This window comes from Nuphar pumila, chromosome 17 (assembly GCF_984573655.1).
Source record: "Nuphar pumila chromosome 17, dmNupPumi1.hap1.1, whole genome shotgun sequence".
Lineage (NCBI taxonomy): Eukaryota > Viridiplantae > Streptophyta > Magnoliopsida > Nymphaeales > Nymphaeaceae > Nuphar > Nuphar pumila.
In genome coordinates this window covers 35,404,296-35,476,384 of record NC_143265.1, presented here as the reverse complement: position 1 = coordinate 35,476,384, position 72,089 = coordinate 35,404,296, and the positions used below count along the sequence as shown (strand labels likewise).

Sequence of the window (72,089 nt, the reverse complement as noted above, 5' to 3'; positions counted from 1 at the left end):
ACATCTTCTCAGCAATTGTCGATGTCCAGAACACCCAGGATCTTCTTCTGAAGAGTCAAGCCTCTCTGCATCAAGCCTTTGAATCCTTGAAAATCGGCCAAGATGCTTTGCTTCGGAAGTTTCAACCATCTGACTCGGAATAAACTTTTTTATTCATTGGTCTATAATAACTTTTTATACTATGATCCCCTCCTTTTTGTCCATGACAAAGGGGGAGAAAAACCTGTCTCCAATATTAGAGAAAAATACTCTGACACTTTCTATATTTTTTATGCATTTTTATGATATTATTATTACTATGCATAATGGCTTTTTGATAGGGGGAGCATATTTTGTCATCATCAAAAAGGGGGAGAATGTTGAGAAACTATATTTTGATGACACACAATATGATACACTGTCATATATGATTTAATATGATATGATAATATGCCTTCATGAATAATGTTATATTATGACTGAATATGATTTATCATGTATTTATCGAGTATTTGATGCAAGGATATTTCACCCAAAAAGGATGGAGACCTCCTGATCAAGCACAACCTTTGGTGCAATCATTCTCTCTGAAGAAAAATCTTGATGGGCCATTCATTCTTAAAGATCATCTAAAAAGATCGGCTACTTCAAGATGAAGATTTTTTTCTTCTTTAGAGTCATATGTAACAGAACCTTCAAAAGCATGCATATTGCATATTACATGCTTTATCATACAAGCCACTCATTCACAAAAGCTATGTTTCATAAAAGCATACGATATTTCAAAAAGCACCTTTTTAAAAACTAATCATTGTACCTTCTTACAAACTTTTATGAAAAATGTATTTTGACAAGATATAATAGCTCATGATTTCAAAAGCATTGATTGTACCTTCTAACATGCATTTATGAATAAGACAACTTGAAAAGAAATAAAAAGTAATGATTTCAAGTATGTAAGGAAAAAACAAACATAAAAAAATCGTCTAGTTGAACTAACAAAGAAAACTAATATTACTATAATATGTTTAGAAAAGACTTTAGTTACTTTATACAACTCAAGAATGTCGACTTATTTAAAGTCATCATTCTTTATGTAAAACATTAAATACCACCTCAAAAGCATTTTAGAAATGACTATTTAAACCCCACTCAAGAATGTCGACTTGCTTAAAGTCTTCATTCTTTCTGTAGACATTAAATAATACATCATGAAATATTTTGAGATATGACCATTTACAAATTAAGAACTCAACAAAGCATTTATTGTACTTACATACATTTAAGTCAAGAAGTGACGATTTCTAATAAAAATACTAATGTACTATAAATCATTAAATTGAATAAAGACAAAATTGCATGATGATTTACAAACCAACGATCAATGTACTACAAATCATTTATTATAAGAATAGACTTTTTTACAAAATATATCACACCTAAAATACTACAACGAATAGTCTACTCCAAAGTATTACACTTATGGAAAGAAGACCTTTTCGAAAAAGCAATATAGTACACAAAGGTGTTTTTGAAATGACTTGACATCTCAAAAAAACAATCATTCCAGAAAGCAACGACTATTTTTCTAAAGATATATATACACTAACAAAATAATATTTCACAAGGACATGTGAGCATACAATGAGAAAAATTCCTATTCGATATTTTTGAAAGAGAGTCTAGAAAAAAAAAGAGAAAAAAAAGAGAAAAAAAAGAGAAAAAAAGAGAAAAAGTCAAGAATAGCTCTTTGACAAAGAGTATTATCTGAGTGAAAAGAACAGAACATTCTGAGAATCATTCATTCGTGCATTCATATCATTCTGAAGGTTCTATAGGAAGTATTGTAACTTTCTGTTATTCACTGTATCTCTTCTTTGTTGAAAGAAGAAGACCTCTATGAAAGATGGTGTTGTCCTTCTCTGTTGAGAGAAGAAGACCTCTGTGAAAGAGGGTGTTGTCCTTCTTTGTTGAAAGAAGAAGACCTCTGTGAAAGAGGGTGTGTTCCTTCTCTGTTGAGAGAAGAAGACCTCTGAGGAAGAGGGTGTTGTACTATTTATCCGGTAACTCGGATGTTATAGTGAAAGGCTCAAGTGTTTTACTTGGGGACTGGATGCAGGTCAGTAACTCGGCCGAACCAGTATAAATCCTGTGTTTATTGTGTTGTGCCTTATTGTCATATTTTTTATTTTATCGATCTGCAACAAATTTCACTATTCACCCCCCTCTAGTGGAATTTCAAGTGGTAAAATACACACACCAAATTTGGACTATAAAATGCCTCAGTTAAGAAAATCTAACTGGGTATGAAAGAATTAGCTCTGCTGATAATGGTAGATATGAGATGTAGGATAAAAAAGAAAATTCACCTCATCAAGATGATGTTCAGGCTTAGCCCTTAACCTGGATGGGATGCAAAATGTCTCGTGTAGAAACGAGGGGTTGCAAAGAAGGCAATGGAAATGGTTTTCCCTAAAAGCTTTGGAAAAAGGAGTGATTTGGGCGTCCTATGACTGAGACTGAATAGATTTTGAAAAATGACCTTTTATGAAGAATGATTCAGGTTTAGCCCTTATCCTAAAGAGGATATGAAATACCTCATCAGAATGAGGCTCAGGTTTAACTCTTAACCTGATTGGGAAACGAAATACCTCATTAAAATAAGGCTCATGTTTAACCCTTAACCTGATCAGGAAATGATGAAATCCTTGAAAGAAGAGACCATGATAGAGCCTTCAGACTTCCGCAAAATGAATCCGATAAGGGTTTTGCAAAAGGATGAAATTGGAGGTCCTTAAAGCTTGAAAAGGGGTTGATTTTGGGCACCTCATTGGTGAGGCTAAATAACTTTTGAAATTGATGGCCTTTTGCGAGAAAATGATTGGTGGCTTAACATCGAGACAAAATTAGACTGTCTATGGTGGGACAGTGGGGACACAGGAAAGTGTGTGAATCTGAGAGCCCAGACATTCGAATTATACTGAAGAAGGTAAGGAATCTTGAAAACTCCCGTTATCAAGTCCTAAAGAGGGGTGGCAAATGGCATCAGGATATATCAAAGAGGACATCAAGTTCTCACTTCATGTCAGGATAGCTAGAAAATATTGTCAAAATGTTGAAAATTATTGTTGATTCAAAGTAATTGAAAATGATGCACATTAGTGTGAAAATATTCTCTCTTTTCTACCTAAAGTATTACCTCCAATCGGGCTTAACTCCGTAAAATCAAGATTCGAATTCAAATTGCTTGCAATTGGCTTTCTTTCAAGGAAGTTATTAATTTCCCTCATATGAACAAAAAAGAAAAGATTGACATTGTGAAAGTAATTAGTGAAAGTATATTGATAAAAGAATTTTACAAAATTAAAGAAGATTCTTGGCAGATTTGGCAGTTTGATATCCTGGGATTCTTTTCTCATGATGATCTTTTTTTTGCACTTTTTTTGAGACAAAATTGGAGCTTTTTTGGGTTTTTAGGGAGAAGTTTATTACATCATCCTTCATTTTGAAGATGTTCTGACTTTTCTTCATTTTTGGAAGGGTATGTCACAAACTCTTTCAACTTGGAGATGTTTTGATTCTTCTTCTTATCTTAGGAATTATACTAATGACATTGTCTCTTTGGTTGAAAATCTCTTGATGATAGCATAAATCAAATATCTTTTAGGGTTTGTTGGGACGTTCATCGCATTTGCCTTCAACTTGGCGGTGATCTGAACTCTTCCTGAAAGGATCTGTCACAAACTTCTTCATCTCGGAGATTATCCAATTCTTCTTTGGCCCCGGGGGTCTAACTCATCCACCAATCTTCAACTTAACGATGATTGAGATATCCCTTTTGCAGATATTTGATTGCAGCTTAAATGATTAAGGAGATATGAAATTGAGTGAATTTTTCTTTCTCACCCAGGATATTTCGACTGCCTTGTCTTTACAAGAATGATCTTTAAACATGTGCCACAACTTTGATCAATATCAGTCACTTATGGCTTTGTGACAACATTGAATTTTCTTTGCTGGCCATATCGAGAATTTATTCTTTATCCTTTAGGTCGACCAAGAGAAAGATTTTTGAATTTTGAATCGTTCTTCGCAAAAGCTTTGCTTTTTCAGAAGTAATGCTGAAGGTATTCTGAGGTAAAGATTTTATGCAATAAAGATTTTGAAATCAACAAGTATTTGACGACAAATTGTCAAAATGTTCTTAAAACTCTGTGTGAAAGCGAGCATTTGGAGTTTGACTTAACGCATCCGTGACAAACTTCTCTCCTCCTTTCCTCAAAGGAGAAGATTCATAATGGAAAATAGAAAATACTCATCTCTTCCCTGAAGAGGAGGTGTTTGCAAAATGAACTTTCAAAGAGAAATTAAGCGTTCATCAAAACTTCCTAACATTTAGGGTTCTCTTATGAAAAGGGGGGTGGTAATGGTGAGGTTGACGAATTGGTCATGAAGGAACAAGTCCATCACACTCTCCCTGGAAAGAGGGTCCTCCATGATAAAATGACCTAGTATGAAAATTGGAGGGCCACAAGGAAAGCCAGTCTCCGTCAAAGCTCTCCTTGAAATATGAGTTTCTTGTGTGAAATTGGAAATTATTTTGCAAACAGTTCACAAAGACACGAGTCCCTTCAAACTCGCCCTGAAAAGGGTCTAAGTGAACAAAGGATAGCATGCGAAAAGAACGAGCTCCCTCGATCTCTCCCTGTAAAAAGGGTCTCTTGCAAGATAAATGATTGAGATTGATATTGGGTGACCAAAAGGTCGAAACTAATATAGAGGATCCGTGGTTAAAATCAATTTTACCTTTGAAAATATGGATTTAGCTCATTTAACGGGTAAATCTCATATTTCATTGGTTAAGAATGTAGAAAACGTACCTCTAAATGATTCTAACATATTAGAATCATGGAAATCCTCCTCAAACTGAGTTAGATAATCTTCTTGGTTTGATTTTAGGGTTCTTGCTGATGAACAATGCTCAAACTCATGAAATAAGAGGCGCCCATGGTAGAATCCATGGTAAAACATGAAAAAAATATAATAAAAGCATAAAAAATTTATAAAAACTATACCTTGGATAGATGCAGCTGCAAAAAGGAAGGAGAGGGTTGTAGAGAGAAGAGAGAAGCTCCAAGAATCTCAAGAGGGAAGAATAGGGGTCGATCCCCCCTATGGCTTTCTTAAATAATTTTTTTTAGGTTTAACTAAAGAGTCCTAAAAAAATGGATTTCTTAAAGGGGGGGGGGGGTGATTTTCATGGAAGACTTTCATCCTACCCCTAGCCATAACTAATCTAATTATCATCTAATTAAACTCCTAATTAGCTTAAAAGACCCCCAAATATGGCGCCACCCCTTGTGTGTTTCATTTGGGTTTTTTGAAAACCCTAATTTCTAAAGCTTTAAAATCAAAGTTAAAACCGAAAAGTAAAAATGGAAGTTTTAAAAGCAAACTTTGACTTACCTAGACATCTAACCTAAGTAGGACACTGACTAACCCTAGTCTAACCCTGACTTTTGCAAATGTGGCGCCACCTCGAGTGGGCCCCACTTGAATTTTCAAAAATAATTTTAAAACTTGAAAATGAGAGGTTTTTCAAAAGATATTCAAAGTAGACTTGAAATTGAAAGTTTTGAAATGACACAAAGTCCTAACTGGGTCAGAACTCCTCTATATATGGCATCAACTGAGTGGGCTCCACATCAAGGTTTTAAAAAATTTGAAATAAAGACTGAAAATGGCTTTGAAAAGGAGTTAAAATCAACAGATAGAATTCAAAGATTTTGAAAACAGAGTCCTAAGCGAACTTAAACTCTAGACCAGAGTCCTGAACCAATTAGGCTTCTGAGATTTTAGATTTTGAAAGCCAAATGAAGAAGTTTTTTAAGGTTTTTATCAAAATTGGTAAAATAAGTTAAAAAATACAGTCAAGGTTAGAGTCCTCACTCAACCGAAACTCTGAAATAGAGTCCGAAATTAATTGAGACTCTGTAAAATGGACTAATTTTCAAAAAACAAATAGAGAAAATGAAAATAGAAGTGAAAACAAGTTTCAGAATAGAGTCCTGACTGAATGAGGACTCTGGGACAGAGTCTTGATTGGACTGAAACTCTAGATTTTGGTATTTTCTGAAATACAGATGAAAGAACTTATGAAAATAGCAACAAGTATTGAAATCAAAACAGAGTTCTGATCCAACTGGGACTCTGGGGACAGAGTCCTAATTGAACTAGGACTCTAAGAATTTTGGATTTTTGAGAAAACAAATGAGAGGATTGTGAAAAACAGATGAAAATAAAGCAGAAATTGAAGTCCAGTTAAGAGTCCTGATCTGATTAGGACTCTGAGGAAGAGTCCTAATCCGACTAAAACTCTGAGAATTTTTTGGTTTTTGAGAAAGCAAATGATGAGATTTAAAAAAAAACTTTTGAAAACCAGTGAAAATAAAGTGAGAAAATGAACCCGGGATAGAGTCCCGATTTGATCAGGACTCTGGGATAGAGTCCTGATTCGATCAGGACTCTGGAATAGAATCCCAAAATTTTGGAACCTTGTGATAGAAGTGTAACAATTTTGAAATTTGGAAAGATAAATGAAGAGATTTTGGAAAGATTATCTCAAAATTGAAATCATGGTCAGAGTCCTGATCCAACTAGTACTCTTCGAACAGAGTCCTGGTTCAACTAAAACTCTGAGTTTTTGACTCCTTTTGAAAGATTTTTGAAAGATTTTTGAAAGATTTGGTTGAAAATAAGTAAAATAGTAACGAAAGATAGAGTCCTAATTAGATTAGGACTCCGAGAAAGAGTCCTAATTCGACTGGGACTCTAGAATTTTGGCCAAAATGAAAGATTTTGAAAGATTTTCTCAAAAATAGATAAAATGGTAGTAAAAGGTGGAGTTCTGATTCAACTAGGATTCCGGAAAAAGAGTCCTGATCCAACTAGGACTCTGAGATTTTGACAGAAATGTCAGAAACAAACAAGGGATGAGATCACCTCTGATTTAAAATCAAAATGGAGTTTTAAAAAGGTTCAAAAAGATGAAAAAATAGAGTCCTGATCCAACTAGGACTCTAAGATTTTTGAGAAATTTTGATAAATGAAGAAATCCAGAATTGACACCACCTAGATGGATCTCCTCTGAGAATTAAAATCAATTGAAATTAAGTTTAAAATGAATCCAGATCATTTTCTGAGAAAATAGTCTGAAATATAAGATATTGGGGGCTAACAAATGAAAAATGTCGACTCAAAACCTAGGTTTTGAAATTGATTTTGAAAGAAAAGTTTTAAAATCGAATCTGAATTGAAAGATTTTGCAAACAGGAGTGCTGAATCTCGATAATGAGATGCAATGCAATGCAATGAAGTCATATGCCAAAGGCATGCAGTGATATGCAATGGCACATGAGATGCAAACACTGAATGAGGGTAAAAAATTGGGGTGTTTATACTGACACACGCACTTGTACTTTAATTTAAATGTTTCTAACTATTCCATCATATTAGAGATAGTCTGTTATATATATATCATGCTTCATGTTGTATACTTTTCCTTTAAAATGATAATATATGGATGATTTATCTCACCAACTCGCAAGAGTACTGACTCCATTTTATGGGGAAACATATGATGAGTAGACGTAGTGGCGGTGCGACGGCGCACTGCAAGAGACTTGAGACCCACACTTAGTAGCAAATCTTGGCTCCTTCTAGTTTTGGGGTTTGAGGGGATTTTCCTCTCGTTTTGAGAGCCTGGTTGTATTGATGTATTAAGTCTCATTTTGTAATTTTGTAAACATTATGGTATTGTATACATTTAGATTTGACTTGTAGTTTGTATCACCTACTGTGGCCCGCCCAGACTTGCAGCCTTTGTTTTACCTCTTTTTCCCTTTTATACTTCCGCTGGTTGATTCAAACATGTATAAAAAAAAAATTTTTGCTCATAAACTAAAGGTTTTATAAGGTTGGGGTTTGGGGCGTCACACACCAAGTTTATTAACTCCTTAAAAGCTAGTGCACGTGCCATTCGTGTAGACCATGGTGGATTTGAATATGCATAATTGCATGACAAGCATAGCAGTTAATAGCTGAAAAGTAAACTATATGCAATGGAACCTAACTAAGCAGAAAAATAAACGCTTATTTCAATATTTATATTTTACAATTTGCATAATTGAATAAAATAAAATAAAGAGAAAATACAATCTTGGATATCTCTGCAAAATTAGCAAACTTGTTAGTGGAAAAATGTTGGCTTTTCTGGATTTATCCAACAATATCTGAAATTGAGGGATTTATCCGGATATAAGTGTTTTAGTTAAACCAAAACTCGCGGGCATCCTGTTTTTGTGATTTAAATAAACAACCCATCAAATTAATTCCAAAATTATCAAAAACCATCATTAACAATGTTGATAACCGTAAAATTAAATTGCAATTGACAAAATATCTTTTTTGGATTGTTTTTAGACATAAATATTAAATAAAAATAGAAAAATACTCAATTTTACCAGTGGTCACTTACCTGTCATAGTGTCCAACCCGAATCAGGTATCAAACAGTAACTAAAAAATGTAAAAATATATACAGAAAAACTAGATAGATTAATAAAGATAACCCTTTTTACAGATCTGGAATCCGATCTCCGGTTAGGGAGATATGATTCCAGCAATACGTACCTGATTCTGGTTTTTGACAAACGAAATGAAACAGACAAGTTTGCTTTTAAGCTCAGAGAAAAATAGTAAATTAGATCATAAAATCACAAACTTTTAGCAGTGAACATAGAAAATAATATAAAGACTCTCTATTTTACAGATCTGGAATCCGATCTCTGGTTAGGGAGATATGATTCCGGCAAGATGGCTTGATGTATAAACACCGACTTACAGTCTCAGAAATACAAGTCTGAGTTTTAAATAAAAAACAAATACTAAATAACCATAGAAATTCACAGTAAAATCATCTAAAAAATGAGAAACATGCATGATTATAAGCCTTTTTATGGATCAGAGAGATCTTCTTTGGTTAGGGAGATATCGCTCTAGCAATCTGGTTGAGGGTTTGATCAGGTCTGTCGGCTTGACACAAATCAAATCTGATGTTATATTTAAATGAAATAGAAAATAACTGCGGAAAGCTCTGAAGTTTTTATCAAAGACAAAGGATATGCAGAAGAGCCCGAGACTTTTTACAGATCAAGAATCTAATCTCTGGTAAGGGAGATATGACCTCAGAAAGTCATTGTCAGATTTCTCAGATGTTTTCCAGATTTCACAGATAGGTTTCAGTTTCTTATTTTTTTGTCAGCACTACAAAATCTAAAATAATCCAGTTTTTTTATTTGAAATAGATAGAACATACATGATTCATCCATTAAAATTTCGGACTATACTGATCTAGGAAAATAATAATAAAAAATACTCTATCAGACCACCAAAATCAAGCATGCGTAAATTAAAACCCAAGAAACCAAATATGGTTATTTTCAAGCATAAAATAATAAAAAAATACATAAATAATGTAAAACCCATGAAATTTAAGGAATTTTCAATGAATAAAAGTGAAGCATTTATGTGAAATAATAGGATTTGGTACTATGTAATACAATTTTGATGACTTGAGGGTTACTAGAATGAACCCAGTAACAAACGCTAGTAAGGGGTATTTGGATCTGGACCTTAGCAAGATCCGATGATACGACCCGATTCACGAGGCCAAATGGGAAAATCCAATAGTTTCAAGATGATAGTGTGAGATCTGAAGTACATTTAAGGTGAGAGAGTTCAAGGTTAGAACCAACAGGAGAAAATCCATGTGGAAACAGGCGAGATCCACCAACGGGGGAAAACATCTTAATAAGACATAAAGAGAATTTCTTTGCAAAGTAAACAACAACCAGTGGTATGGTGTAGTGGCAGGACACACGGTTGTGTGGAGCCACAACCCAAGTTCAAAACCCAAGCTCGCGTGGAAAGGTAAAATGTTGCCGTTTTGCATAAAACCCGAAACTAAACAAAAGGGGTTAAATATAATTTTATTCACATACTTTGCAATGAAATGAGTAATAGCACAAGTGGTGGGGTTTGTTGCCCCTTTGGTGGAAGACCCTGATTCGAAACCCCTTTTGTATGGATTTTTCCTTTTTGCACAAAAAGTGATAATTTTTACTCTAGTGGAAAAAGGGTAAAATCGTGGGCTAGTTAAACCCTCATCTCCTAAACCATCTCCCACAATAAACGTGTGGGAGTTGGCCTGTTAGTTTCTCCTTTTTCAAAGAACATGGGGGATCCCACCAAATGGATGAGGGGTACCCATAAAGCAACTTGTTGGAGGAGGTTTGAGAAATCCTAGACATGGGACAAGGAGGGCGATTTTGGAAAATCAATGCACCCACCAAAAACATGGGATGGGGGTGGAGATTTGAAGTTGTGAAATTTAATAACTCCCCTAATTAAGAGGAGTTAAATTAGGGGTAAGGAAAAGCTTGCAGCCACTCTATACGCCATATACTCTCTCTCTCTCTCTCTCTTGTGCACAACCACCATTGTTGGATGGTGAAGGTTTTCTTCTTCGTGACCAAGTGTGCTGCAAAGTGAGAAAAAGAAACACAAGAGACGCCATTAATGCCGGTAAAAGCTTCAAAAAAAAGGTAAGGAGCATTTTTATTTTTATGTACGTGTTAGATGCTCTGTGGTACCAATCTGATCTAGTGTCGTCGTTTGAATTTGGACGGCACCGTCGACATGGGGAGTGGTCGGCGTCATGTGGCATGATGGGTGTGGGTTGTCCGACTCCATTAGAGAGGGACACCATCCATCACCACGTCGGCGTGGTTCCAATATTTGTAACTTCACATACAATCTAGAAAGAAGATGAACTTTTTTTTTTATTGTTGTTCAATGCATAATGTAGGTGCATCCCGTACCTGTGTAGTTGCCTAGAGTCATGTGGTACACGTAGTCATGTATGGTTCGGATATGTATGACATTAGATATATATGCTAGACTAGAAACATGCCATACAAAAACACAAATTTTTATTTGTGACCTTTGGGTTGCCGTGTATTGTTTGGCTGATACACTAAAGAAATTAAATTTGTAGTATTACGTGAGAAGTGGTTGGCATGTCTGATTTTTTTCTGTAAAATCAGAACTAAGTTTAAATCTGCAGCAACACATCATAATCAGCTAGTATGTTTTGATTTTTAACTCATAAACTAGAACCAGATATAAGTCTGCAATAACAAGTAATATATATATATATATATATATATATATATATATATATATACATCAAATATTGGCATTTATTTTTTTTAAAATTCCAGACTGTCATAAATTTTATTTATGTATTATCCTTAGTCTGTTATTTTTCAAAAAAAAATAAATTGTTTGAATCCTTGGACTATAGAAAGTTTGAGTTTCAAATGGTTATCAAGGATCAAGTCCGTGTAGTATGGATAGTTTAGATTAAGTATTATTGCCAACTTTCGATTTTCCCAAACTATAAAAAAAAAATTAATTCGAGTATGGTGGATAGTATCCGATTTCCAAAATTTAATTAACTTATATCTTATCGTTTAGTCCTCGATTGTCATGGTGGTTTTAAAAAAAAAATACATACAATGATATCACACATTGTTCAACGTTGGTTAGATATTGTTATCATGGCACATTGCAAATTTTATCATCTATTTACATTTCAATGCAAATGGGTAAAGGGTATCAACTGTGTTTCCAACATGTGGTAATTTTTATCATTCACGTGTTGAGGTATGCCAAAATAAACAAGGAGAACTTGAATACGTGTGTTAGCGTGAGTTGGAATTGATAGACTGTTATAAAAAAGTTAGTCAATGCATTATTGGTAGTTTTAAATTTTTGGATTTGTTATAAAAAAAAGAGAGACCCTTAGTTATTTCATTCATGGTTTAATAATTGTCATTCGAGCTAATGGTGAAAAAAAACAACAACTACGGGCTAGGGTTAGCCGTCAACCTAGCTCGCCTTCTAGCGCCCGGGTGACCAGCTGGGTATGCCACCCTGTGAGTGCACTATGCCTGGCCAGCTGAAAGTGATCAGCAACATGGTATTGCTGTCTGGGTGTGATGGGCACTGGTAGTTGTGGCTTCACACAGTGGTGCATCCCACTGGGTATGCCAAACCGAATCGCCGCATTGATCTTGGGTGACTAGCAGGGTACACCACCTTGCTAATGTATCATAGAAATATATATATATATATATATATATATATATATATATATATATATATATATATATATATATATAATAATAGTGATAATGACAAAGTATGATAGTAATTTTTGGATTCATCGATTGAGTTGATACCCATTCAGGTTCGGTTCGGTGATGGATTGAAGTATGGCATGAAACCAGACTAGAAAAAAGAATTGATAAGCACATGGCATGTGCATACAAGTGCTAAGTGAGTTGAAAAAAAAAGGGAGTGTTAGGCAAATGTGAGCATGTGATTGGTGGATGGTTGTCTGAGTGCTTACTTGCACCGTCATAGACTTGCTTATAATTGTTACCACCCGAGTGTGAGATGAAAGTCTGGTGCCTCTATGAGGTACCGTAATGTCAAATAGAATAATATATCAATCTATGAAAGCAACACTCCAAATTCAGAAATTTTGGATATATTAAAATACAATATTCGAATTTCCTTGGATATGAGTACACCTGAAAGATGGTGTATGTTACTGGACCCCTAGTGGTTCGATAGTTCACACGTGATTATAAAGAAATGAATAATAAATCATAAATATAAAACCTTTGAGATTTCGGGTATACTTGAAAGATGATATATGTTACCAGATTCTTTGGGCTCTGGGTATACCTGAAAGACGGTATATGTTACTGGACCCACGATCTACCTTGCAGAGGGTAGGTGGTACAAGCTTCGTGGGCGTTCTGGTTTTCATGAGAGCTATGTGTCTCACCGGGTCCCTAGTCCACGAAGTTAGGGGGCCAGGACTACCAATGTATCCTAGGTGGTAGATCCAAGTCTTCTGCAGAATTGTCAAGGGGTGCATCCCAATTGTTGTTCTAGCCTCTAGAGAGTTCTCTCTCGATCATGGACCGTCCCCTTTGGATATCCGTACGGCTAGTCATACAGGTTATTAAATAATAGATCCCCGTATAGTTTCGATCCGCTACGAGGTCTATGCCTGTGCGTACCCACATGGTAAGAGTAAGATAAACGTCAAAATAATTAAATTGGTTGGAAACTTATTCCTGAGGTGTTGATAAATTACTGATATGAAATTTGAAATACTTGTAGAACTAAAATTCATACTAATATGAACAGATTCAGCTATAGTCCAGTTACCTCTGTACTGTGTCATGAAGTAGAAAACATGTTCACTTTTATTAGAATAGTGCAAATTACATGCTAGTTATAACATTAAAATGTTGCACATATTGGTACACACGACACTGAGCACAACATATGAATATAATGCTTCTTAAGCAGACCGGGGAGACTGACCCTTCTACTTTAAATATTTTACAGGTAACGAGTAAATTAGAGCATCGAGGCATCCTTCTGGAATGGGTCAAGAGATCTCCTTTATTTAGTGTTTTGGTTATGTTAGGCTCTGATTAGTGTAGTTACTGTTATTTTGATGTAATGGATATTTTAAATGGATGAATGGATTTAATTCTGCATTTCTCTATGTCTTATCTGTAATTCACCCAACTCTTTGTCTTTCTCATTTCTACTGTTTAAAAAAAATTCCAAAATTTTTACCATATAAAAGTTGGGGCGTTACAACTTTCGTATCAGAGCCATACTGAATGAATGGAGATCTTGGCTATTCCAGTGACCACGATGACTCTGTAAGTATGGTATAATGTAATTTTAGTCACTCCAAAGTAGATTAGTATCGTAATGTACTCTATTTCCATGGAAAACTGTATACAGGTTGATTACGATTTCGTTTTGATTCATTTGGTTATCCACATAGATGACATGGTCGAACCACTGTAACGATATCATGCAAACACTGCATGGTCTGGCCGAGGTGGTTGGCCAACAGGCCTCAACTATGAGTAGATGGGTGCCAATCTGCAGCGCGTATCCCAGGAGAAGAACACGAATGGCGGGGCTATGTCCTATAAGAAATTCATGGACATGGACCCTCCTGCTTTCTTCAGAAAGATGAATCCAGAAGCGGCCGAGAGTTGGATTCGGGAGATCGAGCACATTTTCTACGTATTGGAAGCAACTTGGCTGTGGACAATGTAGGACAAGTGTCAGTTTTGTACTAACATTTTACATAAGAATGTTTGCCTGATCCGCACTCTTAGCAGCATCAATTGGTACTCCTACTCCAGCATCTTCCACCCAGTTGAAAGCAATAGATATGCACAAAGAATGTGTGATCGAAACCAAGAGAAACGCAACAACCTTTTGGACCTCACAAAAAGTTTGCTTGGCTTGCAAAATCTTTTCTTATATAGTTTTACATCGGAAATGGGCATCCACTCACGTTCCAGAAATCCTTTTATTACAAGTGAAAAATGAAAGAAGAAATTGCTTTGAGGCCTATGAATAGCTGCAGTGACTAAATAGGGTGACATTAACCAATTGCATCTGTGACCTGCCCCAGTTCGCTGGAGAGCGCTCGGCACCTGCATGCCAGTTGCGCTGCTCCATCGGTTTTTACTTTTTCTTCCTTGGGAGGAGGGAGGGCTAGCCTTGTTTCACTGTTTTCATCTCAAGTGCATGCATAGCATCAATGCGCCTAGATTGGGATGTTACCAGAGGTGCTTCTTGCAGCTGAATTTCATCATCACTAGTAGGATCGGGATTCGTTGGCCGGGCGGCTTTCCTTCTCTTAGCCTTTTGGACCCAGCCAGCCAGACTCTCTTGTACGTGCTCATCAAAGATTGACTTCTTAAATGAGCTCCCCATCTACAAGTTGATGTGATAAATTAATTAGAAATAACCGTACAAAGATCGAAAAGAAGAGAGAAGAAAAATCTTCAATATCCAATTAGGAAGAAAAGAAGGTTCAGCTTAAAAGAGAGTCAAGGGATCAGCACCTGGGTGACGATAGCATAGAGTGGGAGGGTGCTAAAGCTGCAAAGTACTTGGATAAACACCCTGTCAATAATACAATGCAAACTTGTATGAGAGAGAGAGAGAGAGAGAGAGAGAGAGAGAGAGAGAGAGAGAGAGAGAGAGAGAGAGATTTACCCGAAAACTAATCTTGGAATAATATAGAGGGTGTTTCCCATGATACAAGAATGAAAGCCATAAGTGACCTGTCCATGCCAAAGACTATTAGAGGCTAAAATTGTGTGAACAAGCTAACTTAATTTAAAACAAGACTGACAATCGGAATCATGAGACAGTGTAGCTTCTAAAAGTTTTCAGATCCATTTACCCATAGCCAAAAGAAGAATGCAATCTCGAAGGAATTTTGGAAGAGGATGAAGTGAATCAAATGGAGGATAAGTCGGGGTTTGTGAAACCAAAAGTGATCATCTGATGGTTGAACAATCAAGTCACCTTCTATTGCAGTGTGTTTTTCAGCAACATCCGTCGCCAATTGAGTAATTACATGTTCAAGTTTTGCACCCACGGCAAGTAGAAGCTGTTGGACAAAATTCCCAAATGACCATGATGTTGATATGAGCAAATAAATATTCTGTAAATGTATTCCAAATATTCACCATACCAGTGATTGCCAGAATGTAAATGAAATATCATTCAAAACACACAACGTTATAAGCATGCACCAATAACGAAATGGATATGCTGAATGATCCACAAACCTCCAAAACTAGCCTGTCATATATATATATATAATATTTGGTGCTACTGAAGGTACAAAATTATTGAGTACAAATCACCTTTTCATAATTTTTTAACTTCTTTGGTAAATCAGACCTTATGGATGTAATCTACAAGGTCCTTTTAGTAGAAAACGAGTTATGCATTATATCAATGTGACAAGTAAGCAGGTTTTTTAAGGGCTTCAAAAATCAACGGCTCATGATGTATTAAAATTTTACGCCTTAAAAAATAAATTATTAGATCGAAATCACATGATCTATGGTTGATCCTTAGCAAATAAACAATGTCAAACTTATCTATGTGGTCAGATTGAGACTTGAGTCAATAAGGCTTGAACCTATGATTTTCAGCTCAATAGTTCCGTGTGTGTGAATATATATATATATATATATATATATATATATATATATATATATATATATATATATATAGAGAGAGAGAGAGAGAGAGAGAGAGAGAGAGAGGATAGTTCAAAGAGAAACACTCCCCCTAAAATCACTAACTGCATATTGACTGGCTTCCAGTTAGTAAAACCTTGAAGTCCCCCTGCCCGCCGAGGAGTACACTCAGCTTCGACCTTGTGACGAGGGGTGCCATCAGTGGGTTTCAAACTTGTGGCGTTAACAAGTCGGCCCTACCAGATAAGGGGAGCCCTTGTATACTATTTCGACCACCACCACAAAACTAGAAATTAGATGTGACCCTCCAGTAGTAGGCAGCCCAACAATCGATACTCAACGTAGCGATCACAAAAACCACCAAAAGCATATAATTTTCATGGATGCCTCCAATATAGACAGGTTAATTTTGGGCTCAAATCTTATGCTAAATGCCCCCTTGTTGACCAGTATCACTTTGATATTGTCGAAGGGTACTGCTGACAGCGGATGTTATGCAAACTAATGGAGGCTATCAGCAACCATGTATGGATGGTGAAATTCCCCATAAATTTCCAGCAAAGTCGAATATCAATTGGTTCCAGAGAATAGGTGTTGCGGAGGGGGTGTCTGCAAGCACGTGCATGCGCAAACACCACAAAGGTAAAGAGGGAGGGAGAAAATGAAATTGAGTGGCCATTGGTGTTAATTTGTGTTAGAATAGAAACTCTAGTTCCTTTAATAGCCTAACACGTTTATTTAAATTGACATTTATATGGTTACAAAATTGTTCTCATATTATACGATTGCATTAAAAAAATTACACCAAAGTTAAGGCTACACGGTTCCAACTTATAAAATGATAACGTACTTCAGTTTTTGGTTAGGAAAAAAAACTAGTTCCACATGACATGCTACCTTTATTTAGTCAAGAGGCCTTCACAGGCTTATGCACTACCATTACATTTCTATAAAGAATATAAGAGATAAAAACATAAAAGAAATTATTTACAAGTCCATATCATTATGCATCATATGAAAATTAACTAGCAAAATTCCACATGGTTAAAAAGATATATCATACTGGATTCCTACTCCTCAATGATCAACAGTTCGCTTGCTTAATTCTCCTCATATTCTTATACGACATTTTAACAACCCTATAAACTTGGAGTTAGAAAAATGATCCTTCTTTGAGTTTTAGGGCCCATTTGTTTCACTCTGAATGGAAGGATGAAAGGAACGAACACCTCAAGCGGAAAGTAGCATGGGGGCCACCCATTTAAATGGGCAGATGCACAAATGCCGTCAAAATCACCCCACCTGCCAATCCATCCCCTCCCACGGGGGAACCGACTTTGACAGCATTTCGCAATTCATATTCTATGAAAGGTGGATGTCAAGGATGAATGCAGAAGGATCACTGAATAGTATTGAAAATTTGGATGTTAACCTATGGAAAGTGCTCTTGCTAAATTGGCAAAAGTCAAGCATCACATTTATTTTTGAAACAGGGATTCTTTTGATAATGCCAAGATGAAGATGTGCTAATGGCAACCCAAAAGGTGGCAGGCCTTGGCAGATCTGGGGCAAGCACTTGTTCGATAATGAGAGCAGGCAAGTTCTTTTTGAAGCATTAAGAGAACTATTTTTAAAACAAAAAACAAGAGTTCAATGGCTCAAAAAATGGGGATAAGAACACCTTTTCTTTTCCATGGTTCAAGAAGAAAAGTTAATACCATTTGAGGGATTGAAACAGAGGAAGACTTTCAACAAGTTTTCAATCGAATCTAGGATAAGTGCCTAGAATTCTTTCAAAAGCTCTTAACCAATGACCCGCCCGGCATGTGGAGGAATGTTTAGCAACATGGTGATTGGGCCTAAAGTTAACATGTAAGTCTACGAAATTCTATCATCCCTAGCTATGGATGAAGAAGTTAAAGGGGTTGTCTTTCAAGCTAAAGGTCATTTTTCTCGTCTTTAAAGCACTAGGCCCATAAGGATTTTCAGCTTCCTTCTATTAGATGTACTGAAAGGTGGAACACCACCTAACAAAAGCTATGAAAGTGTTATGTATCAAGGGTGTTAAAAGATTATACTATAGCCATAATCATGATTGTTAGAGTGGTAGGAGTTGCATCTGTAACTGAGTTTCACCTTATATTTGCTTGCAATTTCTTGTACAAGATCATTTCCAAGATTTATGGTGAACATGATGAAATAGATTCTTATTTGAGTCATTGCTTCCAACTAAAGTGCATCTTTGAAAGGCAAGAACATCGAAGACAGCATATTATTGACCCATGAACATTTGACTCATTAATACACTATAAAATTTCCCTTGTATGTCACATGATGGATTTAGTGGAAGCGCAGCGTAAGATAGGATTTCTTAAACAATCTTATAGAATTGGTTTGATTCAATGAAGTATATAGTAAAAGAATATGGTATTTCTTTGGCATAATTTAAAGTGCCACCTTCTTTTGAAGTAGTTGCCTTCAACAGTCACATGACTTTTTACAGCGTTTTTAAGCAAGCTAGTCAACAGTCATATATATATATATATATATATATATATATATATATATATATATATATATATATATATGATGCCTTCTTCTCTTATGTGGCTGATAAGTTGTATATTTTAAAGCTCAGAAGATATCATCGTAAAATTTGAGCTATGTGCAAGTGCAGTGAACACTTCAAAAAACTTTACCTCATCATGAGGATTCTCAGCTATGCACTCCTATGAGATGGTTAGCTAGATCATTACCTTCAAATGCCTCCTTGTTCTGTGGTAGATGGAGGGTATCACATTGCCTAGAGATCTCAATTAAGATTAGTCACATATTAGGAGACTAATGAAAATTTCTTATCCTATATTGGTAGGTAGTGTTGTTCCTATGCACTGGATTCTCACCTTCAAGCTGACTAAATTGATCATGGTTTCCTCAGAGAATCGCATAGAATTTCTCTTTTTCTCTTTGTAATGGGGAGGAAAAGGTGAACCATATGATGCTGGTCAAATGGGATATTTTATAAAAACCTAAGCTTGAAAGAGGTGTAGGTATAAGGAGATGTGGACATTAAAAGTTTTTGCCTCACACACTGGCTTGGGATATACTCACTATAAAATTTTCATGGACTAGAATTATGGAATGCAAGTACTTATAAACTAAGAGTCTCAGGTTGCTTAGACTAACCTCAAAGGATTCAAGTGCATGAAAAGAAATAATTTGGGAATAGAAACAATCTTGGAGAGTTGGAGATGGTTGTACAACAAGGTTTTGGATAGACAAATGGCTTCCCTAACATAGTTAGTCACAGATAATGGCAATATTTTGAAAATATCGCAATAATATATTTACAAATTCATAAATGATATTAAAGGCATAATCTCATGATATTTTGAAAAGTTCAGAAATTTATATATACTGTGATATTATCATGATATTATTAGTTACTTTTACTTTTTTACTTCTTTTCTATATCTTAAATATGTTTTCTTCTTTTTTCTTTATAATTTTTACTTGTTTTCTTTTATTATATGTGTATTTTATTATCTAAGCATGTTACTTTCTTATGTATTTCTGTTCTTTTTATATTTTAAAAAATTTTAAGTGCCAAAATTTTCCTGAGATTTACCAACTAAACCTATATTATTGTAAGAAATTTCCTTGCTGGGATGGCAGTGGACCGCGGGAAAGCGGGGCCCCGCCCCGCCTCGCCCTGTTTGGACCGGGGATGAAGGGTATGAAACGGGGATGGAGGCGGGGACGAAGGTTAAAATCCATCCCCGTTCGGGGATGGAGGCGGGGATGGACGTACCCTTTTCCCCGTCCCGTCCCATCCCGTCCCGTCCCTGCCACTTTTCCCCGCCTCATCCCCGCCCCGCCCCGCCTCATCCCCGTTTGAATCGGGGATGGAGGACATGAAACGGGGATGAAGGCGGGGGTGGAGGTTAAAATCCATCCCCGCCGGGGATGGAGGTTCTAATCTTGAGGCGGGGTGGAGACCTTGTCTGGGCCCCGCCCCGCCCCACTGCCATACCTAGCTGAGATATAGCCAAGATCGATATATGTGACTATGTTCTGAAATCATTTCCAAGGAATTAGATGTATCAGAGGCTTTGCATCTGCAAAGTCATACAAGCATTACAGTTGAAAGTTTCAATCAATACCAGCATTAATGAGACTGACACTAGAAGCGGGAAGAAATAGACAGTTTGCACCTAAGCCCTCAAGATGAGGCAAAATGTGGAAGAGACGACAGTCCAACATATGGCTAGGAAAAGGTTAGGGAAAGAGATCACAAACAAAAGAATGATTGGAACATGGACATTCATCTGGTGCAGGAATCATTTTAATAGAGCTGCATGGCTCTCTATTTTGCATGTGACAAAAGCTGTTAATTCAAGACAACCTAGGAATGGTTGGTGTCTCTTATGCTGAAGGCCAAAAAAGAGTCGGGTCTACATAATGTATTTTCCTGCAACATAGCAGCTAATATTTGGGAAGACATTACAACAACTTTGACAAAAGAAGAATCAGCATGCTGATTATCAACCATAGGCGAGCTCAAATTGGTGGTTCAACACCATACATCTTCAGGAATGGCTCAAAAATGTTGGAATAATGTATTTTCCTGCAAGATAGCAGCTAATATTTGGGAAGACATTACAACAACTTTGACAAAAGAAGAATCAGCATGCTGGTCTTCAACCATAGACGAGCTCAAATTGGTGGTTCAACACCATACATCTCCGGGAATGGCTTAAAAATGTTGGAATAATTTGGAAATGAGCATATAAAACAAGGTATACCATGAGGGTCAGTCATACTCCATAGTCAAGTTAGAGCAAGAATTGGCTTTAAAATAGAACATGCCTGTTGAGTGGAGTCTCCAACACGGGCTCCATCTTTTAGATACTCATTTAGCTTCGAGTAAAAAGGATTCTACCAAAGTTATACCCTATGCAATTAGAGATGGAATAGAAGCCCATGATGATTTAGGCAAGCTGCATGTTGTGATGGAAGAACTCTTATTTGAGAAAAGATCATCAAGAGCCTATTCTCATCTGCTCCAATAATGGAAGTTGGTATTCATAGATTAGAGTTGTGTTTGAGAGTAGAACAAAAGCACACTAACACCTGCCACTGTCATCCATTTGATCAGTATTGAGGCTTTTTGATGTCCTAGTCTTTTCATTTGTTGTATGTTAGATCTTGTTAGCAATTGGGAAGAGCATCTTTGATGGAAAGACAACCTTCTAGATTGGATTGCTTTTATAGACATTGATGTTAATTGTAAAGTCAATATATCAGTAACTAAATGGGCCTTAAAAAAAAATCTCGCATAAATGTAAACTTCAACATTCAATAAAATAAATTTTAAGATGCTAGCTATCATAATAGTAGAAAATTGGAACATATCATGAAAAAACATAGAGTGAATATAGTTTAAATATCAAAGTATATATGCAAGCTCAAAAAAATTGATGATTCAGTAGCCAAACTAACTTGAGATGAAAATGTAGTCTTTCATAATCAACTACAAAGAGATAATGGGAAAAATATTGAATGAACATGTATAATTGGTCAGATTTTGTTGTATTCATGCATGTAGATGATTAGTTGTAATAGGGAGTATTGTGCTTACAAATAAAGGAATAAATGTTATCCAAAAAAATGTTTGCCATCCTGCAATACAAAGTAACAAAAAAATGTGAGAAGAAAATATGTATGTAGAAAATATACTAAAATTGGGTCACTAAAATAAAATTTTAAGATAATAAGCACAATATGTTGGTGACCATAACTGATTTTATCAACTATCAACTGATTTTACTTTACAAAACACATTGATACTTATGTCACGTGGATACAGATGCCAGAATGAGACACAATGTGAATATGCTCAGTATGATACGATAATTCTCAAATATTAGGACATGAAAACAAAGCTGTGCATACACATAGATGTATGTATGTTTATGTATAAAACAACAATTTTACATCACTATAATTAAGAACATAAAATATTGAACTAAGTTTAAATTGAAATGTAAATTTTAAAAGAAAAAGAACTCAAGTGAATACGAAATAAGTAAATAAGAACATAACAGGAAATAGATAAAGTTAATGCCACAATGTTGACTGTGTGAAAACTGGTTTGATTGTGTCCATGTTACAACCTCACCCCTTCGTCAAGAGTTCGGAAATTGTTACAACCTCACCCCTATGTTGAGGGTTTGGATATGTACATGGCTTGTAGTTTAGTAGGGTGATGGATCCAGACCTATAACTATCTGATCCATCACTCTACTAAAATATAAGCCATGCACATATCTGAACCCTCAACACAGGGGTGAGATTTTAACAGTCCATGGAGTGTCCTGAAGTTTCTAATGTTAAATTATGTATATATAAATATATATATACATATACTTATATATATATATACATACGTATATATATATATATATATATAAGTATATATATACATATATGTATACAACAACAACAACAACAACAACTACGCCTTCATCCCAAAACAATTGGGGTCGGCTTTATGAACCAAAAAAGAAAATCATTTTGGGTTTTCCACATGAATCCTTCTCCAATCATTTCTATCCAATGCCATGTCCTCGGTGAGGTTCAAAGCATTCATATCCTTTCCTATCACCTCCATCCATGTCTTCCTAGGCCTACCCCGACCTCTTTTAACTAATATATTTTCCCATTTCTCCATCCTTCTAACTGGAGCATCATTAGGCCTTCGCCGAATATGTCCAAACCACCATAAACGATTCTCTCTCATCTTATTTTCAATGGGTGCAACGCCAACCTTCTTACGTATCTCCTCGTTCTGAATCTTATCTTTTATTGTATTTCCACACATCCATCTCAGCATACGCATCTCAGCTACACTCATTTTTTGAATATGATGTCTCTTGGCAGCCCAACATTCCGTACCATATAGTAAAGCGGGTATAATTGTCGTCCTATAAAACTTCACCTTCAACCGCAGTGACATTCTACGATCGCACAACACTCCAGTTGCACTTTTCCATTTCATCCACCCAACCTTTATCCTATGATTTACATCTCCATCAATTTCTCCATACTTTTGAATGATAGATCCCAAATATTTGAAACAATCATCCACCAGTATTTCTTGCTCACCAAGCTTCACTACACTCCCATCACTACTTTGTTGCTTACTAAACCGACATTTCATGTATTCTGTCTTACTCTTACTCAACCTAAAACCTCTTGCTTCCAATGTCTGTCTCCATAATTCTAACTTAGCATTAACCCCAGCTCTAGACTCATCAATCAAAACAATATCATCAGCAAATAACATACACCACGACACATTTTCTTGAATTGATCTCGTAAGCTCATCCATCACTATAGCAAATAGGAAAGGGCTTAAAGCAGATCCTTGATGTAACCCAACCGTTATAGGAAAATTGGTTGTCACCCCTCCACAAGTGCGGACATTGGTTACTACTCTTTCATACATATCCTTAATTATACTAATGTACTTGAGAGAAATACCTTTCTTCATCATTGTCCACCAGAGAACGTCCCTAGGTACTCTATCGTATGCCTTCTCCAAATCAATAAAAACCATATGCAAATCTTTGTTCTTCTCTCCATTTTTCTCAATAAGTTGTCTAAGAAGATGTATAACTTCCATAGTTGATCTTCCAGGCATAAAACCAAATTGATTCTCCGATATCATGACAACCTTCCTCAACCTAGACTCAATCACCCTCTCCCAAAGTATATATATACATATTTCTTTTTTTGTTTTATTATTCTTCAAATACCCAATAGGGGTATTTTGGTAAATCCCCATGTAAACTCTCCCCTCTCCTTTTTTTTCTCTCTTTTTATTTTTTCTTTTTCTTTTTTTCTTTTTTCTTTTACTTTTTGTAAGACCACAAGGGGCCCCACCCTTCTTGTCGTTGGGGCCCCAACAGTCATATTTATGACCGTTGGGGCTCCCAACTACTAGATGGGAGCCCCCTTGTGGTCCCTTCTTCTTGGCTTCCTCCTCTATAAATAGAGGAGGCTTTCCCTTGTAATAGTATGGGGTTTTCACCCTCTTCTTTCTTTCTTCAATAATATCCAACTTATGACTTTAAGTCATTTCTCCTTTTGTGGGTTTTTTGTATACACTTTTAGTGTTTGTGTTCTTGGCTCTTGTGATCACTCTTAAAGAGTGTTTTACTTTATTGGTGATTCCGCCCCTCTTCATTACATGGTATCAGAGCAAGGTTGGTGATCGGGCTTCTCTTTTTTATCTTGGAACATGTGCCTCTCAAGCTTTTGAAGAAAGGAAGACTATTCGGTACCTATGGAACGCGATTCTAAAGTTGAGCTTTCTTTTAAGCTCAATGGATCCAATTATCTTATGTGGGCCTCCGCTATAGAAAAGCATCTAAGAGGTAAGAAACTTTGGAGTTTTGTTATGGGAACTACTCCCGAACCCTCTCTTGTTCTCACTAAAATTGAAAATGAGGTTGAAAAAGCTTTAGATGGCGATGAGCGCATCAAAGCTATCAATGACCATCAATCCAGAATTGAGGATTGGGAAAGTAACCATGCCAAAATTTTGGCATGGTTTATGAACAATGTGGACCTCAAAAATTGTGCCAACATTGCTAAATTTAGAAGAGCCAATGAGGCATGGTTCTTTCTTAAATGTATGTATACCCAAAAGGATCTTGCTAGACAATTTTTTTGTCAAGAAAAAATCCGTTCCACTAGACAAGCAGATATAAGTGTCCGTGACTACTTTAGCTCTTTAACCCCTCTTTGGGATGAGCTTGTTCTTCTTGAGCCTAAATGGGTGGCTCCGGAAGATATTGAGTTGAGAAGGGAACAAATTGAAAAGAAGCATTTTTTCCAATTTCTCCATGGTCTTCGACTGAAATTTGAACAAGTTAGGACATCCCTTCTCCATAGAAGCAAAGCCTTACCCATTGAAGACGCCCTTGCTGAAGTATGCCAAGAAGAAACTCGACTTGGCCTAAGTATTAAGAGTGATGAAGTTTTGGCCGTTACTAGGCCCGAATCAAATGTAAAAGCATATAGACCGCCCCACTTTAACAAAAATAATGGATCTAGAAAGGGAGTGATTTGTCACTATTGTAATGAAACGGGATACATTAGACCGGTTTGCCCAAAGCTTAAAGAAAAAGTGGCCGCGGTTGGAGAAAATTCTCCAAAGAAGAAAGAAGAAAGTGCCAAAGAAGGAGATATCAAAGAAACTCTTAATCATATCTCCGAAGTTCTCCAACATCTTCTCAAGACTTCTTCATCTTCAACATCCGGAGCCGCCATCGCCTATTCTTCATCACCTCCAGGTATGTGGATACTAGACTTCGGTGCTTCTTTTCATATGACATCTCATAAAAACTCTTTTTCTAATATTTTTTCCGAACCCATATCTTCTTATGTTTCAACGGCCGATGGGATATCTTTAAAAATTGAAAGTATTAGAACACTTGATTTTAAAACTTCTCAAAACTTTTTCGTTCCTAAAGTAAGAATCGTTCCAAAAATCAATCTAAATCTTTTTTCCGTTTCCCAAATCACTGATCATGGATGCCAAGTCTCTTTCTCACCTAAAGATTGCACCGTGCAGGATCTCCAGTCAGGGAAGCTGATTGAGCAATGGCATGGAAGGGGTGATCTTTATTTTATGGACTTTTTTACTCTACCACCAAAGTCATTTTGCAATCTTATAAAGGACAAAAGTATTGGAATTTGGCATGAGAGACTTGGTCATCCAAATTTTGTAAAGATGTATCTTTTTCCTTTTTTGAACAATACTTGTAAAGTCAAACACATGACTTGTAAAGATTGCATTTTTGGGAAATCTAAAGCTATTCCATTCCCTCAAAGAAATTATTTCACCACTCGACCTTTTGAACTTGTTCATACTGATGTATGGGGACCTTCTCCTATTTTATCCAAAGGATGATTTTCGTATTATGTAGTCTTTATTGATGACTTCACTCGATTTACATGGATTTACTTCTTAAGTCGCAAATCTGAAGTTTTCTCCTTCTTTAAAGATTTCCATGCAATGGTTAAAAATCAATTTTTAAGAAATCTATCAATTCTGAAATCCGATTCGGGAGGCAAATACATGTCCAATGAATTTCAAATTTATTTGAAAGAAAATGGAATTTGCCATCAATGTTCTTGTCCCAACACTCCGCAACAAAATGGTCTTGCGGAAAGAAAGCATAGACACATAATAGAAACCACAAGAACTTTATTAATTTCAAAAAATATTCCAAAATCCTTTTGGGCCGAAGCGGTTCTAACCTCAACATATCTTATCAATAGAACCCCTTAATCTTCTTTGAAAAATCTTTCTCCATTTGAAAAACTTTACAATATATCTCCCGATTATAAAAGACTTAAGAATTTTCGGATGTAAACGCTTTGTTCTAACTCACAAAAATGATAAACTTTCTCCTAGGGCAATTGAATGTATTTTCTTAGGATATGACGAAAAACAAAAAAGTTATCGATGTTTTGCTATACTAAAAAACAAACTTTATATCTCAAAAGATGTCACATTCCTAAAAGAAGAAAATGATTTTTCGCATAAACCAAATGAAAATATTGATTATTCTTTTTTATTTGACTTGTTACCTCAAGAAAACATCATAGATGGTCATGTTGAGTCTAGTGAATCTCTCATAGAAGATCATTTTGAACCTCCAAATGATGACCAAAGTTTAGAAGAAAATGTACCAAGACAAACACAAGTCTACTCTAGAAGGAATGAAAGTAATCCACCTTGTGCCCTTGAAAAATTCTCTCAAAATGAGTCGATTGAAGAATCCTCTCAAAGAAGATCAAATCGTATTTCTAAAATACCAAATAGATTTGTATCTTATGATTCTTTTTCTCCAAATTTTCGAGCATGTCTGTTAGCTCTTCACTCATTTCATGAACCATCTCATTATAATGATGCTAAACAATATGCTCATTGGAATGAAGCAATGGAACTAGAACTTAATGCACTTAAAAGGGCACAAACTTGGAAAATCATTGATTCACCCAATGGCAAGAAACCCATTGGATGTAGATGGGTTTTTAAAGTAAAAACTAAGAGTGATGGCTCATTAGAAAGATATAAGGTTAGGTTAGTGGCCAAAGGATATGCCCAAGAGTATGAGGTAGATTATGATGAAACTTTTGCCCCAGTTGCTCGAATGACTAGTGTTCGAGCTTTTATTGCAATAGCCTCTATTAAAAAATGACCAATTTTTCAACTTGATGTCAAAAATGCCTTTTTAAATGGAAATTTAAATGAAGAAGTTTATATGGAACCACCTCCGGGTATGAATTTAAATGGAAAAATTTTAAAATTAAAAAAGGCCTTATACGGACTTAAGCAAGCTCCTAAAGCTTGGTATGACATGTTTAGTAATGTATTCATCAATTTAGGATTTACTTCCTGCTATACTGACACTGCTCTTTTTGTTAAGAAGACAGGTGATTTTATTATTATTCTTCTGTTGTATGTTGATGACATGATCATCACTGAGAGTGACAAAAAGGGGGTAAATGATGTGAAGTCTATGTTAAAAGAAACTTTTGATATGTTTGACCTTGGATACTTGAGATATTTTTTAGGAATTGAAGTAGCTTACTCCTCGCGAGGATACATCCTATCTCAAATGAAATTAGCAGCATACATTTGTACCAAGTCAGGAATATCTGATGAAAAGAAAGTTGAGACTCCCGAGGTTATCAATGCAAAACTGAGACTTGAGGATGGTGTTCTTCTTGAGGATCCAACCCCCTACCGTCAATTAATTGGATCTCTCACCTATTTATCCATCACCCGTCCAGGTATAGCACATGCGGTTCATGCAGCAAGCTAGTTTCAGCATGCACCTACTTCGGTTCATATGGCGGCCGTAATGAGAATTGTGCGATACATCAAAAATACCATCTCCAAGGGACTCTTCTTATCCTCTTCCTCATCTCTTGAATTAACTGCTTTTACTGATGCTGACTGGGGAGGAAATCCCAATGATCGTATCTCAACTACTGGTCTTTGCATTTTTTTAGGTGAATCTCTCATTTCGTGGAGATGCAAGAAGCAACAGAAGGTCTCACTATCATCCACTGAAGCTGAATATCGGGCCATGGCAATGACAACTATGAAAATCGTATGGCTTAGAAGTCTCCTTGGTGACATGGGCGTCCTCATTTCCTTTCCCACCAAGCTCTACTGTGATAACAAAAGTGCGATATACATTGCAAGCAATCATACTTTTCACGAGCGGACCAAGCATATCAAAATGGATTGACATTATATTCAAGACGAATATCTCAGAGGAACTATCACATTACCATATGTTACTTCAGAATATCAATTGGCTGACTTCTTCACCAAAGCGCTCCCAACTCCACGATTTATGTTTCTTCTTAGCAAACTTTCAGTCTTCTCCCCGTAAAGTTTGAGGGGGCATGTTAAATTATGTATATATAAATATATATATATATATACATATACTTATATATATACATACGTATATATATAAGTATATATATACATATTTCTTTTTTTGTTTTATTATTCTCAGGGGTATTTTGGTAAATCCCCATGTAAACTCTCTCCTCTCCTTTTTTTCTCTCTTTTTATTTTTTCTTTTTCTTTTTTTCTTTTTTCTTTTACTTTTTGTAAGACCACAAGGGGCCCCACCCTTCTTGTCGTTGGGGCCCCAATGGTCATATTTATGACCGTTGGGGCTCCCAACGACTAGATGGGAGCCCCCTTGTGGTCCCTTCTTCTTGGCTTCCTCCTCTATAAATAGAGGAGGCTTTCCCTTGTAATAGTATGGGGTTTTCACCCTCTTCTTTCTTTCTTCAATAATATCCAACTTATGACTTTAAGTCATTTCTCCTTTTGTGGGTTTTTTGTATACACTTTTAGTGTTTGTGTTCTCGGCTCTTGTGATCAGTCTTAAAGAGTGTTTTACTTTATTGGTGCTTCCGCCCCTCTTCATTACATCTAAGTGTTATGTCGTGTTGGCATGTAATACACATGCTAAGTGACGTGTCTCTGTGACATACTAACAATTGAAGAACATTGATTTATCAAAGGTTCAAAGAATTTGTTGTTATTCAAATGATCAAAGCATAGAAATCAAAACAAATCGAACTATCTTGAAACTACATTCATTTTTGTTAAATAGATTTAGCAATTTAGATTCGGCTTGGATCTCATAACATATACATAAGAATTAGGGTCAATAGACTCAATACTATACTTAGCAGCAAAATTTTTGCAAAATCACTCTAACATAAATAAATATGACATATTAAGTGCTCTTGTAGGGTAGCAGAACAAATAAATGTTGACATACTAGTTTACACAGGTTACTCATTCTTAATTTAGTTCCAACCATATCCATCCATATATGTATTTGATTTAAATCATATTTAGAGGATTGGTTGTCATATTTAAGAATGTCTTAGAGACTAGAGTTGGGTAAAACTAGAAGGTTTCAACTTACCTGTGTCCCTAATATAAAACAGTATGGCCTGTTACTCTTAAACAGTTCCTTGAAAATAAAGTATTTGTGCTTCCTAATTGTCAAAATTGTAATATAAAATACTGAATCAAATAAAACTTATAAATTAAAAATGTTTCTGGTTCACATTTAATTGGTTGAAACAATATCCTAGTGACTTACCACCAACATTCAATAGTAAGAAGACAACAACAAATATCCACTGATACCAACTGCAAAGGAGATAAAATTAATGTTAACAACAATACTTAGATTATCAAGAAACATTAATAATAATAATAGTTAATCACTTAAAAAGATACTAAACATAAGAATTTCTACATGATCTTACCTTACACCAACAACCTTCTTAAAATCACCCTCAAATGCTCGCACCATATACTTGTGAAAATTGAAGTCTCGGTTCCCTTTACAATGTGTCTTTGGAGAAAGCAATGTCATGCAAGCAAGCACTTATAGTTATATGAAAGATAAAAAATTTAATTAATAAATATTTGAAATTTTATATAAATGGCTTACCATAATGAATCCCAAGCGTAGTGTGATGTAATCGGACTTGGTTACTGATGCATGGAATTGTTTTACGAAAGAATGCTTCAATAAAAAAAAATGAATTGAGAATCAATCGATTAACCAGAAAACTAAGACAATTACACTGATCATTCAGCTCATTCAAGGTTAATAGTAAATCGTAGATTTCATATAAATTTAGCATGTAAATAGTTTAATATTATGCAATGCTTATAACCAAGGAAATTAGAACAAATAATTCTAATTGATTGAACCTTAATGGATAGGAGAGAAAGAACAACATAAGGAGGGTCAACAGTCTTTTCATTACATCATAGTACATTTAGGGTATATAGAAAATAATTTTTTTAGCATTTTTAATGATTAGTTTGTTTCCAATTAATTATTAGTCAAGGTTCTTCAACCTTAAAATACATGCATTTTTAGATGTTCAAAAATCATATTTAAGGCTTTAAGCACTTGAATAACATATAATTCATTTGAATTATTCTATAAGTTTAAGAAAAGACCTTAGATAAAAAATAACCTTTTCTTTCCACTAAATGGCCCATGTTTACACATATATGCAAGTTATTCTTGTATAAAATTTGGTATTATAACCTACAATTCATTCTTATTGTCCACATCTGTTGGAGGTTTATTGTCCACCACATCTGTTGGAGGTTAACAAGTTTACCATTCTTTGTTGCCTTTAACAAACTTTGAAAAGGCATTGTGTGCTCGACATTAGTTTCCATATCAATTGTATTTTGACAAAGTAAAACTTAAATTTCAAATATTAGTAGCAGTACCGTGGTTGGTAGCAATTAATGCAGTTACCATGACATTCCGAAAAAAATTATGAAGGGAAACAAAAATTGGTGATCGTGTACCCACATAAGAGCACTCCATGTATATATGTATATATATATAGAGAGAGATTGTTAAGAATGATGCAGTAACTCACCAGCCAACCTAGGATGCTTGAATGGCTCCGCATACCTATTGAACGCTCCTTGATGAAGTCGTGTAGTTGAACATGTGTGACTTTGGATTCTAAACATACAAAACAATTAAAATAAAAGGCACATTTTGGTGACTATAATCTGAGACACTCTTTTATATTGGAAATACATTTGTGCTAGCAATAAATAAATAACACAATATGTACTATGAGAATAAAACAAAGCATGTCAAACTACCATCCTCAACATTGTAGTTATTCTTTGTAATTGAGTCCTCCCATCTTTTCCATTGACGAATCTATTGTAAAATAAGAAAGAATGTAAATGAATAAAATTTTGAACTTGATATTTAGTACACGTGAAATATGAACAAGACTAAGCTCCTTAGAGTTACCTTCAAACCACCCAAACATATGGTAACAACACTAAGACCAACATTCGTAATGGCTAAGACAAAGATAAAAATGTGTAGCTGATGTATTGCTTCAAGAGATAAGAGTTGAACCTTCCCCTGATAATAACAAAAATTTCAAATTATAAGAAACTAAGCGCATCCATGAGGAGAAAAAAGAATAATTAGAATTGCAAGCAGGAAACTATTCACTTATGAGACCACATCCAATAATTGGGCTGAGTATCTTGCAACATATTTGACCACTCAAAAACCGACATGCTCCTCTCACTCTGCTTTCTCTAAAACATTAAAAAACACTAAGCCTATGTCTGGGAGCCTTGCAATGGGATGGAAACAAGGTATCAGTGTGTTGACAAAATATTGTTTTGCCAATGTGTGGTGTTGAGAGATGGAGTTGCCAAAAACATCCTATTGTGAAAGGTGTTGAAATGTGGTGTTGGGGCTGCCAACATCATTCCCAATGCATTGTTTTAGAAACGCCACTGCTCCTAAATAGCAAGAGGGTACGAGAGCATGGCGGAAACAACAACACAACCTCTTATTCAAGGCTCCCAAACATAGCCTAAATGACCCAAGAATACTGAAATTCTCAGTTATCAACTTTATCCAAAGAGAGTGTTCTGTTTTAACAAAAATCACTAAAACAAAGAGCAATAGTTATAGTACAGAATGTAATAGCGATTTTCTTTTAAAAATCACCTGAACAAAATGTTGAATAGGAAAGAGATTAACAATAATGCTTGACATATCAATGATTTAATTTTCTGCTATAAATCATTAAATAATGAAGAGATATTTTTGAAGGTAGAGAACTATCTGAAGGTAGGCTAATCCGTAACAAAAAATGTTGAACTCTCCACCTAGTTTTACAAACCCAAAATGGTATTTGAATGCCATATAGCATGGGCTGCTTTGGCAGATAGTTGACAGAAAATTGCAAGTCCACATGCCCTAAGGCAGAATACAATTTTTTTAGAGTTGAAAATTCAGTGTATTGATTTTTCAAAGCTCAGAAAATCTGACATACGTGTAGGAAAAACATGATTGAAGGGCTGGTTTCTACTAAACCAAACATATAAATCAGGGTTCTACTAAGAAACATATGTAGATCACATATGCAAGGTTCGATAAAAAAACTAAAATAAAATGAAACTTTATGGTTTTTAGACTTTAGTAGGTGGGTGGCAGGAGCAAGGGGAAGGTCCACCTCCTAAATGGTTTACCCCTTGTCCTCTCCTTCAAAATCTGTATGTTAGATATGTTTGTTTTTTTTTGCAAATTTGGCCATATAGATGTGATCTCCAATGGTTGAAAACATATGATTGGACTCTTGGATCAAAGTTATTTAATTTGCAGGTAAGATTTTATCAACAACAACGCCTTCATCCCAAACAATTGGGGTCAGCGATATGAACCAAAAAGAAAATCATTTTGGGTCCTCCACATGAATCCTTCTCCTCCAATCATTTCTATCCAATGTCATGTCCTCGGTGAGGTTCAAAGCATTCATATCCTTATCATCTCCATCCAAGTCTTCTTAGGCCTACCCCGACCTCTTTTAGCTAATAGATTTTCCCATTTCTCCATCCTTCTAACTGGAGCATCATTAGGCCTTCGCCGAATATGCCCAAACCATCGTAAACGATTCTCACTCATCTTATTTTCAATGGATGCAACGCCTACCTTCTTACGTATTTCCTCATTCCGAATCTTATCTATTAGTGTATTTCCACACATCCATCGAAGCATATGCATCTCAGTTACACTCATTTTTTGAAAATGATGTCTCTTGGCAGCCCAACATTCCGTACCATACAGTAAAGTGGGTATAATTGTCGTCCTATAAAACTTCACCTTCAACCGCAATGACATTCTACGATCGTACAACACTCCAGTTGCACTTTTTCATTTCATCCACCCAACCTTAATCCTATGATTTACATCTCCATCAATTTCTCTATTCTTTTGAATGATAGATCTCAAATATTTGAAACAGTCATCCACCGCTATTTGTTGCTCACCAAGCCTCACTACACTCTCATCACTACTTCGTTGCTTACTAAACCGACATTCCATATATTTTGTCTTACTCTTACTCAACGTAAAACCTCTTGCTTCCAAAGTCTGTCTCCATAATTCTAACTTAGCATTAACCCCAGCTCTAGACTCATCAATCAAAACAATATCATCATCAAACAACATGCAGGTAAGATTTTATGATTTAAAAATTTTTACAAGTTTCAAAACCGTTGATTTTTGGATGCTTGGATCAAGAGTCTATTCATATGTTTTCAACCATGGGGGTCACATCCATATGGTCACATTTGCCAAAAAAACATATTTAACATGCACATTTTGGATGAGAGGACGAAGGGTGGACCATCCCCCCTCTCTCCCTATATATATATAGAGAGAGAGAGAGAGCAACACATTGGTACAAAATATATCTGTATAAACTAGCATTTTAAATTTTATAAAAATTAGCTTTTTAGATCATGCAATTACGATACATGACCAGAATTTTCAAGGGCATGAAAAGCAATGGTTTATAATTTTTAACAAATATTTAAGCTTTAAAAAACCATAATTTTCTAAGGCATGAAAATCAATGGTGTGGAATTTTTAATAAATATTTAAGCTTTAAAAAACCATAAATTTTTAGGGCATAAAAATCACTGGTTTAGAATTTTTAATAAATATTTAAGCTTTAAAAAACCATATTTATTCATCAAAAACATGATCCAAATGTTGACTCCTAGTAAATAGATTGTGTCAAACATATCTTCAGGGTCGGATTTGTGAAACAACCACCAAAAATGCCAACTTATACCAAGTTCATATTAATAGTGTCATATATGGACTAATTTCATATATATATATATATAATGCGGTAGCTGCCTAACCACTTTTGTGTCTGATGGAAATGGACACATGCTGAGCATCCATCACACGAGCGTGATGGATACAATACTGTGTGTAAAGGGCCTTTAGTGGCGCTTTTGAAGCATCACTAAAGGGTCTTTATAACATGGATGCACGCTGAGCCCCTATCAACACACATCCATTTCAGTCAGGCACAAAGGCCGTCAGGCAGCTACCACTCACTATATATATAGGGAAAATGAAAACCTACCCACTAAAGAACATGCCAAACCTACCCAATGGAAAATTTTTAGTGGTTTTTTCAAAATTTCAACCGTGCCAGCATGATTGATTTACTAAAAATCAACACTTGGATCATAAATGTTGGATAGAAAAAATGGTATTTGGAGGCTCGAAAATTTATGAGCATTGTACGTCGTTGATTTTTGAAACTTATAAAAACCTATCCATGCATCGGAATCAAATGCTCCAAGAACTGATTCCTACAAAAACAAGCATGTAGATCACATATGTACGGTCAGAAGTTTGAAAAAAAACACCAAAATTCCAATAAAATGAGTGGTGGGTAGATTTGACATTTTTTAGTGGGTAGGTTTTCATTCCTCATATATATACCCACCACAGGTTTTATTGGATTTTTTATGTTTTTTCAAAATTCCAACCGCATATATGTGATGTACATGCTTGTTTTTATAGGAATAAGTTCTTGGAGCATTTGATTTTGATGCATAGATAGGTTTTTATAAGTTTCAAAAATCAATGGCGTACAATGTTCCTCTAAATACCATTTTTTCTATCCAACATTCATGATCCAAGTGTCCCTTCTAGTCAGGATTTAAAAAAAAACACCAAATTTTTTCCATTGGGTAGGTTTAGAATGTTTTTTAGTGGGTAGGTCTTCATTTTCTTATATATATATATATATATATATATATATATATATATATATATAGAGAGAGAGAGAGAGAGAGAGAGAGAGAGAGAGGAATTTGAAAAAGTGGTGACTGCATAGATGCCATTAATGGGTATGGTGGTTAGTGAGGATAGTAATGGGATTAGGGATTTCAGTGGATCAGACTTTATCCTATATCTTACTCTGTTTGGTGGGATTTAGTAAGCCAAAACAGTATCCGATCATTGTCGGATGCGGATATGGTTTTGAATTTTTGCTACAAAATCTGAGGATATCTAGATTTAACAGATATCCGAATTTATTATATGTAAAAACAGGATTTGGTATGAGCTTTTGACCATTCAAATCTGAATCCAAAGTCTAATCCGTTTAGGAAACATTCAATGTGGTATGGGGCCTATTGGCTACATCCTACCCTAATCCAAACCGTTTACCTTTCTACGTGGGATGCATGTAGGGTCTGAGTGCCTAGCTCCGATTATTGGATATCATTAGCCAATGATAGGTGTGATGAATTGTCATTGATACTTGAGGTAAGAATGCCATGTGCCACCAAAATTGTGATAGAATGCATGATGGACAACATTCTGTTGCATTTAACTGGGGTCGACATTGTTTCCGTCCGTCAAAGCAAGCCCGGTTTAGCATTATTCTAGTTGAAACAAGTGTCAACCATAGGAACATATATCGCCATTTTTTTAACCTATCGGTTTTTATTGAGATAAAATATAAAACATAAACTAAATGCAAAAATGCAATATAATTAATGTCACCATAATAAAACTTGTCGTACAAAATTTTGAAACAAACACGATCATCTTTTCTCCAAAAGCCCAGAGGCTTGACAATTAAGAGAGGCGATTGGCTCGATCACTGGATCTATGATTGAAACCTGGCTTCAATATGGTCAAATGCTTCCTGATCCCCTCCTCTTTTGATAGAAGACTACTTGGGGAAAGCACACATAGAACTCCCAATAGGGCCTAAATTTGCTTTGTTAAATAAGATCGTTTTTCAATTGTCCCTTGCATTTTACAACACACACTTATAGTTTATTTTCTTGGCCTTGTCTTGAATTATTTCACTTAATATTAAAAATGCTATATAATTTAATAGAATCATAATTTTAATATTTTAATAATTCAAGAATTTTTGAAAATATATGGAGGTTTTCTATGGACAAGAAAATCCCGAAAACTATATTTGTAACGACGGTACTATCAACAAAGAAGGCTTTATCGCCAACCAGTGGGTGGGTGGGTCCGCTTGTCTGGTAGGAGCACCTAGTGCACGTCAACTTGTGTTGGGACGTTGCAGGTTCAAAACACAATGGTATAGTTGTATAATTGGTAGGGGTCTGCCTAACCCCAGCTTACCTTTAAAAAAAAAACAAAGAGGCTTTATCATGGAAACAACTAAACATCTTTCTATTGAACGCTTTCCATAAGTACGGCTTGAATCAGGTGACAAGGAAAAGAATATGCAAGTGACATCAGATGTAATGCTGGGGCAACGATAGTATTGGATGGGAAGAGCACCATATACGTACGGGAGATGAGCAGGGATTAGTTACCTTCTTCTCACAATGGTTTGCAGATTCCTGCTCCTCAAGAAGGTGCCTCCAACCGCCGGCTCCGAAATGGGAAACGCCCAAACGTTGGTAGTGGTTCAACTCTGAGAGGTAGTCCTTCCTCCTGCACGGAAGCATGTAATAGTTGGCATGATCTGGGATGCATATGCGACTGATTGGCCCTTGAAAGACCGTCAACAAGAAGGAAATGAACCCCAGCAGCATCAGTTCTGACACCCACAAAAAAAAAAACATTTACGGAGGCATCAGAAATTGATTTTCATTTTCGCCAGCAGCAGTCATTCGTGGATCAAATCAAGTTGACAAAAACAAAAAGTCGAGCTTAATTTAATTTTGACCGCTACTAAAAAAATACATTAAAAAGAGTAGTAGGAAGAATCAAAGGAGCCACCTTCTTTGACCTTCAGCACGGCTTCGAACAGCGCCTTCTGACTCCTCCTCTGCATAGACTGCAACCGATCGGATAGCAAACAGATCAGTTAATTAGTGGGAGAAGGAAAAAAAAAAAAGATCAAATGAGAAACGAGGATGCGGTTAAACCCATGTTATCATGATTGTGGGGAAGGCGACACTGGGGCCTTTTGAGTTTTTTCACCGGTGAACGTCCGAACCCAAATGGGATGTCTGGGCTGGACGGCTACAACCGCAATCGTCATAAGTCATAATTGAGGGTTTGGGTGCTATTCACTATTCACCACCAGCTTGACCGTATTATACGAAAAGAAAAAAAAAATTTAATCGCGCGCACCTAAATCCAAGCTGCTAATTAAGATGAATTGGTGGTGGTCAGTGAACGAAAGAACGAACGAACGAACGAATGGAATGAAAAGGCAAAGTTGGGGCAGTCACCGGCCACCGGAGGGGCCGTACCAGGCATGCATAGGCTCCACGTACCCTCAAGGTGCAGCAATGGGCCTCAGCTTGACCCTCCCATAGTCAACAAGAGAGATGGATGGGCCTTAGGTTACAAACAAGAACAGTGGGTAACCCAGCCCTATCAATATCATGGCAAAGTTATACTGACTAGTGCATGCTGCGGGGCCGAGGCCCCCGACCTAGAAAGCGGTGGAACAGGATCCTATCATTTGAAATAGGATGGGTTCATTATACATTCAATCCTAGCCATCGAGCAGAACCATCTAGCTGTTGATTGGATGGCTAGGATTGAATGTATGATGGAACCCATCCTATTTTAAACGATGGGATCCGTGTTCTGGAAGTGAACGAACGCGTACGTATTATGTGAAGTTGCGGGGGACCGGCCTACCGTCCATGTTTCATGCGGACCGTTCGACTGTGGATCAACTCCAAGAAGAATATCGCAATTCTCCACGCGTGAAGGAAATGAGAGAGACGGCAAAGAAACTTGCCTTTCCAATGCGGTGAAGTGCCCTTTCGAGGCAGAGAGAGATGAAAATGATGACAAAACAAACAGCTGCAACGATCCATGTGGGAGTGTATTCCAGATCATAAGTCTTCCCGCCTGCCATCCTTCCTCGTGCTCTCTTCCGTCTCCCTCCGCCGCCCTCTCCCCCTGATCGACCAATCAATCAATCAAGAGAGAAAGCAATCCGCACAGGCCAGATGGGAGAGGGGAGGGGAAGCGAGAGGTGGTTGTGAGACAATTTGAAGTTGAGAGGCGCTTAAAATAGATATTGGGGTCCGGAGGAGAGGTGGTGTTTGGCAGGTGCGTTGAACCTTCCCCATATGGCTCCCTCCCCTAAAATAGGATAAGCAAGTCCGGCACTCTTGGTGGTAAAGGCGAACGAAACAAGGGTAATCAATGAAACAAAGATGGTCATTTCCTGTGGGCCCTTTGTGGAATTTTTGGTTAAGATACTGGGGTCAACGCGTTTACACTTTATGGTCAACCCTAGTCACACCCCCCCTTTGTTACCTCATGTTTGATGGTGCATGCCGGGCTTCGCACGAAACTAAAATCACAAAAAGAAATTCATTTTGAACAAACCTGTGTATGACGCTGCGGACGTGCCGAACCCGGCTTGTCACGTCCATAAAAAGTGTATTATTTTTGTTTCACCTCCTGTTAACAAAAAGCAAAAAAAAAAATGCATCGACTAGCACGCCCGACCCTCTTTCTTGGCGTGGCCAATGTGGTCTGAAAAAGCACGGTGACGAGCTTCAGCTCGGCGGCCGGGATCTGGCAGAGCGCCGACCAGTTAAGGTACCAGAGGAGGATGTTGTAGCTAAGGATGTCGATAATTTGGGAGGCGGGGGGTGTTCCTAAGGCGAGAGGCAGTTGAGGATGACGAGCTGCATCGTTAAGGATGAGAGGAATGTGGTCACGTTGAAACCGAGAGGAGGAGGAGGAGCAGCTTTAGGAGCACAGCAGAGAAGCATCGTCAGAAGCCATATTCCGACGATGGCAGTATTTTTCGATGAGACAACCCAGTGGTTTTTGAGTGCTGCGAACAGATTGAGAAGAAATTTGAACAAAAAGATGCATGCATCCGTTTGTTTTCGATGAATGGCGAGATTTTCCTTTAGATTGGTTCATATGGATGGTAGATCGTTGGCACTCATGCGGAAGGGAGGGTTATTTGTGTTATTTTGGTGAATGTTCTGGAGTATTCCGTACTCGTGATCAATGAATGAAGTTTTCTGTACATTATCAAACAACAGACATTTGGAACACTGCATCCTAGTAGCAGGGTTCAAACAAACGTTTGTTACGAGACTAACAAAGCCAGGATTGGATTGTCTTTTTTGTTCATTTTGTCCATCAAACGTGCTCTTACCTTACCTTGGGGGCTCGGATCATTCCCACCCGTCCTCTATTGGTGCTACCCAAATAATTGTACCGATTGACTCACCATCCTCATTTTTACTTTTTTTTTTTCCCATTCATACTTTCAAGATTCCGTCCGAACAAGGATCGTGCCCTATGACTCTATCTTAGCCGTCCAACCAAATGCATCTTGGCCGTTTATATTCCTCACCTGCGGGTTCGTACGATGCGCTCGATCAAAGACGCGTCCCACGCCGTATGAAGTGGAAAAGGAAGAGGGAAGTGAAAAGATAATAGTAGTCATTCCACACGTTTGTCTTAGTCTGGTGCTGCCAACAGCAGCCGCCTAGGAAGTAAACGAGGAATACTTTTCTTATCTTTCATTATTTGGTCTCCAGACTTTGAGCTCTACTTGTGGTTTGGTGTAACGCACAATCGTACCAAAGCTCACCACGGTAACGCTCCCCACAATCAGAATGACCACTTCCTTACGGAAGCAACCACTTGTCTTGGCCTTTGATGAAATTGTTCCATATTTCACAAATCTCTCTCGTTTAAACATGATGCAAGAGCAAAGGGTCACATATTCGAATTTATATAGTTCATTTGATAATTTGAGATCTTGGATATTCTTTTATTTTGGATCATTGTAAAAGATATTTAATTCAAATAATTGATATATATATATATATATATATATATATATATATATATATATATATATATATATATATATATATATATATATCTGATTTTTTACAAAATTAGTAGGATTAAGATTTGTTTTCCACCTGAAGCTTGAGTCATCTGGGATTGTAATATCTCATTTATTTATGGATGAGAGGAGCAGACAATGAAGATTGGAGTTAAGTTGGAATTCAGCAGGCTGAGAAGGGCATAAACGGATGATAGTTGCCCTTCTTCTTCCCTTCTTTTTCCGGCAGGCCAGGGCCCAACCATTGGCGGCCGGATACCCACGCCCACGGGTGGTAGCCTCCCTCCTTTACCTAAAGCACTGGCGGAGCCAGGGGTGGGCGGTCGCCCACCCCAGAATTAGAAACCGGAAAAAAAAATTCTTCTGACGATGTTAAAGAAAGAATATGCGTCCATGTGTGTTTTCTTCTCCCGATAGTAGTGCTAATCTTTTCCCTTAATTTTTTTCACCTTATTGAATTGTGTAAAAACCGCAAAAGAGACGGGTTATTAGTTTGAGTTCTCTCTTGTGAATATTCAACGAAGATCTGTGTGTTTTTCCCCATCTTCTTTTGTCATTTGTTCTTTGTGAAACCGTGTAACCTACGTTTATGGGGAACCTAGCTCCACTCATCCCTATATGATCCTCTGTCATCATAACTCTCTCTGGGATCTCATTGGTACTAAGTTGTTTTGATCAATCTGACCCTATCGATGGGTTCAGCACGGTTGATTTAATAGAAATTAATCTTTTGGTAGCGTTCTTTAACAAAAAAAAATATGATTTTCAATTTATTTTGACAGTGTTATTTAACAAAAAAAAACCATGTTTTTATTAATGGTTATTGATTTTTGAATCAGCGAAAAGTCATGTACATAAGTCAGATTCTGTCTATTCAAATGCATATCTTCACTAAATGGATGATGTAGATCACATACACAGGGTCCAATGTGATGAAAACAACTTGCATCAGTGAGGTCCTAATGACAGGAATGGTGATATGGATGACTGGAACCTAAATGTGGTTATGGGTGCCATGCAAAACACTATGTTTGCTTCACTAAATGGAGGAAAAGAGGGATTGAAGGTGTGTTGTTATAGCCTGGCCACAGGCAGGCGGATGCCATGAAGGCCCTCAGAATGATGAAACCAGATGGTACCATCAACTTGATGGCCATCTCCTTCTCCGGCCAGGGAGGCAGCTTCTAGAAGAGTATGTCAGATCTAACACAACCAAAATTTCTTCTGACGATGGGTGGGCGAAAAAATTCTAACTCCGCCACTGGTCCAAATAAATGAATTGTCCTTCAAGACCATAGCATTGTCCCCGAGACCTGAAGTCTGCCCACCCAACGAAAAACTTCTGGCTCCGCCACTGACCTAAAGGGGGAGGGCTCCCACGTAACCCTCATGGATGGTTGCCAATAGGGGTGGTAACGGGTTGGGTTTGGTTCAGACCCAAGTAAAACCAGACTTAGACCAAATTTTTGGATATGGTATCAGGTTCGGATCTGAGTCTAATCGGATCTACTATAAGAAAGATCATACTCAGATCTGATAAGAACTACATGAACCAGACCCAAACCATACCTGGAAAATAATATTTTTATCACTTTTACATTAAAAAGTTGTGGATCTTAATTGGAACTTGGTTCGTGCCCGGGTCTGGTATAAAATTGTGCCCGGGTCTGGTATAAAATTTCATAAACTATACCTAGATTCATGTATTAATTGGACCTTCGGGTCTGGACCTAGGTCTTAATTGGGTCTTCTTATTTGTCACCATACCCAAACCCTATAGGATTTGGTCCAAGTCAGGTTCGGGTAAACCAGACCCATTGACACCCCTCGTTGCTAGTGGTTGTGGGCTCTACCATGATGGGGGAACCAGCCAAACCAGTTCATTGAACTGCTTCATATGTGATACTAGGTTCCAGACTGGTACGATGGCTTAGAACCAGATTTCAACAGTTCTTAATCCAATTTTGATCCAGAATTCATTAGTTCTAACCCGGGTGGACCCCAATTCAAATTGAGAACCACCGGGTTGAATCCAACAAGTTTTTTTGGACCCAATATGTTGACCCAAACATAAAACAACCCTAAATGGGCCTATACCAACCAAATTTTATCTACAACTCACCAGTACCTACCCATTAATTGAACAACCCTTGAAGTACCCATTTGGCCCTGGAGGCACCAATATGGACTCGATATGTCATAATTGGATCCAAGAGTGCTTACAATTGGATCTTTCTATCTTGGCCCATATACTATAGGCAGATCCATTTAGGGTTGCTTTACATCAACTACCAAGGAGTAGCAGGGTGCATATATTTCATTTATTTAGATCGTTAGCAAAATGGCTCCTACCACTATTAGCTTATGTGAATCAATGCTTAATAGACCCGCTCTTGTTGAAAATTGCATCACCTTCATCGTTCTTAGAAGTTGACTGGTATTGGAAGAAATGCAAGAAGGATTCAAACTTGAAGAAAAGTCTTCTCCAACTAGAGAGAATGATGCATGAGTGGCGCATCACATATTCAGATCCACATGCTTCTTTAGATCATTTGAGATCCATATTTATCTAGTTTGGATATTTTCTTATTTTGGATCATTATAACAGTACCCATATGGTATCAATGAGTTGAAACTCATTGGTGTGGATTGTTTTAACTTAATCTAACACTAAAGATGTGATCTACATGTTTAATTTTGTAAAGGTCAACCCTTAAATCATGTTTTTTGACAAAATATATATTTTTAGCTAAAAAAATTATAGTTATTAAAAATTTTATTTGCCAAAAAACCTATCATAGGTCAGAAGAATCTGGTGACCTAGGGGTCCAACATGTAGATCACATCTATGATGTCACATTCGGTAAAAATATTTTGCACCTATGAGTTTCAACTTATTGATACCATACATGTATAGATATAGTAGCATGTTACAGTACACAAGTAAATTGTCCACTGTTAGTTAGGTAACCTCAAATTTCTCACCATAAAGGCAATGACGCCAAAATTTTTTAGAGTAATAATCAAGCTTTCACTGTGTCACTTTGATTCTGCTAACTCCAAGGTAGCCTCAACTTGAATTTCTAACTCAGGTCACAAAGGTGAGTGCAATTCATCTCAATTCAGGGAAAGATAAACCAACAAAAGTTCATTTTATCTAATGATGTCAATCAATTAACAGAGACTTACAACTATAGCATAACATGCATCATTGCATTATATTCTCATGGTTAAAGGTACCTCGAGCTAACATTTCATGTATCATACCATCATGATACTAGTATCTTGGCCAAGACACAACTACTGCCACTAACACATGGTATACAACCATCATACATTTTACCCTCTCGGTACTAGCTCTCACAGCCAAAACTCCAATACCCCTCATGTATGAGCCAAAATCACATCATATCCATATACTCACAAGTACAGGCAACTAAGTATCATACCGATATTTGGGTCTGAGCTAAAATACGATACACACAATGATAGTCAACACAAAGGTCAACTCAAAGATACTTGTCTGGTACCATAGATCATGCTCATCAATATTAATAATCTTTCATATATCATACACAAATAATGCTCTATTATATAAATCAATTCTATCTTGTTTCAACATATCTCAAATCAGTTTCATTGATTCATTTATTTACAACAACAACAACAACAACTACGCCTTCATCCCAAAACAATTGGGGTCAGCGATATGAACCAAAAAAGAAAATCCTTTTGGGTCTTCCACACGAATCCTTTTCCTCCAATCATTTCTATCCAATGCCATGTCCTCGGTGAGGTTCAAAGCATTCGTATCCTTTCCTATCATCTCCATCCAAGTCTTCCTAGGCCTACCCCGACCTCTTTTAACTAATATATTTTCCCATTTCTCCAACCTTCTAACTGGAGCATCATTAGGCCTTCGCCGAATATGTCCAAACCACCGTAAACGATTCTCTCGCATCTTATTTTCAATGGGCGCAACACCTACCTTCTTACGTATCTCCTCGTTCTGAATCTTATCTTTTATTGTATTTCCACACATCCATCTAAGCATCTGCATCTCAACTACACTCATTTTTTGAATATGATGTCTCTTGGCAGCCCAACATTCTGTACCATATAGTAAAGCAGGTCTAATAGTCGTCCTATAAAACTTTCCCTTCAGCCGCAATGGCATTCTACGATCGCACAACACTCCAATTGCACTTTTTCATTTCATCCACCCAACCTTTATCCTATGATTTACATCTCCATCAATTTCTCCATACTTTTGAATGATGGATCCCAAATATTTGAAATAATCATTCATCGATATTTCTTGCTCACCAAGCTTCACTACACTCCCATCACTACTTCGTTGCTTATTAAACCGACATTCCATATATTCAGTCTTACTCTTACTCAACTTAAAACCTCTAGCTTCCAATGTATGTCTCCATAATTCTAACTTAGCATTAACCTCAGCTCTAGACTCATCAATCAAAACAATATCATCAGCAAACAACATACACCACGGTACATTTTCTTGAATTGATCTCGTAAGCTCATCCATCACTATCGCAAATAGGAAAGGGCTTAAAGCAGATCTTTGATGTAACCCAACCGTTATCGGAAAATTGGTTGTCACCTCTCCACAAGTGCGGGCATTGGTTACTACTCCTTCATACATATCTTTAATTATACTAATGTACTTGAGAGAAACACCTTTCTTCATCATTGTCCACTAGAGAACCTCCCTAGGTACTCTATCGTATGCCTTCTCTAAATCAATAAAAACCATATGCAAATCTTTGTTCCTCTCTCTATATCTTTCAATAAGTTGTTTAAGAAGATGTATAGCTTCCATAGTTGATCTTTCAGGCATAAAACCAAATTGATTCTCCGATATCATGACAACCTTCCTCAACCTAGACTCAATCACCCTCTCCCAAAGTTTCATAGTATGACTCATGAGTTTTATACCACGATAGTTTGTGCAATCTTGTATATCACCCTTATTCTTATATAAAGGCACCAAAGTACTCTTCCTCCACTCATTAGGCATCTTATTTGTTCGCCAAATCAAGTTAAAAAGATTTGTCAACCATTCTAAACCTTTCTCTCCCAAGCATTTCCAAGCCTCGATAGGTATACCATCTGGGCCAACTGCCCATCTTGATTTCATTTTCTTCAAAGCCTCTGCAATTTCTTTCTTTTGAATCTTGCGCATGAAGTCACGATTTATCTCATGAAAAGGAATGGAGAAGTCTCCAAGATATTGAGCATGACTATCATTAAATAGCTTATCAAAATAATCTTTCCATCTCTCCTTAATCTCCTCATCTTTGACTAAAACCCTTTGCGTTTCATCTTTGATACATCTAACCATACCCAAATCCTTCGATTTCCTATCTCTCATCTTTGCCAGCCTATAAATATCCTTCTCGCCTTCTTTGGTATCCAACTTGTCATAAACCTCCTTATATACCTTAGCCCTCGCGTTTCGAACAACTTTTTTAGCTTCCTTCTTTGCTATCATACACTTCTCCAAATTCTCATTATCAAGACTCTTACTTAGATTTCTATAACACTCTCTTTTAACCTTAATAGCTAATTTGACATCCTCGTTCCACCATGATGTATCCTTACCTAGTGGTGCACCGCCTTTAGACTCACCCAATACCTCCTTAGCCACTTTTCTCATGCCACCTGCTATCTTATTCCACATTGTTTCTGAATTCTCCTCGAGACACCAATCAGCTTCCTTAACTACCTGCTCTACAAACATTCCTTGTTTAGCTCCTTTCAGTGCCCACCACTTAATTCTAGGATCTATCCTATGTCTATCCCTTTTGCGGCATTGTCTAATTCTAAGATCTAAAATTAAGACTCTATGTTGTGTAGTTACACTTTCTCCCGGTATAACCTTACAATCGATGCAACAACCCCTATCTCTCTTTCTAAGTAGGAAAAAATCTATCTGACTCGTATTAACCCCACTTTTAAATGTTACTAGGTGAGACTCCCTCTTCCTAAACCAAGTGTTTGTTAAGATCATATCATAGGACAAACAAAAATCTAAAATCCTTTCTCCACTTTCATTTCTTTCTCCTATACCATAGCCTCCATGGATACTCTCAAATCCATCCCTACTAATGCCTACATGTCCATTAAGGTCACCGCCGATGAAAAGCTTTTCTCCATAAGATATCCCTTGTACTACTCCATCTAAATCTTCCCAAAATTGATGCTTAATGGAATCATCTAAACCTACTTGAGGTGCATAAACACTAATAATATTAATAATATCCGTACCTAATACTAATTTAATAAGTAAAATTCTATCACCCTTCCTACGGACCTCAACTACATTATCTATAAACTAACGACTCATAACAATCCCTACTCCATTCCTATTCCTATTTATTCCTGTATACCAAATCTTATATCCCCAAGGTTCTATCACTTTTGCTTTCTCACCTACCCATTTGGTCTCTTGAAGACATAAAATATCAATCTTTCTCCTACACATAACATCTACTAACTCTACCAACTTACCAGTTAAAGACCCTATGTTCCAAGTGGCTAACCTAATTTTATGGTCTTGGACTAACTTCTTTACCCCCACCCGTCCAACAAAGTGAGGGAACCCTTGCCTATTTGACACCACACCCGGGCGCCGGTGTGACGCGTCGCTTCTGGGCGACGACCTAGCAACCCTTGCCCATTTATCACTGCCTCTGGGCCTAGAGAGTACATCGCGTCGCTCAGTAGGGAACGCCCCAACGAAATTCTCATATTGGTTCATTTTCATAGGGTATGACAAAGTTTTTATGCTGGCTGTCACAAGCCTACCGCAACCCTCCTCCTTTATCCGGGCTTGGGACCGGCAGTGTATAACTAAACAGTTATACACAGGTAGAGTTATTAATTCATTTATTTATAAGACAAAAATAACGCAATCTTTAAAAAACTTACCTAAGACTAGCTAGGTATCTCGTACTCACTTGCTATCGTCTATTTAAAAAACTTACCTAAGACTAGCTAGGTATCTCGTACTCACTTGCTATCGTCTATTGGTTCTATTATAGTGATATTAACACAGATCATACACATATAGTTTAAATTTGACAACATGAGCTCATATTTATGATCAAGATAATTTACATCGAGTCCAAAAATTTAGTATTAATATAGCCTAAAACCTCCTCGAGTAGTTATTTCTGCTGCTGAGATCTTTCAGTATTTTGTCACTATCAGTATGTCGTCTTCTTGCTATAATCTTTGGCATAGTGGCCAATTTTACCGCAATATAAACATCCTCTAGTATTGTGGGGGCATGATTGACCATTGTAGAAATGGTTACATCCCAAACATCTAACATTTGGTTGTTGGGGCGGGGCTTCTTCCAGTTTCTTTTGCTTCTTGGCCCGGGGGTCAAGCTTCTCTCCTTCAAACTTTCACTAAAGCCAACTCTTTTGGCCTCTGGTTTGTGGTACTTTGGTCGACTGATACTTTTGTAATTCTTACCAGTTCTCTTGAAGTAATATGATCACTTCAATGGGCTTATCTAGTGTCTCTACTATACTGGTAAATATTTTGGTCCAGAGTGCTGGTCTCAATCCTCTAGCAAATATCATCACTCATTCTTCTTTATGTGTCATATACATGTGGGAAATATTTTTTCAAATTTCCAAATTTAGTAATGTGCTCAGGCAATGTGAGTCCTCCTTGTTGTAGATCGAGAAATTTCTGCATCTTTCAGCTCCTTTCATGTTTCAAAAAATAAGCAATTTAGAAGACCTCCACAAATTGTTTTCATAACACTGAATCATTATTAAATTTTATTTCCAAGGTGGTCGCCCACCAGCGTTTTGTATCTTCTCTCATACGGCATGTCCTAAAGTCTACTTTTCTGTCTTCAGAGATGAAAAACACACGAAAGATTTTCTCAATCTCACGTACCCAAGTTTCTACGACTTCAAGGTCTGTTTTTTCGTAAATGTAGGGTGATCTAACTTTAGAATTTTTTCATAAGAAATTTTACTCGGGTTGTAATGCTCTATTGGTATAACTGGGTCTTGTCTGTTTTGTACTTGATCCCTTATATCAGTGGCTAAATTGTTAAGAGTTTCAATAACAAAGTCTTGTTGTTAGTTCTGTTCTTGAGGTAGATTCCTTCATACTCGAGGGGTCATCCTATATTCATAAATTTATAATTAAAATAAATATATAAAAAGATAATATATACATCAACATCTATTAAATAGGTATTTATTCTTCAGATTTCTAAAACCAATCAAACCCTTATGTTCTTTCTTTAGTCCTTTAAAGAACTGGCTTAGATATTTCTTGGCCGACCTCAAGTGTCATTACCCTCATTTGAAACATTAAGCAACACTACCCTGTGCCACTATAGTTAGAGAATGACTACTCTAAAGTCATAATTGAGTGAATGACTTTAGGTATATGAACATCAGTTATTTATTCCAAGAGGATAAGAAAGTCACCACCATTCATGCATCACATACTACATGAATGTCAGGACTTATCTTATGCATGAAAAAGAAAAGTCATAAACCCTCACGCATCCCATACTACATGAATGTTCTGACTTACCTTAAGTATGAATGTTTTTTCTTATTTTTTAATTACATTTTATATAAGCAAAGACATAATATAATTTAAGCAAGTACTTATAGTGAAATGCTGGAAGCAGGATGAATCTTGAACCAAAAATTTTAAAACTTTGCTCTGATACCAACTCTAACGCCCGGAGATTTTTAGCCCTTGAAAACAATATGAAAATTTAAAACTTTTCTTTTCTTTTTAAATAAATAGTGAAAACATTTTTAAAACTGGGGTTTAAAATATTGGGCAGGTTACATTCTAGGAACCACTGTATAAATCAAGGCATAATTTAATTCAAACATGCATTATATATAGAGTTCGTTACAAAAGTTTAGATCGTTAAACATTAAGGATTGAAAAATAAAAATCCTAAAATTTTCCCAGGATCTTGGAAATCTTGATTCTTCGATGCCACTCCCATCCAGTATCCACTAAAGTATAGAGTTCTTCGTACCTGAACCTATATTTTCTCATAACACTAGGTCAGACTTGTGACAGCCTGGTAAGTAAATATCAATTCTAGGTAACTTAAAATATCAAAACATATTCAGGAATCATAATTTAACTCTACTTGTGCAATTCAGATTCAGACTATATCAAGCTTATCATTTGATGCTAAGTATCACACTGCAAAAATAAGCACAAAGATCTACTAATATAATTTTAGCAAATAACAACTTATGTATTCAGTATGATACAGTGCATTTAATACAAATAACTCATGCATTTAATAGCAATACCATTATCTACCTTTTTGCAAGTATTTATTCAAATATAAGAGCTTTTGTTTCGATTTTTATTTTTCCTACAGGTACTCACAGACCATTAGTCATCGTACAGTCGAGACCATTTGGGGGTTTATTATGCAATGTATATTTTAATTACCCCAAATGACTAGCTGAAAGGATCTCAAAGAAAATGGTTTATAATCAAGAGAAAAATCTCCAAAAGTCACTAACCACTAATTTGGATGCATCTTGAACTTACTGTAGAAGTTGGGGAGATTTCTCACATTGGTCTCCAAAACCTGCAAGTGACTGGAGACCCATGGAACGCCTTGCTCCAAAAAATATTCATATGTCACTCGAGGCTTGTACCACCTACCTTCTCCAAGGTAGGCTAACTGCGAATGGGTATAAGGGTTGTTTCTTTAATAAAATTAATCATTGCATGTGTCTTTATGAGGTAACAATTATAGTTATACGTGCTCAACCCATTCAATATTACTTTATATATACAAGCACTTCATTTGTGAAGGCAGAAAAACACTTTTATGTATAAGCATGATATATTTAGCAACTGGTATATAAAAAAAATTTCAGTACAATGATATTTTTCAATAATAGTCATATGCTACACATTCATCAATATGCTTCATGACAACAAAGGTTGCTTGAACCTTGGCCATAGCCTGACCATAATAATTCATTTCATAAACAACAAATTTGAGACATTTTAATTTAAAGCCTGTAGGGTTTCATTAAACCCTAATCTCATTATTGAGCAAATAATCTTTATAACAAACATTCAAGCATACTAACATGAATGGATATATGCAAACAAAATTTAATGTATGTAAATATGATTCAAAGTTTGCGAACATGGATTAGGGTATGCAACTGTTCATTCTAACATAAATCCATATCTATAATTCTGATGCAAGTATCCAACATATATTTAACATTTTAAATTACAAGTTTTTGGTATAATAACTTACTTTGATTTTTATGTGATAACTAGTATATCGAGGTAGGGCAAAATGACCACTCTTGGTAGTACTTCAATTTATTATGGTAGGAATTTTCATTATATTAGATTATGTTTTTCTATAAATTTTTGGGCAGCACTTGCCCTATATAAATTTGAAAAAAATTATTTTAAGAACCTCTACTATATTTATACAAAAAATCTAAAAGCTATTTCAAAATAACCTTATTGTTATACATTTTTTTACAGAGTTTTCCTTTATAATGACTCAAATATTCGAAAAGGGTCCTGAACTTGATTTCAGGCTATAAAAATTTTGACATGACTTTTCATCATAAAATTTTTAATAAAAGATTTTTCTGAAAAATGGCTCGATTGTCTGAAAAGGGTTTTGAAAATTTTGATAAAATTTTCTTTATAAAAATTCATTTTTTTCTAAAATATTTACAAAATTTTTGACAGAATCTTCCCTGTGTGGAGGCAAAATTGAATTAAATTTTGTCAAAAATTGCTATAATTTAAGTCCAAAAAGAAATCTTAAGGGTTTAAGAGAGAATTAGGTGGTTCTAAAATATAAATTAGGGTTTATAGGTTCTTACCTCATTCTAGGGGGATTTTAGCAGCGCTTCCACAATTCTAACTCGAATCTACTGCTAAATTGGGCAGAATTCTTGCTGGTGATGCTTAAGGGGCCAATTTGTTTCGGTAGTACTCTCCCAAACAAATCAAAACTATCAAACTATAGAGGTAAGAGATACAAAGAATTTTGGCAAAAGAAATAAAAAAAAATTGATGAAGATTTGGGTTAGAAATTTAGAGAAAAGGAACTAGGGTTAGAGGGAGAAAGAGGGAATTTAGGAGAGAGAGGGAGCTAGAGAGAGAAAGAGAGGAAGAAATTTGGTTTAGAGAGAGAAGGGGATGGAGGGCTATTTATATCTCCTATAAAAGGTGGTGCCCCCTATGGGTCCCACACCCCCTGGGTGTCAACTAAAGAGAAAGGGAGAGGGAAAACTTATCCCTTCCCCCTCAAAACTATGGGCAAAAAACCATTGAATTTGATGGTATTTTATCATGCATAATATTTATATTTTATTCATCTCTATTTATGCATGATCCATGATAAAATTGCATTTAAACCACATCTTTATCGTTGTTTTTTAGATTTTATTTTAAATTAAAATTGTTGGCAAAATATCACATTTTCTGATCCAGTTATGTGTTTCTAGTGTTTTTATTAGTTTTAGAATTTTCTTAATTATAGTTTAGATAGATTAGGCTGAAATTAATTGATTTTAGTTAGTTTAGGAATTTTGATTTTAAAAAAACACGTTTTAAGAAGAGACCCTTTTTGGAAATTATTGAAAAATCTTTGGACTCTTTTTGAAAAATTCAGTTTTAACCTAATTCGCGTAGTATAAATAGGATTGTTCAATATTTAAAGACATTTTTTATTGGCTGGATCCTGCCCCTCTCTCTCTCTTCTTTGCCTCCCCTTCTTCCTTTCTTCCCCTTTTTCGATTGACCGGTTACCTACCTTCTTCCTTTATTGCTTCTTATGCTTCTCAATCTATCTTCTAAACCTCGTCGTTGCCGGTTCCTCGCATCACCTCTATCAGAGAGAGATCTGAAGTCTGTTTGGGTGAAGTAGGTATAAACCATCTTCTTCGTCCCAATGTTTGCAGTTTAGGATCATATCATTACATTATATTTGATTTCTTTTTTTTTTTTGCATCTTCATAGCATACATTGTAATCTAAATTTTTTTATGTGTTTCATGCTTTGCATATTTAGAATCGTTCATGTGCATCGTAGATCGCAACTTCATTATATATTTTGTTGTTGTTAGGCTCGACTATTTTCTGCTAGTTATTTCCATAGCAGTTTAGATCTCTTTATATTTGGTTACATAGCTTGATCTTAAGTAGTTAGTTTGGTATGCTATTTTGTCTCGTAGTGAATTTGTAGTTAGTTTAAATCTTTGTTTCGCTGAATTTTTAGTTCATTAACTATTAGATTTTGTTTAGTTCTATTTGTTGTTGATGCGGTTTGTTTTTTATTCTTGCAAAGAAGCAATCAAACGTGCAGTGAGCCCTCTTTTGAGCCCTCAAAAATACCCTCTAAGGTCTTGAAAAGAGCCTTTTAAAATGGCTCTTCAAGCCCTTAATCAAACACATACAAAAGTGAATAAACAAAGAGACCAGAAGACTCAAAGCACTGAAGACTTTTCTCTTCTTTTTAGATTAGGTTTTATTTTATTTTATTTAATTGGGTTTGTAATAAGGCCGTTATTTTATTGTTTAAAGTTCTTTGTAGAGGGCCATACTCTCTTCCTTATTTACTCAATTAATTGATTTTTCTTTTTGGTAATAAAGAGTAGTTAGTTGTGTGTTTGAATACAAAGTATTTTCCATTCCCTAAGTTCAACCCGAACTTCACAGCTAGTGTGAACTAGTTTTTATGATTTGATGCACGGTTTGCATAAACATTTTTAGTGACAATATATTTTTAAAATGCTTTATTGAAAAAGTTGCATCAAATTTTTGGCATCGTTGTCAGAGAACGATGATTAAGTATGAGTATTCACTTTATTGCCACTAAGTGTTCACGTTCATTTAGGTTGCTAGTTTACTTTCTGTTATTTGTTTAAGACTGCTTAGTTTCATTTACTGCTAATTATTTAGGATTGTTTAGTTTCTTTTCTGCATTTAGGTTTAGAACCACGTGTTTGCACACCTTAGATACCAACTTATCTTTCTTGCACAACCCACCTATTAGGATACCCTTAGAGGTGACTGCATACGATTGGTACCATGCTCATAACTTATTTTTCGTAGGATATTTGTTGAGTGTAATTGTGTGGAGCTTGTTTATTTCCTGCTTTCCAGTTATTTTTCTTTTTACCTGCTTTGTGGTTTACCGTAGTTTGGCCGCACTGCACGTTAGGTAGGTAGAAAGCCTTTACTTAGGACGGTTGCTACACCGGTCTACCCTGAGGTGCATGCAAGAGCGATGCTCGCTTGACCCCGAGATTGCTGAGATTGTCGAGGACCCTGAGTCCCTTATTAGGAAAGCCCATCGATCCGGCCCCATGACTTAGGATCAGTAGTTGACCCATCCCCTAAGGGAGTATTTCATTCCCAATGAATATACTCCCGCCTTCTGCATCGCTAGACCCGCTGTAGGAGCACCACATTTTGAAATCAAAGCCAGCATAATCCAAATGCTTTCATCTTTTTATGGCCTCAACAACAAAGACCCCTACCATCATCTCGATCAGTTCCTCAAAATCTGCTCCACTATGCGGATCAATAATTTTAGGGATGATGCATCGAGGTTGACGTTGTTCGCGTTCTCTCTCAAGGACAAAATCAAGCACTGACTGAAGGCCCTCGATACTGTTCAAATTACCACTTGGGAATGCATGCAGTAAGAGTTTCTCAATAAGTATTTCTCAATTGATAAGACAAACTAGTTTCGTAAAGCCATTACTAGTTTCTCTTAGATTGAGGGAGAACAATTTCATAAGACTTGGGACAGGATGAAAGATCTTCTTCAGAAATGGCCCCAGCAGTAGGTGCCCCGTTGGCAACTGATGCATTACTTTTACGATGGCTTGATCGAGTGTAAACACCCCAAATTTTCCTCATCCATTTCTAGACAACCCTCCTCATTTAGTACCAACCCTGGTAGGTCAGTGTAGGAGTCCAACCCCAAGTTTGTGTCAGAAAATTACCATTTTACCCACTTTCATTAGGAAATTTACCATTTTACACCTAGGTCATCCTAAGACCCCAGTTAGTTGGAGTCAACCAAGCTAATTCTCAAGCTCAAAACAGTTAGAATATCAGTCATTTCAAGCTCATCTGAGCTCACAATGAATATACCATTTTCATTTTTGACCATTCCTGCCAAAATGGGATCATTTATTCAGAAATGAGCTCATTTCTCACTCAAATCCAAGCTATTTGTCTCTAAGTCAGTCATTCCCGGTCAATCCTATTCCCTAGAGTCTAGCTTGAGCTTACCAGAAGTTCAAGTGCTCCAATTTCAGTTCAAAACCACTTCTAAGTGTCTAGGAGCCCATTTCAGCTCTTTCAGCTGAAATTGAGCTGAGTCCAGCCAGTTGAGCTAGTGATTGAGCTTCAATTTTAGTTTATCTCAATATTACTAATCTCAGTTCTAGCTCAAACTCAGCTCTGGTCTGTAATTCACTTCACTCGAGTGACAATTTCTCGCCATTTCTCTAAAAATAACAACTTTTCTTAACAATTCAATCAGGGAGTTAGTTGAGTCATTGTCTTGTCAGTCCATTTGAGTTCTAAAACCTTAAAACCCAACTCAATCCAGTTTGTTTGAGTTCAAACCCTAATTTTCAGTGTCACTCTGGCCCGATAGAGACAAAAATCATTTCTTGAACCATTTTGCCCATTTCTGTCAAAAATATCACTTTTTGAACTGGTACAACTGTCAATTGAGATTTAGTATCCAAATTTCTTCATTCAGGGTTAGCATTTCGCATGGCATTTCATATCATTTCTCATCATTTTTCAACATTTCATAACATTTCATCACATTTCATTTCATTTTCGAGATCTAGAACTTCAGTTTCAAAAATTTCAATCCAGATTCGTGTTTTAAAGCTTTCAAAAATCAATTTCAAACCCTGAGTTTCTAAAATTAACATTTTTACCCTCAGGATTCTAAATTTGGAAATATTTTTCTGAGAAAACAATCCGGATTCTTTTCAAACTTGGTTTTTCAAATTCTAAACTGGATTTGCTTCGCAACGGGGTACGAAACTTTGAATTCTGAGCTCATTTCAAAAACTGCCAAAAATATTCCATTTTGTCCAGAATTTTTTTGAGAGATCAGTTTACCCCTCGGACTTTTAAAATGAATTTCAAAATTAAAGCTCACTTCGAGATGGCTTCACCATTTGCATTTCCTTTTTATATATAAAAAAAGATCTTTTCATATTGTTTGCTTTTCTTTTTTTTCTTTATTATTTTTATTTTTATGAAATGTGTGACCCACAAGAGGGATCGACCAGCCCTCTCCCCACTTTCCATTTTCTTTTTCCATTTCCTTTCCTTTTTCCCTCCCCTTTCTCTTTCCTTTCTTCTTTTCTTCTTCTTTCTTCCTTTTCTTCTTCTTCTTTCTTTCCTTTCTTTCTTTTCTTTTCTTCTTTCCTTCCTTTTTCCTTTCTCCCTCACCTTGGTCGACCAACCTTCTCCCTTTTCTTCTTCTCTTCCCTTCTTCTTCCCCCTTCCTTTCTTTTCTTTTCTTTTTCCCTTCTTCTTTCCCTCCTTCCTCTCTTTCCCTCCTTGGTCTAGCCCACACCTTAAGACCCTCACACCTTTCCATTCTCCAAGGAAGGCATCACACAACTAAGCATTAGCCTCTCTCTCTCTCAACCATCGGTTCCTCTTTGGATCCACCGACCAAGGTCCTTCCTTGGTCTCTTGTTTTCACCAAGGCAGCAAAGGGATCATGATTCCCTCTTCACCAACTAGGATCATCATCCCCACCATCCCTAGCAGACCTTCACGCCCAACAATCCAGCCATCATCACCAGCCGGTGCACCACCTTGCTACCTCTTCTTTCAGCAGCTGCCTCCTTCGAACGATCCAGCCTGCAGCTACCTACCTCCAGCATCCTCACCACAGTTGATTCCTCTACTAAGCAACAATGACTCTCTAGTGCAGCCGATCCAAGCCTTCTCCATTAGAAGCCAACACCATCCAAGGTAAAGCCCTTGTCGCCAACCTTGATTTTGCAAAATTCAAAAGATGGTTATGATATAACAAGGTTTTTCATGGGACATTTTCATGGATATGGTTTCGAACCAGATCAAAAACTGGATTTATATGATTGAAAATTCCATTTATGAATCTATGAAAATATGAAACATTGATTATTCATGTTAAGGCTACGTGGAGGAAGGGATCCATCCAACGATTGGATCAGACCCCCCCTCGATTCAATGGCTAATATAAAAAAATGGATCATATCTCTTTGATGGTTTCTTGTGTTATTTTCAAATTTCATGTAGTTTACATGCTTAAACATTGTATTTAGTTTAATTTCATTATGCATGTTGTTCATTTTCTATAGTTTTACTAATAGTTGATTTAGAATCTATAGAATTTCAGTTTTATGCAAAATTCAGTTATCATTTCATGTACATATTTTCATTCAAAAATCCCCAAAAAAGATTCATGATAGCCTTAGTCATTTGTCTTTGTTTTCCTTCAGAAATTTAGGATTAATTTGGGATTCTGAACCCCATTAAATAAATCAAATCCTAAATCGGGTTTTGAACCCTCTGAAAGTTTCAGATTTTATTTTAGCAGATTTGAGGAGCCAAGATCTCCCCCATGGAAGATCTGAATCCTCCTCTAAAAGATATTGTAGATCCCTTTTAGACCCTAGTATTTTCCAGTATTTTTTTTGGATTTTTATGACAAGATTCATCCCTTTTCAAAAATCGGATCTTTCACCCTCCTATGAAAATTTTATTTTATGTCTGTCAGGGTCTAGACTGACCCTAATCCTCTGTGGTACCCCAATCCTTAGGTCCAATTGTTACGACAATGAAGTCGTACATGATACTTCAAGTACAAGGTTTTGATGCTGAACAAGTGAATCAACTGCATTTCAGCTAAGGCAATGAAAAAAGATGACAAGAATTGAAGAATTCAATGAAAAATCTTTGAAGACTAGTGTGCAAATGTAAAATTCATTAAAAGACTTATATTCTTGTAAGCACCTTACTTAGAGTGCATATTTCGGTTGCATTTCACCTAAAAAGTCTTTAGAATTTTTTTTCTAAAAGAACCCTTCATGAAAATCTTTTTAGAAAACTCTTTATTTAATTTTTCATGTTTATTAGTCAACCAATAGACTCACCAACAGACTAATCCTTTCACGCCAAATTTTTTAAGCAAAATGTCATTTTTGTCAAATTAGTCGACCGAAGATTTTATCAGTCGACCGGACAGAACATGTGTTTTCAGAAAAATTTAGCAGCAGTCGACTGAAAAAAAATTTATTCTACTTAATATATTATCAGTCGACTAATTTTTTTCTCTAGTCGAATAAGTTTCAAAACTTCAGATTTTCAAATTGCTTGATAAACACATTAGTCGACCGACGATAACTGTCAGTCTACTAATAGTTAATTATCAGTCGACTAACTACTGTTCCAGTCGACTAATTTTACCTTTTTTCCTGAAACTTTTAAAAGGCGTGTCTTTTCATTTTTGAAATGTTTTGATCGTTCAAAATGGACTGTTTTGATACCCTTTCATACCCTCAACATATAAAATCTTTCAACTATAAATATGAGTGCATTTCACACTCAAAAGCAATGCAATCCAATCGAATTACATTGAATTACTATTTGCTTTTCACTCATATTCATTTTCTCACTCACTTGATATTTTTCACTTCAGTTTTTCACTCAAATTCCTTTGAGAGATAGTGAATTCAGGAGTTGAGTATTTCAACAACCTCAAAATCCAATTGCATCTCATTTGCATTTATAAGAAGGGCTCGTAGGTTGTTTGTAAGTTGTTACTTATTTCATTTTTTTCTGTAAAAGGAAATGACTCCTTGGTTTAAAGGAGTTGTTTGCTTTCGGTAGGTTTGTTACTGAAAGTGGGACCAGATTTGGTCTGTGTATGATCTTGTTGTTACACAAGGTTGATAGTGGAAATCTCAAGCGGGTTTTGCTTGGAGACTGGATGTAGGTCGGGAAAGACCGGACCAGAATAAATTCTTGTGTTCTTTGAGTGTTTGCTTTGTGAATCTCAAAATCCGTCAAAATTCCAAAGACGCTATTTAAAAGCACTATTCACCCTCCTCTAGTGCTCGTTGTCTCGATCCTATAACACTTTCATTTGGTATCAGAGCAAGTAAGTTATATTTTGATCTTACCATCATCTAGCATGACAACAACATCATCTCAGCACAAAAAAGGATGCTCATCTGTTCATCCTCCTCTCTTCGACAGAACAAACTATGGATACTGGAAAGTGAGAATGACAATATTCTTACAATCCATGGATCTCAAAATTTGGAGAGTTGTTTTAGAAAAGTACCAAATGCCATCAACTGATTTCAGTCAATGGACCGATGAAGAAAAGAAGAGTGCTTCACTTAATGCCAAAGCTATGAATGCATTGTATTGTGTTGTTGACAAAGTAGAGTTAAATCGTATCTCTCAATGCTCTACAACAAATAAAATCTGACATACTTTTCTCGTGACTCACGAAGTTATGTCAAAGGTAAAAGAATCTAAAATTGCTTCTTTAGTTCATAAATTTGAATTGTTTAAAATGAAACAAAATGAATCTATATCAGACATGGTAACTAGAATGACCGATATTACTAATACTCTAAAATCCCTTGGAAAAGAATATTCACAAGTGGATTTAGTCAAAAAAATTCTAAGGTGTTTAACTCCTGAATGGGAGAGAAAAACCACAGCTATAGAGGAAGCAAATGATTTAAACACTCTCACTCCTGAAGATTTGGTTGGTAACTTAATGGCATATGAAGTCCAACTTCAAGACAAACAAGAAGAAAAACCCAAGAAGAAATCTCTTGCTTTTAAGGCTACTTCTGACTCTGAAAATTCTGAAGAAGATGGAGATATTGCCCTCATTACAAGGCAATTCGAAAGATTCATAAAAAAGGGAAAATTTCAAAGAAAGATAAAGAAAGCAGATTCTTCAAATCCAAATGAAGTCAAGTGCTTTAACTGCAAAAATGCAGGACACATCAAGAAAGATTGTCCTCTTCTCAAAATCAATATCAAGGACCAATTCAAGAAGAAAAAGGCATTTCAAGCATGTTGGGATGATAGTGACTCCTCTTTCGATGAAGAATCAAATGAAGAAGTCGCCAACATGTGCTTTGTAGCATAAGAAGACTCGGTAAGTCAATTTGAGTATGATGATTTATTAGAAGCATTTAATGATTTATATGCTAAATTTAAGAGTCTAAGTTCTAAAAATAAAGGATTAAAAACTGTAAATTCAACTCTTGACTCTCACAACAAAGTGTTACTTCAAGAGATAAAAGATCTCAAGAAAGAAAACTCTTGTCAAGCATTTGAGATAAAAGAAATTGGAATTAGAATCAATCTCTTACAAAAAGAAATAACTAGTCTAAAAGAAAAATCAAATAATCTTCTTTCTATAGTGACCAAATTCACAAATGGACAAGAGAATCTAGAAAGATTTCTTGGTTCTCAAAGATGCTCGGTTAATAAAACCGGATTGGGATATAGCTTCTTTGATACTCAAAATAGACCAAACTATGTGGTGAAGAATCAAAGACAATATTCTCAATCATTTGTTCAAAGAACTAATTTTTCTAGTTATAATAGAAATGCATCTAATCATGGAACTTATAATGCTTATAAGCCTAGACATGATTACTCTAGAAATACTAAATCTTTTTATACAAAGAATATTTATTATCAAAGGAAACCAAAATCTAAATAGATATGGGTTCCTAAGTCTAACTCTCATAGACCAAAAAATAGAAAGGGGTCAAATGTGTTGTCTTCTAATTTTGTTGTAGGTACACAAAATAAGGAGCAAATGAATATTAGATAGCGGTTGTTCCAAACATATGACTGGAAGGCCATAGTTATTTTCCACCCTTCAAAGTAAGGATGGAGGAACCGTCACCTTTGGTGACAATAACAAGGGAAAAGTAATTGGTATCGGTAAAATGGGTAATCCAAAATTTTCCTTGATAGAAAATGTTCTTTTAGTAGATGATTTAATGCATAATTTATTATCCATTAGTCAATTATGTGATAAAGGTTTTCTTGTTTCTTTTGAACATGATTTATGCTTAATTTCTGATTTTCAATCTAAAAAGATCATTTTTAAAGGTAAAAGAAAAAACAATGTGTATGAACTTTATTTAGATGAGTTACCCACTTTTAATGAAAAATGTCTTATTGTTTCAAATGAAATTCAATGGTTATGACACAAGGGACTTGGACATGTTAACTTTAAAATTATTTCCAAGTTATCCAAGAATGATCTTGTTAGAGGCCTACCTAGAATACCATATAAGAAGGATCACTTATGTGATGCTTGCCAAATGGGTAAACAAATCAAGAGTTCTTTTAAAGCAAAAGATATAGTTTCAACAAAACGTCCTCTTGAACTTTTACATTTAGATCTATTTGGACCATCTAGAATTCAAAGTTTGAATGGTAGCAAGTATGCTTTTGTTATAGTAGATGGTTATTCTCGATTTACATGGGTGATTTTTCTAAAAAGCAAAAATGATGTTTTTTCTGAATTTTCCAAACTTTGTAGAAGAATTACAAATGAAAAATCTATATCTATTATTAAAATTCGTAGTGATCATGGTGGTGAATTTGAAAATGAATCTTTTCTAAAGTATTGTGATTTACATAGTATATCTTACAACTTTGTTTTTCCTAGAGCGGCTCTATAAAATGAAGTTGTTGAAAGAAAGAATAAAACTTTGCAAGAATGTGCTAGAACCATGCTTCAAGATAAAAATTTACCAAAATACTTTTGGGCTGAAGCAATAAATACAACATGTTATGTTTTAAACCATGTTCTTATTCGACCAATCTTACATAAAACATGTTTTGAATTGTATTATGATTGTATACCAAAGATCTCATATTTCAAATTTTTTGGTAGTAAATGTTTCTTGTTAAATACCAAAGATAATCTTGATAAGTTTGATTCAAAATCAGATGAATCAATATTTCTTGGATATTCTTCTAGAAGTAAAGCTTATCGTGTTTTTAATAAAAGAACATCTTGCATTGAAGAATCTTTACATGTTGCATTTGATGAGAATTGTGAGCAGGTTATACCTCTAAGCGAAGGAGAAGAAGTCATACTTCAAGAAGAACCTTTGATAGAGAGTACTTCTCAAGAAAATGTTCCTCTTCAACCGGTTTGGAAAGAAGTTCCCAATCATCCACATGAACAAGTTATTGGAGAAATAAAAAGTGGTGTCCAAACTAGAAGGCAATTGCAATATATTGCAAATATTGCCTTCATATCTAAAATAGAACCAAAGAATATCAATAAGGCTTGTGATGATAAATTTTGGCTTTTGGCCATGTTTGAAGAACTTAATCAATTTACTAGGAATGATGTATGAGATCTAGTTGATAGACCACAGGATCATCCAGTAATTGGAACAAGATGAGTCTTCCGAAATAAGCTGGACGAAAATGGCGAAGTCATTCGAAACAAAGCAAGACTAGTAGCACAAAGCTATAATCAAGAAGAAGGCATAGATTTTGATGAAACCTATGCACCAGTGGCTCGATTGGAGTAAATTCGAATGATGCTTGCTTTTGCTAGTTACATGAATTTTAAGTTATATCAAATTGATGTTAAGAGTGCATTCTTAAATGAACACATCAATGAAGAAGTTTATGTAGAACAACCTCCTGGCTTTGAAAATGAGAAATATCCAGAAAAAGTCTATAAATTAAAAAGAGCTTTGTACGGACTTAAACAAGCACCAAGAGCGTGGTATGAAAGACTATGAAATTTTTTAGAGCAATCTGGTTTTTCCATTGGTCGGCTAGACTCCACTTTATTTATTAAAAATCTTAATTCAGATATTCTTATTGTGCAAATTTATGTTGATGACATAATATTTGGTTCTACTAATGATTCTCTTTGTAAAGAATTCGCTAAAGCTATGCAGGAAGAGTTTGAAATGAGCTTGATGGGCGAATTAAACTACTTCCTTGGACTTCAAATAAAGCAAACTGAAGAAGGAATCTTCATCAACCAGGCTAAGTATACAAAAGAACTTCTCAAGAGATTTGGGATGGACTCATCGAAATCAAGAAGAAATCTTATGAGCACAACTACTTCTCTTGATAAAGATGAAAATGGTAAAAATGTAGATACTAAGCTCTACAGAGGTATGATCAGATCTCTATTATACTTAACTGCTAGTCGACCTGATATAATGTTTAGTGTTTATATGTGTGCTAGATTTTAAGCTAATCCAAAGGAATCTCATTTAACTGCAGTAAAACAAATTCTTTGTTACTTGAAAGATACTTTAGATTTTGGTTTGTTTTACCCAAAATCATCTTCCTTTGATTTAGTTTCATATAGTGATGCAGATTTTACAGGAAGTAAATCTGATCGCATGAGTACTAGCGGAACTTGTCATTTCTTAGGAAATTCCTTAGTCTCTTGGTTTAGTAAAAAGCAAAATTCAGTGTCACTCTCAACAACTGAAGCAAAATATATAGCGGCTAGTTTAGCATGTTCACAAGTGCTATGGATGAAACATACCTTAAAAGATTTTGGTTTGAATTACTCCACAACAATTATTTATTGTGATAACACTAGTGCTATAAATCTTTCAAAAAATCCTGTTCAGCACTCAAGAACTAAGCATATTGAAGTTAGACATCATTTCTTACTAGATCATGTGTTAAAAGGAGACATTTTGTTAAATTTTATATCCTCTAATGAACAACATGCCGATATCTTCACTAACCACTTAAAAATGAAGATTTTATGAGAATTAGGAGAGAACTAGGCATTTGCTCATTTTTAGATTTATAAATTGGCTTTTTGAAAATGCTATTTTTGAACAAAATCTCAAAATTGCACCTTATTAGTCGACCGATAAAATTCTAGTCGACTAATGTTTTTAAATTTCAACTGAAGGGACTCGATACCCCTTGGATTTTTTTTTTCATTTTTTTTACCCGTGTTTTTTTTAACGCACCGTTTCATTTTTTTATGCCTGTATGTTTTCCCCTTTTCATAAACGAAACCCTCTTTCTCTCTCTCTCCTTTGTCTCTTCCGAAAACCCCTCAGAATGTCGAACTCCTCCTCCTCGCCGGAATCCTCTTGTCATGACAGGGTGCCTCTTTAGCCAACGACGCTTGCGACAACCTCTTCTTACCTGCCAACATCCACCGCGTCACCTCCTGTTCGCTGAAACCCTCTTGCCGTGACTAAGGAGTTTCTACAGCAGCTCTCGTCTGCAATGTCAAACGACATCCATGGCAGCGTTGAAAAGCTAGACGACATCTATTGTGTCTCAGCCTGCTCTTCTTTGAGACTCGTCATTTTTTGTAGTAGCTAACATCCTCTACAACGTCTTTCTTAAAACCCTTGTCGTCAGAAGCCAACATCAACAGCGTCTCCACCCATTCTTCTCAAAGATCTTGTTGATCAACCACTCCCATCGGTCGTCATTAGAAAGTCGAGTTTAAAGCGATTCTCTTTGACAGGTTAATTCGTTTCATTCTTAACAACCATGCCTCGTCAGAAAACAGCCTCTGCACAAGGTACCCTTCCATCTACACCACAAGCACATCATGGATTTTCTCTCAGACTACTCAGAAATCATCTTTTATATGATACTTTTGGATCAATTTCTGCACTTCTTATTTTACCAGGCCAAAATGTCTTGTTTCACCTATTTTCTAGCTACAAAATCAGAGAATTATTCACAGGCATTTCACACCTTTTTGACGCCGGTGCAGACCCTCTTCATTATCCTTTGCTGATTCATTTGTTTTACACAAATTTACAAATTGATCATGAAACTGAATTTCTTTCCTTTCTTGTTCGCGATGTTGAAATTGAGTTTGATTCTAAATTTCTTGGACAAATCTTAGATATTCCACCTTCAGAAACTCTTTTCAATACTATTGAACTTAATGATGAAAGAATTTTTGAATAAATTCTTCTTCCCGGTGCACCTCATTGTCCTCACTTCAAGAATACCAATCTTCAAACTCGCGCTCGCATTGCTGGACGAATTCTTGCCCACAATGTTCTACCTAAAACTGGATCTTTTGCTTACTATTCCACAGATCTCTCTATGGCTCTTTACATCTTATTTAGAAATATTTCAGTAAATTGGGTCAATGTGTATTTTACTACTTTGTGAAAACAAAAACCTTTTCTTTCGTATGGATGTTTTCTTACTCGTATTTTCAGATATTTCAAAGTACCCCTAACCAATGAAAAATATATTAAACAAAAGGAGTTCTTTGATTAAACTATTTTTAAACGAATGAAAATCAAATATCTGCCTCCTTTAAACTTTAATCAAACTGAACCATCTGAACCATCACCCTCTGAACCCTCACCATCTCCTGTGACACCTTCATCTCAAGCAAAACAAAAGAAATTCTCTACTAGTCAAGACAATGATGAAATTTTATAGAGAATGGAAGCTTTGGAGCTGCATCAATACACTTTTCGTGAAGATGTGACTCAACAACTTTCTGCAATTCAGAAAGATAATGCTGAACTCAAGGAGATGATCAAGCAACATTTCTCTTGAACTTTGTTTACTATCATTACTGAACTTTGATACTTTATGGGTTGTAATATTTTGAACTTGAATTTGCAAATTTTTTACTATATCTGCACTTACTCTTTTTTATTATGACAAAGAAAGAGAAAAAGATAGAACTTGCATGAGAAATTATGAGAAAAAGACACATGGATGGAAACACAAGGATGGAAATTATTAGAGAAAAAGAACATGCCACATGGAAATTGCATATTATATCATGACATGGAAATTGCATCATGTGAAAACATTAAAAATTGCATCATATAAAAAAATTGAAAATTGCATTCATGATTTTTTTTAGAAATGCATGAAGTAATGATGGAAATGCAAAACAATCAATATGTGATATATGTGCTTTGATTGTACTAACTTCTAATGTTTTGCAACATATTGATAGGGGGAGTGAAATCTCCATCTATGCATCTAAATGCTCCATCTCTGACTAAGTTTGTCACCATAAAAAAGGGGAAGACTGTTACGATAATGAAGTTGTACATGATACTTCAAGTACAAGGTTTTGATGATGAACAAGTGAATCAACTGCATTTCAGCTAAGGCAATGAAGAAAGATGACAAGAATTGAAGAATTCAATGAAGAATCTTTGAAGACTAGTGTGCAAATGTAAAATTCATTAAAAGACTTAGATTCTTGTAAGAGCCTTACTTAGAGTGCATATTTTGGTTGCATTTCACCTAAAAAGTCTTTAGAAAAACTTTTCTAAAAGAACCCTTCATGAAAATCTTTTTAGAAAACTCTTTATTTAATTTTTCATGTTTACTAGTCGACCAATAGACTCACCATCCGACTAATCCTTTCGCACCAAATTTTCTAAGCAAAATGTCATTTTTGTCAAATTAGTTGACCGAAGGTTTTATCAGTCGACCAGACAGAATGTTTGTTTTCTGAAAAATTTAGCAGCAGTCGACTAATGATTTTATCAGTCGACCGGACAGAACATGTGTTTTCAGAAAAATTTAGCAGCAGTCGACTGAAATTTTTTTCAGTCTACTGATGATATTATCAGTCGACTAATTTTTTTCTTTAGTCAACTAAGTTTCGTAACTTCAGATTTTCAAACGGCTTGATAAACACATTAGTCGACCGACGATAACTGTCAGTCTACTAATAATTAATTATCAGTCGACTAACTACTGTTCCAGTCGACTAATTTTACCTTTTTTCCTGAAACTTTTAAAAGGCGTGTCTTTTCATTTTTCAAACATTTTGATCGTTCAAAATGGACTGTTTTGACACCCTTTCATACCCTCAACGTATGAAATCTTTCAACTATAAATATGAGTGCATTCTACACTCAAAAGCAATGCAATTCAATCGAATTACATTGAATTACTATTTGCTTTTCACTCATATTCATTTTCTCACTCACTTGATATTTTTTACTTCAGTTTTTCACTCAAATTCCTTCGAGAGATAGTGAATTCGTGAGTTGAGTATTTCAACAACCTCAAAAGCCAATTGCATCTCATTTGCATTTATAAGAAGGGCTCGTAGGTTGTTTGTAAGTTGTTACTTATTTCATTTTTTTCTGTAAAAGGAAAGGACTCCTTGGTTTAAAGGAGTTGTTTGCTTTCAGTAGGTTTGTTACTGAAAGTGGAACCAAATTTGGTCTGTGTATGATCTTGTAGTTACACAAGGTTGATAGTGGAAATCTCAAGTGGGTTTTGCTTGGGGACTGGATGTAGGACAGGAAAGACCGAACCAGGATAAATTCTTGTGTTCTTTGAGTGATTGCTTTGTGAATCTCAAAATTCGTCAAAACTCCAAAGACGCTATTTAAAAGCACTATTCACCCCTTCTCTAGTGCTCGTTGCCTCGATCCTATAACACTTTCACTAATTCCAAAACCATTAAAATTGGAGTTGTTTCTCATGAACTCCTCTACCATTTCCTAGAATTTCAGGATTTTTAGAGTTCGGATTCTTATTTTTTCAGATTTTACAAATTCACTGTTGAATTCCCTATTAGTTAGATTTTATCAGAATTAGAGGTCTGATAAACCTCTGTGTCCGTCCAATCCGTAGGTCCAATGTAGAAACTGTCAAAATAGGAACTGTTCCTCTGTGTGTCAGAGTCATTCTCCTAAACTTTAAGAGGTTTTGGCCTCATTTTACCATTTCCTGTATTTTTTGTGAAAACCTGTCAGTCTGCCGTAAATTCCAGAGTCGTCGCATTCTGATCCGACTTGCCGGAGCTGTCAAACTCCGACCATGGGTCAAATTTAAAAGCTGTAAAAAAAAATCTTTGCCTAACTGTACTCTATCACCCCATAAAATTTGGTGAACTTCTATGGTAGGTTAGTACCCCAAATTTGATTTTCATTAGGTTAGGTTTAGAATTTTAGGCAAAAAAATTGATTTTTAGGGTTTTTAATTAATTTCTATATTAAAAAATGTCAAAAAATAGATTTTCGAGTTGCATTCTGTTTTTAGGGTTAGTCTAGGTGTCCATGCCAAATTTGAGCCAATTCCAAGTTCATTTTCCTTTTGGGTTAGTTCATTTTTAAAATCAAAGGAAAAACTCAAGTGAAAAACAAGCGAAATTCAGTGTTTTGTGATATTTTTGCAATGTTAATGTTTTAAATATGCATATCATCATTTCATATCATATTATAGTTGATTTTCATATCATTTTCATTCATTTGAATTTCAAAGTTTACATTTTTATAAAATTTATTTCAGAAAACCCTGATTTCAAGGCCATAGTCTTGTTATAATGGGCATTTTGGTCATTTTACCTCAATTTTGAATTTTCAAACTTTGATTTTTATATTTTCAACCATATCTTATCATATTATTTTTGATTTATTTTTATTTGTATTTCAAAATCCCATTTTTACAAAATATCTTTTTGAAAAACCCTGATTTCAAGGCCATAGTCTTGCTATCATGGGCATTTTGGTCATTTTGACCCCAATTTTAAATTTTTAAAGCTCATTTTCATATTTTGAATCCAATTTTGTCATTTATATTTATATCAGGGAGGTATGAATTGGGTTTACATTTGGATAATACCCGATAATTTTTAATATTTTTGGATAAATCCAGATAAACCTACATTTCTGTGCTAACATGTTTTCTAGTTTTGCAGAAACATTCAAGAAGAAGATTTTTATTTATTTTTTTATTCAATTTAATTTAATATCAAATTGTAATATTTGGAATAAGATTTACATTTTCTACTTAGAATAGGACTGCATTGCATATAGTTTAATTCTGCGAATTTCAATATCTGATGTATCATTCATGCATATTTTTCCAAATCCACTATGGTTGACACAAATGACACGTGCACAAGCTCTTAGGGAGTTGACAAACTCGGTGAAATTCGTATTTATGGCCATAGTCAAAATACAAAGGAAACTCAGATTTGTGATCTTCGTATTAGCCACATTCAACCTACATTCTTAGGCTAACTTCAAAAATGCACTACATCTCTCAAAATTTCAAAAGGATTTTCCAGATTCCTCAAAGAATTCTCTTTCAAATTCATATTCATTCATTCAATTTGTATCATTTTTAAACTCATTTCCCAATTCCATTTCTTAGAAATCGATTTTCTCAGAACTTTCTAAGTCTTTTTGAGGATTTGATTTTCTCAGAACTCTGAGTTTTCAAATGACATTTCAAAGTATTTCCCAAGTTCAAATCATGATTTTCCAATGTTTTAACATTCTCAATATTATTTTCAAAGTTCAAAATTTGATTTTCTCAAAGATCTGATTTTTCTGAGAATCCATTTTCCATTTCAAAAGTCATTTTCCAATCATGATTTTCCAATGTTTTAACATTCTCAATATTATTTTCAAAGTTCAAAAATCGATTTTCTCAAAGATCTGATTTTCCTGAGAATTCATTTTCCATTTCAAAAGTCATTTTCCAATGAACTTCTTGATTTTTCTAAAATTTTCAAATCCATTTTAGAAATCAATTTCCTCAGAAAAGCAATCAAAATCTCAAAATCAATTTTCTCAAAGTTCAAGTTTTCCTGAGAATCCATTTTTCATTCAAGTTTCGTTTTCCAATGCAATTCTTGATTTTCAATGAAATTCAATGATTTTTCCAAGTATTTCGCAAGCATTTTCCAAGTACATCTCAATTTTCCAAAGCAAACATCATATTTCTCAAACTTGCATCTTTTCAAAATTTCATAACACATGCCTGATTCTTTGTGCATATTAGGAAAAATAGCATAATTAGAAAATTAAACTTAGTCAAAGCACACATTTGATCCGTGGTTTGATTACCCCCTGGTAAAGGCGTTAGGAACGGTTGAACCTCGTACCGACAGGCGGATCCCATTCCACAGAATTTTCCGGCAAATTTTCAAAACGGAGGCGAGTAATTTTCAAAATTAATTTTCAAAACTTTGGTCGAGTTTGACTTTCAGAATCGTTTCTCTCTCACGCAGAGGGATGAAATTTTTTTTACGATGATAACAGGTTTGGCGACCGAGATGGGACCTATCTTCGTCTGATCAACGATGTGCTTTGACTTAGCTTAATTATTAAAATCATGTTCTATGGAATGCCAACTTTTACTTTCTGATATCATGTGAACCTAGGAGCGTAGACTTGAACCCAGCTGACATGGATTGCATGTAGACTAGGCATGGTTTGGTAGGACCATATTGAGTTAGAAATTTTCATGCTCACATAGACCTAGGTCTAATATAACCCTCAACAATCTAGAATTTATATGAAAACAATGTTTGCTTCTTCAAAATTTTCAGAATCTCTATTTTTTTAGGATTTAGAGCCCTCTGTTTGCTTGCATGTGATCATTTTTCAAAAACCACCCCACCTATCTCTACCCGGTCTTCACGTTGATGGACTTTCTTCCAGAACCATTGTTCGGGATAAAGCCTCACAACTGGGCCATTTATTTGGGCTGACGCCCTCCTGCCACATACCAAGGGCCATAGTCCAATGTATATCGACAGTCGCTCAAGGATGATGGGAAAACACAAGCCTAGAACCGGAGATGAATTTTTATGTCACATACTTCGGGTTTTGACTCGAGTATATCGGCATAGCATGATTGAACACAACTGATCTGAGCCTAAAGTCAGGATTAGAGACCTACAACTCTTTTAAAATTGATGCATTAAAAGTCAGCTTCTTAGAGAATGTTGTATGCGCATAATTGTTTATGCAGGATGTGATTGAATGTATTATAATCATCTTCTCTTTCTCATATTTTTCCAATTTTTCCAAAATGTTGGATGATTTTCCAAAATACCTCATCTTCCAATTTATAAAGCATTTCTTGCTATTTTCTCAAAACCCTGGACAATTTCCCCAAATTATCCACTTTTTCTTCAAGACTCCAGGTGATTTTCCATCATTTCGTTCTTCTGGATCTTGGATTTCCAGCTTCATTTATATCTTGCCTGCAATTTTTTAAAAAATTCCAGTATTTTCGCAAGTCTCATTCCAATTTTCCCTGTTTTCCAGTCCGATGGCATCTGATCAGCTCGATTCTGTCTTTTCTAAGGGTCACATCTCCTACGAGGTGCAGCAAAGTCTTCCCGAGCATTGAACTCTCAACACTGGATCCTTCATTCCCCGATGGTACTATTCATGGCACAAGAATTTCTCCCGTATGTTTTCGGACCATTTATGCTATTGTGGATTGGAACTAACATTCGTAGTGGAAAAGTTGATAGTCAACAACAATTTAATCCATGCCCTGATAGAACAGTGGAACCCGCGCACTTGTACTTTCTGGTTCCCATGGGGAGAGATGACCCTGTTGATGGATGAGTTTTCAGAGATTATGGGATTGCCCGAGCCAGCCGGTCAGCCTGGAGATCTATTGGAGCAACAATTTTTTATCAATGTTAATGGTTTGGATCTGTGAACACCCCAAAATTTCCAAAATTTTGTAAAAAATCTCCTTTTGACCCTGGCCCCGCTTTTTTGAGTAATTGAGTCAATTTTGAGCTAAAATTTTAGTTATTTCTCAGATTCACTCGAACCAAAATTCATTTTCTATATCTGACTCGATATTGGATCCGGATCCAGTGTCAAAACCCAAATCTAAGCCTCGTTATCCAATTTTTAAAACCTAATTTACAAAAATACCAAAAATACTTCCTAAATGGCTCGGACAGTCCATCTGGTATCTATTTGGATCCACTGTCCTGTATTTCTTGAATCGAGGTAAAAAACTTGAATATTTTCTCAAAAACTCAGATCCAAACCCATTTTCTGAACAAATTTTCAAAATTCAAACTTGAATTCTCAGAAAAACCTTCTTTCGTAATATTTTTAAATTTTGCAAAATTAGTTTAAAATCCTTTAGTTTTCAGAGTTTTTATTTCAAAAACACAAAAAATATAGAAAATATGAGGAAACAAAAATTTGGAGAAGAAAATATAAAAAAAGTCGATTTAAAGACCCTTTTTGAAAATCGTTTTTAGTGAGAACCGCCTTTTAGAAAAAAACTCTTTGAAAACAACCGTGTTTTTGAAAATTTTCAAAAGAGGGGAAGACGAGCTTTGAAATTTTTCAAAAGAGGGGAAGACGAGCTTCAACCGTGAGAGGAAGCTGTAGGGAAGGGATAGCTGAAGATGACCTGTAACGCCCCGGATTTCCAAAACAAAGCTAAGTTAAAATTTTCATGAATTTCTTTTTTTTTTCATTGCAGCGGAACTTAGAAAAGCTTTTAGCAGCGGAATAAGACGATAATGAGTCGTCAGTTTTAGAAAACCCCGAGCACGTTGCAGATATGTGGCCAAGCAACTCATTGACCACCAAAGTGTTCCATTTTATCGAAAACCACTTGTTTATTACAACATCACTGCTTAGAAAAGCAGTATAGGTTCAATAAAAGGAAGCAGTACAACTCTGTCT

The 72,089-nt window shown here is 35.7% G+C and overlaps 1 protein-coding gene across 2 annotated transcripts; it reads right to left on the bottom strand.

The window, feature by feature from the left end:
• Positions 1 to 14,427: 14,427 nt before the first annotated feature.
• Positions 14,428 to 38,681, bottom strand: LOC149811886 (MLO-like protein 1). 2 transcript variants are annotated; one of them, XM_089993225.1, is made up of 14 exons: positions 38,432 to 38,681; positions 37,453 to 37,510; positions 37,044 to 37,270; positions 31,654 to 31,770; positions 31,497 to 31,557; positions 31,262 to 31,350; positions 30,304 to 30,378; positions 30,116 to 30,204; positions 29,947 to 29,996; positions 21,861 to 21,901; positions 15,409 to 15,618; positions 15,219 to 15,286; positions 15,065 to 15,125; positions 14,428 to 14,933 (listed from the first exon to the last, which is right to left on the bottom strand). In XM_089993225.1, exons 1-14 carry the CDS (start codon positions 38,549 to 38,551, stop codon positions 14,712 to 14,714), a joined length of 1,488 nt encoding a protein of 495 aa, XP_089849351.1. In that variant the 5' UTR covers positions 38,552 to 38,681; the 3' UTR covers positions 14,428 to 14,711. The 2 variants fall into 2 exon arrangements, with proteins under 2 accessions (XP_089849351.1, XP_089849352.1); XM_089993226.1 differs by lacking the exons at positions 14,428 to 14,933; positions 15,065 to 15,125 and having other exon boundaries at positions 15,215 to 15,286.
• Between the last annotated feature and the right edge of the window lie 33,408 nt (positions 38,682 to 72,089).

What these genes read in the sequence shown, in the direction of transcription:
- LOC149811886 (XM_089993225.1), bottom strand. Translation starts at nt 38,551, where the DNA reads ATGGCAGGCGGGAAGACTTATGATCTGGAATACACTCCCACATGGATC. An exon ending in TACGCTTGGGATTCATTATG is followed by an intron (nt 30,205 to 30,303) that starts GTAAGCCATTTA and finishes CTTTCTCCAAAG; the next exon opens with ACACATTGTAAAGGGAACCG. An exon ending in CTTACTATTGAATGTTGGTG is followed by an intron (nt 21,902 to 29,946) that starts GTAAGTCACTAG and finishes TTTGTATTGCAG; the next exon opens with GATGGCAAACATTTTTTTGG.